General features: G+C 41.3%; 1 long non-coding RNA gene across 1 annotated transcript in view; it reads left to right on the top strand.

Moving 5' to 3' along the window:
- The window catches only part of LOC310681785, a 4,754-nt gene extending 2,931 nt beyond the window's left edge, over positions 1-1,823 (top strand). Inside the window, exon 2 of the long non-coding RNA XR_014513618.1 lies at positions 1,167-1,823. This is a non-coding gene — a long non-coding RNA (uncharacterized lncRNA). The remainder of the gene's footprint in view (positions 1-1,166) is intronic.
- Positions 1,824-72,089: the final 70,266 nt, after the last annotated feature.

The raw sequence follows: 72,089 nt of genomic DNA, 5'->3' as shown, positions 1-72,089 counted from the left end.
CTTTCTGCCATCAAGGTTGTGTCATCTGCATATCTGAGGTTGTTGATATTTCTTCCAGCAATCTTAATTCCGGCTAGGGATTCATCCAGCCCAGCCTTTCGCATGATGAATTCTGCATATAAGTTAAATAAGCAGGGATACAAAATACAGCCTTGTCGTACTCCTTTCCCAATTTTGAACCAATCAGTTGTTCCATAATAAGTTTGCTTTGGATTCAATGAATGCACATTCATTGAATCCAAAGCAAACTTATTATTTCCTAGGAATCTCCTAGGCGGAGCAAGCAAAACCCATTATAGTCCTCATTGGCAAGGTTTCAGAGGGTTGCTGCTAAGGATGGGGGATAAATTCATTTTGGTGTGAATTTTAATGAGACCCTTCCTATTTTAAACTTTTTAGTTTAAAATAGGAAGGGTCTCATTAAAATTCACACCAAAATGAATTTATCCCCCATCCTTAGCAGCAACCCTCTGAAACCTTGCCAATGAGGACTATAATGGGTTTTGCTTGCTCCGCCTAGGAGATTCCTAGGAAATAATAAGTTTGCTTTGGATTCAATGAATGTGCATTTTACTTATTCATTCACTCACTCCCTCCGCAGACATCTTGGGCTACCTTTCAAAGGACTGTAGGCTTGCTTACCTATTATTAGGCCTCACCTTTCATCATCTTGATTTATTATTTTTAAGGAGGGTGGACATATTTTATTTCCAGAAACAAAGCCAGTGAACAGTAATTGGTGTTTGAGATACTCAACCTGGTGCCTTCCAGATGTCTTGGACTACAACTCCCATCAGCCCTAGCTGGCACGGCCAGTGGAAAGGGATGGTGCAAGTTGTAGCCCAAAACATGTGGAAGGTACCAGCTTGGGGACATCAGCTCCAGAATATCCTGGAAGAAAACAAGAGTAGCCCAGTCATAACGAACAAACATAGCAAATCTTTCAAGTTGAAGAATTTTTTTCCATCATATTTTGATGTTTTAGAAATATTCTTTTTCCCCATTTTAATTAGTGCATGGAAGAAATCACATCAAGCCTCAAGCCCACAAAGAAAACATTTTTTTTCTGCTCATGTCAAGGTATTTACATAGATCACAGGATAATACTGTTTCAAAAAGCAACGTAATTTATTCACCTTTTAATCAATGTCTCTTGAATGATACAGAGAGAGACAAGAAGAACTTAATTGCAGCATGGACCATGGGAGAAAAGAGATGAAATGGAAAGGTCACTCAGATGTACAGACTCCACCAAGTGGAAGGTCAAAGTGGTACTAGGGGCATGTCATCACCATTTTCCAGACCTATTTGGAGAACAAAAAGACCTTGAAGAAAATTAGCAGGATGAGACTGATTTTGAGACATAAATGAATGGTGTAAGGACTAGTGAGTCTGCACAAGTTCCATGAACTAATTCATAAACAGTTGGAATGAAGCCATGGAAGCTTAAACAATCCCATCATTATAAATGTTAAAGAGGTTGCGTGGCATTTGTAATACAGCAGGTAAGAACATGGTAAAAAAATACAAGCATATACCTTTACCATATTCTTATGTGCTGTGTTTAGAAGTCCACACTATGACCCGATGGTTTCTAGTAATTTAGTATACCAGAATATGATGCTACTCCAACTGAGTGCTCTCTTATTGTTCAGTCTCTCTGCAGACTGGATTTGGCCTGGCAACCATAAGAAGATTATGGTAAGCTGAACTCTGCACTTCTTCATGTTCCAGGGTTGTTGTTGCTTTTAAGAAGCCAAACTTTGTTTGCCCTGACCACATCTCTGCGTATCCTTGCATATGAATGAAGTATCTTACAGTGACATCTTGTCAACTCAATGCTTATTTATTTATTTACATATTAAGATCCCTAGATCACCACATCCCAGAGGCCTAGCATAAATAACTGAACTGTGCAAATACAGCAAGAGACAGTTCGCTGTCAGAAAGGCTAAGAATCTAACACTCATGTCAGTAGCTTCCAGAATGAGAACCATTTAGGCTGCAATCCTCTGCACACTTACCTGGAAGCAAATCCCACTGAACTTATTGTTCTTACTTCTGAGTAAACATGTATAGGATTCGCTAGGAGATGTAAGGGAATAATGGAGACCTGTTTGAAAGCAGTCACCCTCTCAGTCCTGAAAGCTTGTTAAAATGGAAATGATATTGATTTGCTGATAAAAGTGTTGTGATTATTAAAGAGATAAGGGCCAAACTATGGGAAATTACAGTCAAACAAATGAGGCATAAGTGCCAGTTAGTGCATGAAGGGGTTAAGACCAAAGAGGTCTGCTCCTAGACTCAGCTAGATACATCCACTTACCTCAGTGAGGGAGGAAGTAAAGCTGCTTATCTTCCTTTCCCCTCCCTCCCAGCTATATAACCGACCAGGACGGACATGTCTGAATTTAATCCAAATTCAGACTGCATGTTTGAAACCATATTATGTATTTTGCATCCAATAGTAATCTACAGGTACCTCTGCTCTCCTTGCTGCTGCATGGAACAATACATTAATCAGACATTTGGATTTAGTAAGTAAAGCTTTTAAACTTACTGAAGAATATGTAGTCTGTTCATTGCTAGAGGGATAGAGGGAGGGAGGGAGACCAGAGCTTTAAAGCAGATTAAACAGGATATGTAAAAGGGTTTTACAACCTTTATTCCACACTATACTGTTGCTTAATTCTGAGAAAGTTTTTTAACCTTGCTGGGGGCTCTCTCCCATTGGAGAGTGTGCAAAGCTCCGCGTTTTTGAATCTAGGCACCCAGACAATTATTTTACTAATTACCCACACATGGATCAGATTGATTTTCACCTTCCACATAAACCCCATGTACCTCAGGTGCACATGTGGAAAGTGTTGACTTTTGCTGACTAACTGCAGTCTTTCATATGCATCACTGAATTATGTCTTTGCTCTGTAACTTTCAGGACCAGCTTGTGGAGGTGGATCAGTAGTATACTCTAGTTAGAGTAAGGGAAGGAGGAATCCCAGGGCACATGATGTCCTTTTTATCCCATATGACAGTTATATTTGTGCTGCTGCTAGTTTCCCCCCTGGTTGATACTACTGTTTAATAGTATCATATGATTGGTTTTAATCTTTGTTTTGTAGGTGGTGTGTGTGTGTGTGTAAGAAAGGTGGGATATAAATGTTTAAAACAATGGAAAAAAAGAAATGGCACTATTGGCAACCGAGAGTTTCATCCATTGTGTGTGCGCATGTATCACCTTTCAAGATACAAACCATGGAAGCTATAACAATTAAAAAGAGAAAAGAGAAATATGGAAATGAACTGGGCCACATACAGGGATTTGCTAAAGGAAAAGGATAATAAATTAAAATTAAAGAATTATGGAGAAATAAAGCACCACCTGACAGGGTGGATCCAATACCACCAGTTATACAGTAAATTTAATGAAGATTTAATGAAGATTTAAAAAAAAACCAAAGGATTCGCAACAGAACTCTCACTATTAGACAAAATGTATTACAAAGTAAAGTAAAGGTAATTTCTAAAATGTATAGATTATTATTAGAATGGGAAGCTAAGGATGAACAAGGAAGTAATGATTAAATGGGCTATGGATCTGGGTAAAAACATTCAAATAACACAGTGGGAAAAGCTTTGGAGTGAAAATTGGAAATTCACAGCATGCAAAGCAATAAAAGAAAATATGATAAAGATGTTTTTCAGGTCGTACTTAACACCTACTAAAATTTAAAAAATGTACAATACTAAATCAAATTTATGTTGGAGGTGCAATGAACTGGAGGGCACACTTCTACACATGTGGTGGCAATGTGAAAAAATTAAGGGCTTCTGGGATTTGGTTTTTGAAGAGATGAATATATATATATATATATAATTTGGAAGAAAAAACAGAACCCTTTTTGTTGGGAACAATTGATATAGATATAGCCAGAGAAGATAAGAAATTATTCTTGTATGCTGTGGCGGCAGCTAGAACCCTGATTGCAAAAAAATGGAAAAAAAAGAAATAATTCCAACAAAACAAGAATGGCAAGACAAATTAGTTATGTTGAATTGGCAAGATTGACAGATGTGATCAGAGGTCACAGCAAACAAAAGTTTCAAAAAAAAACTGGAAGAAATACAGTGATTACTAGAAAAAACAATGCCCGCATATTACTACTTGGACTTGTTTTAATTAACTTTTTCAAACTGATTTATGGTTAGAACAAAACAACCAAAAAGAAATATAAAGAGAGTTAAAAAGAAGATAAAGGAAAGCAGATGACTATGGCTGATATTAGACCCATGTAGAGGATGAGGGAAGTCAACAAAGAAAATGGATTTGAAATTCAGTTAAAATACATTGCCCATTAGTGTATTTTTGAGGTATGTTTTTATTTTTTCTGTGGTTCTTTTTGTTAATATTGTTATTCCTTTTTTGTTCCTTTTCTTTTTTTCTTTTTATTTGTCATATAATGTATGTCTCTGTGTTATGGTTGTCTGTCAGCACATAAAATAGAAATAAAAAATAAAAATAAAATAAAAGATACAAGCAATGGAAATCACATTGGAATGTGAGGTCATCACGTATTTGCAGGAGCTAAATGTTTGTGTGAATGTACCATAAGGTGGAAAAGGTACATTGGACAGAACTAGAGAGTGTATGTTAAAAGTAGTCCACAGGTGGCATTTGATCCCAGTTAAGTTGTGTCGTGACTCTAATAATGGCATGCCATCTTTATGTTGGAGAAAGTCTGAAGTTAGAGGCTCCCTGCCTTATGGATATACGGTAGGAATGTGAGCACACACACCCAAAGACAACGGGTTGCAGTCTCCTAAGAAGTAACAGACACAATGAATTTCAGTGGGTCTACTCTGAGTATAACTTCATTGGTGGCAAACCATGATGTTAAGAATGGTAAAATATCCATGAAGAAGAAGAGAAGAGTTTGGATTTGATATCCCGCTTTATCACTACCCTAAGGAGTCTCAAAGCAGCTAACATTCTCCTTTCCCTTCCTCCCCCACAACAAACACTCTGTGAAGTGAGTGGGGCTGAGATAATTCAGAGAAGTGTGACTGGCCCAAGGTCACCCAGCAGCTGCATGTGGAGGAGCGGAGTTACGAACCCGGTTCACCAGATTACAAGACTACCGCTCTTAACCACTACACCACACTGGCTCTCAATGAGATAAATGTAAGAAATTACCCAGTTATTGAATCAGTTGTACAGACTCAGTTGAATTAAATCTCTAGATTGTTCCCTCTACATAAATGTGGATCATAGAATCATAGAGTTGGAAGGGACCCTGAGGATCATCTAGTCCACTCCCCTACAATGCAAGAGTATGCAGCTGTCCCATACAGGGATCAATCCTGCAACCTTGGCATTACTGGCACCACGCGCTGACCAGCTGAGCTATCCAGGATGATCCCGGGTCTATGGCAGAAGACTGAAAGGTTCAATTTCAAGCAACGTTGTAGGGGTGAAGGTTGCGCAACCATGTTCACTGGGTTGTGAGATGGAGAAAAAATATTGCTTCCTTTTCCCTCTGCCCGCTCCTGCCTTGCTCATCAAATAGCTACTGGATTCTCTCAACCAAGCCATTTCTTTCATTATGTCAGTTATGGTTTTTGTTCAAGCATTTCTATTTATTGCCTGATCTTTTCAAATTAAATATCATCTGATCCCCGTAGATAAAAAAAATAAACCTCTGGTTTACATAAAAATAAACATTTCTGAGTGTACTCCCCCACCCACCCACTAGTGATTTTCTTCTTCTTCTTCTTTTTCCTGAGCCCTCTGTCTTTCTGAAACACTCTGGCAACTGAACAAGACTTATATAGGAAATCTCTTATTTGGGAAATTTGTGAATAATCACTTTCTCTGGTTCATAGATCACGGAAACTTAATTTTCAAGAGACCATCCTCAGATCTCAAATTCAACAGGAAAATCCTCCTTATTAGAGTAACAGATCAATTAATAATTCAGCAACATTCTGTCACTTTCACGTGTCACTTTCACTTTTCACAGAGGGGGGAAATGTCTGTCTGTGCCCCCCTGCCATTTTATGCACAGATTAACAGAGAAGGGAAAGGTGTTCCGTCTGTTTATGCTTTATTACTAAAGATTTCCAAGCCTTAAATCTCCTTTGCTTTTCTTGTAGTGTGTTGCATTTAATAGTTGATTCAATTGCATAATCAGTTAACGAAAGCAGATACAATAGCAGGGGGTTGTTGGGTTTTGTTTTTCTTTATTGTCTAGTCCCACCGTCTTGATCTCAGGGTGAGATTGTGATGTGTGACTCCCATTTCCCCTTCAGCTCAGCATTAAGATAATTGCATAATAAACTACAATCAATGAGGACCTTTAAATATTGCCACTTTATTCTCAGATGTTATTGTTTTTAAACACAAATCCTGACATCCAATTTTGGCTAACACATATAAAGTGGCATTCAGTGTCGAAGGCCCATTTGTCTGGAGGGCCGGAAAACCTAAAAGCTGGTTTATCTTAGTTATTAGATGTCTTATATGAGAAATATTTATGCTTTCTATAAACAGGAGGAGGTGAACATTCTGGAGTTTCTGCTTTTAATTCCATAAAATAAGTAAACAATTTCTCACTAGCTCATATTTCAACATTTCAGTTCTTTTTTATTTATTTTTTGTGTGTGACTATTTTCTCATTGGCTTGTTGGGGCTTGCTGGCAGAAAATATGCTGCATGAGTGAGCCAAACCGCAGTAAATGATTCGGTCTAACCCGGAGAGGCTCCGCCATTTCTTTTTATAATTCATAATCAGATGTGACATGTCAATTTAAACAAAATACACAATATTTGCTGACGGCAGTGAAAACTTTATATTAAAATAATGTGTTGCTGTTAAGAACAGATAATTGAGCATACCAAACTGGTAGGTCCTGTCTAGCAAAGGAAAAGCAGGAACACTAATGTCTCCTTAGAAAAGGATAACAATAATGCAAATAGAGCTTTGTATCTGGAATGTGATACACTTTCCAGTTCTGACCACTTGGGAACAATTATCTGGGAAAATATTTGTTCTTTAAATCTGAAGGTGAAAGACAACATATTGCAATTAAAGTGAACATTTCATTTTCGAAGGAATGGGGAAATTATTAGTAGATGGCATTATTATCATTATTATTATTACTGCTACCGGACACCTGTAATGTCTACATTTTCTTTTAATCATTTTGTTTCTCGAGTTAACAATTCTCCTCCCCCAGCAGACAACTATCTTCCATCATCTTTTGTCATACAAATATACCCAAAGGATAAGACGAATCGCAGAGCCTTTTATATTGTCAGTAGTTCTTGACATTTTGTTTTCATGTTGTTGAGATTTACATGCTCATCTTCAAAAACACCTGCACTAGGAAAACCCCCATTGATTTTTGAGGATTAAAGCTTTAAAATGACTCAAACTCTAGAGCAAGGGACCCCAAAGCTCCTATCTCTTTACAAACAGCAACACCTTCATCTGCTTATGATCTATATGAAGACATCAGTTTACATATACAGACTCTGATGATCCACTAGAGTGTTTGCAGAGCAGCTAGAATATAGCTCTAAAAGAAGAAGAAGAAGAAATCCTGCCAATCAGATGTTTGAAAGGGAAGGAGGGGACTGAATTCAGTCCCCATCACCCGCTCTTGAACAGCTAATTGGCAGAATCTTGGCTTTTTTTGAAAAGGGATGTGCTCACAGAGCACAAAAGATTAAGGAACTGTACACACGCTGACCTTTGTGATGCTCTAGCCAGAGATAAGCAAGTGAAAACCTGCCTCCTTGTATCTATAGCTCGTAGCTCAAGGATGGAGAGCCTGTGGCTATCCATATGTGGTTGGACACCAGCATGACCAATGGTCAGATCTGAAAAGAACCCATAAAAATAAGAAGAGCCTACTGGATTCAGGCCAGCCACCCAACTAGTCCAGTATTGTGTTTTCACAGTGGCCAACCAGATGCCTGTGGGAAGCTTATAAGTAGGACAAGAGCCCTCATCCCTCCTGTGGATTCCAGCAGCTGGTCTTCAGATGCATTGATGCCTCTAGTGATGGGCCTTGGAGTCCAGTTATGCGTCACAGGTTCCCCATCCCTGGGATAGCTCAGTCAGTAGAGCATGAGACTCTTAATCTCAGGGTTGTGGGTTTGAGCACCACACTGGGCAGAAGATTCCTCCATGGCAGGGGGTTGGTCTAGATGACTCTCCCTTCCAACTCTACAAATCTGTGATCTCTGTTCTAACTAGGTTGGGATGACACTGACCTGCCTTTTTCAAATAAAAATAACAACCTCAAAGTTGGTGAGTACCCTTTCCAACTGGTCTAATCTTCCATCTTGTCTCTTTCTATTGTCAGGGAAAGAGAGGGGCAAAATACATCTCATCTCCACAGCTATGATCAGCACAAAGTGCTTCTATACTCATAAACTTCACAGAGGCTTATAAAGACAATCTGTACTTGTTGAAGAGCCAGGATGTATGTGTTACACAGCATGGGTAGCTTCCCATCCTGCTACCACCAGCACTCTTATTAATGGAATTGTTGCAACCATATGGCTGAAGCTACGTCACAATAATGTACTTATTAGGCAAGCATGCTTTACAAAGTACACAATTTATGCAGGTATCACCTATTGTTAATTTCCATTCATATCATAAATGTGATGTTACTGTATTCTGACCATATGTTTTCCAGCTCCTCAGAGTTCATAAACTTCCTAAAAACATAAAAGCTGACAAACTGATAAGATTCTTAATGCACCCTGTTTCACAAGGAATTTTGGGAGAAAGGACTAAAATCACAACAAAAAAGTGGATGTTGCCTAGACCGATGGAAGTGATTAATGAAAGTTGAAATTAATATAGGTGATGTAAGTGCAAAGAATAGTACAAAGTCATCTACAGCACTGGGCTGTATGAACAGTGACATTTTTACAATGGGTTTTAAGCAGAGTGAACTGATTCTAAAGTACAGGAGCTTGAACAGAACAGAGAATCATTTTTAAAGGGTACACTATAAGATGATGGGTAAAATGGCTGTCTCAAAAAATTATGTCTTTTCAAAAACTAAAACCTTTGTGAGTTCTAAAGAAACTCTTTTGACAAATGGATTCTTGCTTTTCACTCACTAGTTTCATTTCTGTTCTTCTCATGCCCCAGATAATATATTGGTATTAGATTAAACCATGGTTTATCAGATCTCCTCCCTCCCCTACAGGCCTTCATGCAATACTTCTAGGATTTGTAAAACCATAGTTTCATGGTACATCTAAACTGAGGGACTGTGGCTAAGCTCTGGCAGCAAACCAGGATTGCAACCCATGTTTTATCAGACTGAAATATCTGAACTGGACCAATGAACCCCAGTGCAATCTGAGTAAACATGCCTATTTATTTATGGTGGTATAGACATTTTTACACCGCTTTTAATCAAAACATGATTCCAGGTCTTTTTACAAAACATAAGTAAAACCAAGTAACAGTCATAATTTTAGAAAATCAACAAATCAACAGACATAAAATCAACAGACATAAAATGAATTCACCTCCAGGATTCTTATCCATCTGAATGCCAGTCTGAAACATTTATACCTTGGATTGGAAACTTCAGAGAGATTAGGGATTCTATTGTTGTTTCACACACTCTGGTGTCATTCAAGCTCCCTTCCTGACTTGTTGGAGGTTGACTCACATTTGAAGAACGCTCAGGATGATTTTTCAGGGAGATCTGAACATCCATCTGAGGCAGCTCTGGCCTCCATGGCTCCAATAGGGCTGTCCAGACTTGTCATTGGCACAATATATTTAACAGGGCACACACTTGAGTTGGTTTTTCTGCAACCTGTCAAGAAGATGGGTGGGTGATTTCACATAGACTCCTCAGTCATTTCCTGTTGATTCTTCATATCAAGTATGAATCCCACCCTCATCTTTGAGGTAGTTATAGGCACAGAAAGATTCCTTCTATATATGTTGACTTAAATTTCTGGTTATATTTTGAAGACATGTATTTAACATGCATTTAACAGACATCTGAAGCTGTCTGGAAGACTGATGAGCCTTTGGGATTGGAACTGGGAGTTAGGCAAAGCTCAGAAGAGTTTCTGGTGTTACTGGTGTCTACTCGAAGCAGGCCTCTGAAAATCCTTCCAGCTCCTCATTGCAAATGGCACCCTCCAATACCATTTCAGTTACTATTAGTAACTCAATCGAAACACTGCCAATAGCCTTTGTCAAGTAAATTTTATTATTTATTAGGTAGTTCATTGTCAAAGGAAATATATGCACACGGGACCATGTGTGCAGCTCAATTAACTGATACATATGCATGTGCCAGAGAGAACTGCAATTGCAGATGGTGCTTTCTTGTTTACTCCACAGCCACATCTCTGTTAGAGAGACTTGCTGCCGTTCAGTTTAGAACACAGAGTAGGCTCTGTTGATTTCACTGAAGCTTCCTTTCAAATCCAAGCAAAGGTATTTTAGATTAGAATGAATATGTGTAACCAATAACACGGGCTCAGTGGAGCCAGGCTTGCAAGGGGTTAGGCAAGAGGAGAATAGAAAAGTGAGAGAACTGGCTTCAGGTCCTTCCCAGTGCTGTAATGTGTCTACCACCTGTTTGTTTTGCTCACTAAAATAACACATACCAGATGTTTAATGAGAAATTAACAGGACACTGACTGGAAAGCATTTATCTAGTTCAACAATTTTCCATGCTAGTCATTAGATCCAAAAAGGATATTGTCTGAGAATGTATAGAGCTTCAGTAGAAGCTGTTTTGTTTTTGTTTTTTACCATTTAGACAATAATTTATTTACAGTCCACTGATAACGCTCCTGCATGAGTCACATGACTCATATGATATTGTGGCCCCCAAAGACATGCTTTTTCAGGCTGTGCCCAAAATGGGTGCTGTGCTCTTGAGCAAAAGGGGGGGGGGGAGGGATGTCCCACAAGGACAGTTGAGGAGTATGCAGTTGTTATTCACATGAAGGGGAAAGGACTGTAACTCAATGGCAGAGCATCCTTGGCAGCTCCAGGCAGGGCTGGGAGAAACCTGCCTGAAACCCTGGAGAGCTATTGCCAGTCAGTGTAGTCAATATTGAACTAGACCTGAAACAGATGGACAAATAAAGTTGTATCCAATTAATGGATACCAATGAACGTAATGGGTACAAGTTATTCATGCCCATTAATTACAAGTTATAGTATGGCTTGGTAAAAGCAGTGAATTCATCAAGTCACATTATTCAGAGCAAACTAAGAGTTTCATCAGGAGTCAGGTAGTTACCATGTATATATAAAAAAACAACCTACACATTTTTAAAAGAACCTTCCGTGCCTCCACCTATCTTTGGGTGTCGGGTCTGCTGAAATCTGACCTCGCTTATGCAAAATCTTATTGAGCATTTTGAGCTGGAAAGCAATTTATTGGGGAAACGATACTCAATTTGAAATATAGCCAAACATTACAAGCTAGACAAACATGTATACCAAACCCTGCTAATTATGAATCTCAGCAAAATCAGTAGTAGGCATTTGAAAGGTGCTGAACTTTACCTAGACTGGATCCTAAATAACTCTCTGTACTGCAAACACACAGTGCATGTTTAAGCAAGCTTTAGATTCTTTGTCAATTGGAACAGGTATTATACATTTGTGACCTTATGGAAACAGGAAATATTTCACTTGATCATTCCTGTTCGCAACGGATATGATTTAAACACTTCCACCGATGCTTTTTGAATGATCACTAACAGGTTTGACATTGCTGAAGCCTTGGCAAAGATTAATGAGAGGCACTTGAGTAGCTCTATTTGTTTTTCTCACAAAGGTTCCCCAAAAGTATCATTTTATGAAAATTGTTTTTGTCTCTGTGGTACTTATCTTGGTAAGGTATGTAGAAGCCAGAACATTTCCTCGTCAGTATTTTAAGATATTTGGAAGATGTAACAACAAGAGCTGCTTCATATGTTATCTGAATCATGACAACCACTGTGGCCTTGATTATTCGAGGCTGCTTTTGGCAATGTTTGAAAAAATACTATATGGTTACCAGTACCACAGCTGGTGGCGTGATTTCTTCCTGCTATCATGGAGGCAGATGATTCTGGCATTGGGATAAAAAACACACCAAAAACCTCTGAACATGCCCACAAGATTTAATTCCTTCTAATTCAATTCCTGCATTGCAGGGGGTTGAACTAGATGATTCTTAGGGTCCCTTTCATTTCTACAATCCTATGAAATGTATGGGAAACACACAACTTCTGAGGAACCTTCAGGTTGGGTCCAATATGATGAGGTCACGGAATTCTATTCAAACATTTAGGGCTTTCTCAGTGTAGACCTATTTTAGTTATGTCCGTTTATTTCAGCAGGCTTACCTGAGTAAAAGTAACATTGACTAGAACCCTTAATCAGTAAATCAACTCGTTCAGATTATTCAACCTGTCGAAGATACTAAGAATGGAAGTCTTGACAGTGTTACAGAGAAGAGGATTTTGATCACGGGACATGTAGAGTCAAACTCCTACTGAGCAAGTAAATAGCAACTTCACAGAATTGTTAAGAATTTCAATAAAGATAGATTTGCCTGGCCTGAGACTGTAGGATATAAGTTGGGAGGGCGAAACAATGACAACACTTAAATATGCAAAATGTAATACTTTGTGTAACAACTTGAAGAAATAATAATGCATTGCTTGATAGAAGAATATGGAAGACAGAGATGAACGGATGCTTCCCTTCAACCAAGGAGTTGCCTTAGGTTTTCCAATAAGTGGTACAGTTTTAAGTGTCTTTTTTGAATACTCAGCTAGATGGAGTTGGTGAAATATCAGCAGCTACCCCCCTCTAGATCTAGTAATGAGACTGCAACCTTTCCTTTGGGATATAAACCTCACCACAGTCATCCCTTTGTCACTTCAAGATTGGATTACCGCTGTGTGCACTAATAGAAGCTTCACTTTAACCTTCAACTAGCATGGAGTGCTTTCCAAATGATTTTTGAGAATTAGAAGTTGAAAGTGCCATGTCTGAGATCATTATAGTGAGGGTTGCAGCAAGTTTGGAAATGCCCTCTTTCTCCCTGATAACCTCCGAAAATTGATACAACTCGAGCTGCTGAAGCTAACAGCCCTCACATAGGAACAAGAGGGCTCTCTTGTAAAGAAACATTCTCAATTAGGGCAAGTTGCATCAGCTGATACGTTGGAACACCAAGTGAAGACTTTGCATGGGTGAAACAACCATCACAGATCAAATACCCCATTGATGCTTTTGTATTTATGCTGCTTGACATCACTTTCACTGCAGTGTTTTACAATGGAGGTGATTCACACATTTGCAGGGCAAGCCTATGCATGTTGACTTGGGGAAAAGTGTCACTGAGTTCAACAGCACTTACACTCTAGTACTGGCATCTTCAATGTGGCATCCATGGGTACCATGACACCTTCAAGCACCTCACAGGGCAGTTGAAAATAGGGATGGGGGAGAAATTCATTTCAGTTTGCAAACCTCTCTAACTCAGCTGTTCTGAAACAATACACAAACTAAAGCACAGAAGGCCTTTGAAATTTGCACTCCTCTGAATTTTGCAATGCTCTTCTCCAGCCAAGTTACAAGTACATATTCTGGAGGAAAAATATGTATAAAATGCATTTTTATTTGAAATCGCATACAAAATTGCATGATACTTGGGGAAATTGCTTTGGTAAATTGTGCACATTAGGCAAAATTGCACACAAAGATGCATATAGTAAGAAATGCACTCTAAAATGCAGGTGAATTTGTGAGTGCTGGAAGATTTGACCTACTCCCTGCTTGGAAAGCCTTTTCCATCTGGCCTGGGGGGTCCTGAGTGACTCCAGCTACTAAAAACTGGAACAAACTCTTGGGTTGTCTAGGGGTTTCTGTTGGGAACTCTGTTACTGTTTTTATTGTCCTGTTTAAAAAGTTTTGAATTGTTTTAAATAGCTTCTGACCTCTGGGTTTTTCATAAAACATGGAGGGGGGTTAAATAAAGGGGTGTAGGATGAGTCTGGGAAGAGAAGAGCTGGGGGGAGCAGGTGGGGGCCCCAATCACAGAGGTTTAGGGTAGGGAGAGGTATGGAGAGGCGTAGGGCAGGCTGCCTAAGATTGGGTGGCTCCTGAGACTGGATGGCTGGGAGATGACCTGCTCTTGATGGAACTACACGCCCCCTGAAGGAGTGGGTATGTCCTTGGGGGTACTTCTGAATCCATTCAACCATCAGCTTTCCCATTACTAGCTAGATGGGCTGACCCATTGTGCCACATTTAAGGGGTTGGGGTTTTTTGTTCAACTTTGCTGCATTAAATGAGCATTCTGTAACTGACCTCATTTGTAATGTTTCTTTAAAAAAATCTTTAGTTTCCTGTTAGTTATGTTGCTCGGAATGTATACTTTATTCTTGAATTTCTTCTGTGATGTTTTATTCTGGATTGTATCATTTGATAATTTAATGTAGGCGGTAAACTGCTTTCGAGATTCTTAAAAATATAAAGCAGTATAGAAATGAAATAAATATTAATGATCATAATGTCTTCTGGGACAACCATGTGGCGGCCACACCACACTGCTGTTTATAGGGTCAGCGTTTTAAGTCTTCTAATGCTAAGACACCAATGTCAAAATAGGTGTGCAAGTGTGAATCAATTCTTAGGGGGCCTCAAGTGTAGAACTGTAAACATTTCAGCCACCAAATTTAGGGCTGCAGGGCTTTTGTACCATTTTAGCATCAGCAAAGTGTTTGTGCAAAGTGTAAGTAGCACATCTACATTGCTGCCACCTTTTTATTACAGCCAGCAATTCATTGTTTTTATCAATTCCTCTACATCAGCTTACATAGCACATTAAAGAACAATATAGGGAAAAAGGAATAGGAGCCTGGATATTAGGAAAAAGGTTACCAAAGCAAAGGTTAGAAGATAAAATCTTTCTCTCTTTTAATGACTGGATTGTATTCTACTAAAATTTAGTTAAATCATTATTGCGCAACTCAGACCTTTATACTTAAGGAGGCATAAGTAAGAAGAGGGCCCTGAGAAATCTTCAGTTCCTATTCTGCACAAAGGAGTGTTTCAGACAGCAAACTTTCAGTTTGCCGATTAATGAGAGTTCCAAAATCCCTTTCAAAAGATGTATAAAAATGAGCAGGAGCCACATTTCAATGATAACATTGGTTAATTTCATAGCTGAGCTAAAAGCTAGAGACATGTTTGAGTATTCTGTTCTGCCATCATTACTTGGAAAAATAATCCCTTGCAGCTGTGGCAATTCATGATAACGCACAATATATACCCATCAAGATATCTCATGACAGGAATGAAATTTACTTGTGTCATCCTCATGTCTAACCAACTTATGGTCACAGGGTCCCCCCCCCCTTGCCGCCTCCTCATAGCATGCTGTTTCATATATGAATAAGCTGATACGCTGAGAAAATGCAACCATTAGAAACAACCTCATGTACCATCTACAGATTTCATTTTCACTGTCCGGCTTTGATAATACGGGTAAGCGGTAAATAGGAAACAATCTGATTTGATACCCCTATCCTCTAATTCCTTCCTCTGTTTGAATGTAACAAATATGTACACGCTACACATTGAATGCTGTTGCAAACACAAGGTTATACATAACCTAGGGCATCGTGGCCATTTTAAATTCCCCATGGGGAACTGGAAGCTACTCTATGAGGTATGCCATTTGTGTCCAGTGGCTCATTGTGGTCATCCACCAGTTCTCCCAGTGTCACTGCAAAGCCTTTTTCCCTGGAGTATTTTGTTCCTAAGAAGACTCAGTAGGTAAGACTTGGATACAAATGATCTTATTTCTTTATTCACCTTCCCTGAGTTCTGAAATTCAGTGTGTTTCAGAGACAACACAAGAAAAACGTCGTTGCTGTGATCACTAGACCCTCTGCCCTAATGCCCTCACCTCTGAAACCTTATTGCTCCCTTTATCCTTTGGATTTTGCAGTTTCAGCACTGGACCTAGTGTGCTCCAGTCTAGCCTCACTCTGACCCTGCTGAGTGGGGACAAAAAAATATAATAATATGTGTTATATATAAGATAGAAGATAGATAGAGGTAGCTATCGAGCAGCTAATGTGTGTAACAACTGGACAATGTGCACATCAACCAGACCTGATGGAAAATGTGCACATATTCCTTCCATTAATTGTAGAATTATTATTTCTTTTTAATTCCTCTATGTCATGTTTTTTGAAAACCTGCATCAGGGTGGGGAATAATAATAATAATAATAATAATAATAATAATAATAATAATAATAATTCCTTCAATGAAGAAGGAATTGTGCACATTTCCCAATGATTATACTTAATTTATAATAGGCCTTGAGAATTGTGCATATATTGACTGAATTTTGTACATTCTCCAGACATTATGCACAATTCCCAACAGATCCAGAGGAATGTGCTTATCTCAACTGCGTTTTGTACATTCACCCTATGGTCAGTGTGCATAGGGTGAAATCCCACACTAACATGATCATTCCAGCAGTGCAAGCGCTTTTGCTTGCCCAATGGAACAATTTCTCTTTTCCTCCCCCAACACTGTTCTGGGGTGGGGGTCTCACAATACCCCAGAGCTGATTTGGAGAGTGCTGGGCTGCACAAACAAAGGGAGGGGGAGCTCTGTTGTGCTTGTGGGACTCATTGTGCTTGCTCCCACAAGGTACATGGAGTCTCTATCAAGCGTTCAGCAGAAAATGTTAATTACTAACATATGGACTCACCATGATCCACAGGGTAAAGAGATTACAGTTGATCCCCACATTATGGTGCATGAGGAAAAAAATTAGAAGCATTTCAAGCAGTCTCTGACAGGTGGGCTGCAATACACGAGGAAGTCCTTATGCTACAAACTAGTCTTTGTGCACTCTGGCAATTGACTTCAGGGGCTTTAGGAATATAAAGGAAAGCTAGTATGGTTCTAGAAGAACTCGTTCATATATCAAACTAAGACTGGGAAGACTCAGGTTCAGATCCCCTGCTCTTCCACTCTGAAGGTCACTGGGTGAACTTGGACCAGCCTCTACTGCTCAGGGTTGTTGGGAGGTTGAAATGGAGGAGGGGAAAATCCATGTATGCCATTTTGAGCTTCTTGGAGGAAAGGCGGGACAAATAATAACTATAATAATGGTGAGGGTTTTTTGTTTTGTTTTTTTAGAGAAAGGGATGTTTCAAGCAGTTTTTAAAGGATTTCCCACCCTTTCAAATATGAATACTTCAAAATAGGAGAGGAGGGAATAGGTATATCTTGTGTTTAGAGATGTACCTGTTCACAGACAGCTCACACACCAGCCCATCTCCCATATGCACACATATGCACAGAGGAATGTTTGGCCATCAGTTTTGATAATGAAAGGCTTCTCGCTCACATTGCCAATGTTCTGCCCAACACTTTGTAGTCCCAGCACAGTAGGAGGTTTCGGCTCAGTGCTGATTTCAGAGCATCTTTCCCCATGAATAGACTACTTCTGACTTTCAATCAAAACCGGAGTCATGAAATACTCTCAATTTAGTCCCTTAAAAATGGTAAAGTTAAAAGCGTCTGAATCACAAGGGGGAAGAGGAACTGAAAGCTAAACCTCAGCCATCAGCATTATTGAAATAAAAGCTGCCTTAAAAATAGAGGCTATGGCCTTTGCTACTGCTGCTTTGATGCTTCCCCTGTGGCAGGGCTGCTTTTAACATTAAGTTTTTACTTAAAAAGGCCAAACCAGACATTGGCTTTTGGACACTCACAATTGTCAAAGCCAAACTCAACAGTTATAAAGATGCATTGTTGAATAAACAAAGTTTCCCATCTGTAGAAATTAAGGGTTGCATTGAAACAGCATTTAGTAATGCAATTCCTTTTCAGCCATCTTCAGACTTCAGTTGGGAGGGTGGGGGAGATTACTGACAATTTTCAGACATTATTATTATAATACATATTTTATTTTAAAATATGCCATGCCTGCTTACCAGATATCAAATTCCACACCACCTGGAGGTAGTCAAAAGCATACCCAGTGCTAGAAAACACTGGTGTTATCTCTTTACAGGAGGAAATTTAGGTATCCATTCCCCTAATATCCTGACATGAACCTTGTCTTTAATTGTCTTAAATTACTGTTTGAACCTTCCTTCTTGTACATTTTAATTGTGGGTGTTTATTTTAATGTTTCAATGAAATGTTTTTAGTGTGCATTTTAATTATGCGTGCTTGCATCATTTTGTAATTGATTTTATATTTGAAAGCCACTTAGAAGCCACCCTGATAAAGAAAGGAAGAAGAAACTGGGTGAGAGATAACAAATGGAAGCAGCCAGTGACAGTTGCAGTGTGACCACCTATCATAGCTGATTGTTTCTGAGCCTACTTCTTTCAAGTGTTCTCAGCTGAACAATTGTAGCCTGATTGGCAGCTGGCCTGGGACTATTTAGGAAGCTTCTGGAAAATTCAGGCAAGGTGGTTCAGATAGTGAGAGGTGAAGGCTGTGCAGACAAGAGAAATCAGCTGAGGAAAGCAAGCGAACTATTTCCGTGACTATATAGCAACACCCTTTGAGTCTTCCTACACATCTCTCAGCAAGCAGCGTTTTGTCATAACATAAGGTGAGATAAAGTAGATAAATAGGTACCACTTCAGCAGGAAGGTAAACGGCGTTTCTGTGCACTGCTCTGGTTTGCCAGAAGCAGCTTAGTCATGCTGGCCACATGACCCAGAAGCTGTACGCCGGCTCCCTCGGCCAATAAAGCGAGATGAGCACCGCAACCCCAGAGTCAGCCACGACTGGACCTAATGGTCAGGGGTCCCTTTCCCTTTTTTAAGGTGAGACCAGCCTATCTAGTCCATCTTTCTGCTCCCACTATGGCCTATGAGAAGCCCACAACACAGCACAACAGCACTTGTAATTCCTGAGAGCTATTAATCATAGGTTTATCACATCTGAGAATGGGTTTAGTGCATGGTCTTCATGGCTAGCAGCCATTTTTAGCTTTATCCTCCATTAATTTATCTAAATTCCCTTTAAATCCATCCGTGTTGATAGGCATCACTACATCTTGTGGTAGGAAATTGTAGAAACTGTTAACTTGGTCCCCCATCCCCCAAATTCTATGATTATATTGTGGTATCCTGCCCTAGGACATTATGATAAAGAAATTTTATAAATAAGTAAATAAATCATGAATTCCATGGTTTAACTATCTGCTGACTGAATAATTACTTCCCCTTTTCTGCACATTGAGTTTCATGGGATGATCCCGGGTCTAGTAGCATGTTCAAGCATATGCGAGGGCGAGTTAAATCCAGAAACCAGATTTAAAAATAGAACTTGATTTGCATACCTGTTCAGTGCAAGATTTTTCCTCTGCCAAACAGGTAAACATTGCTATGAAAACCATAACAGAAAACTGGTTCAGTTTTGAAAATCATTGGACAGTTGGCAGATAAGCCATTTATGAAATGTTGTTCCGGATTGCATAGTAGCAGTTTATACCTTGGGCAACATGTAGGACATTTAAATGAAGGAGGCAATGGTCATGAAAATGTCCCTGTGAGTTGTGTTTTTAAAACATGCGTAGGTTCATGGCAACGGTAGTCCGCTAAAATGAAAGTGTGGTTCTTATGATAGGAATCCAGCATCCTAAGTCTTCAAAGTGGTGTGTGTGGTTTTCAGCTGCATGTCTCCTGAGTGGCAAAAATCTGTTACAACACTTTGAAAGTGTAGGAATAAATGTTTAACAGCCTCAGGTCACTGAGGTAAAGGTATGTCAGCCTGAGTGCTTGGTGCAGTAAGAGTTTTCATTACACAGCCTTGGGATTACTTTCTGGATCTTGCCTTCAGAACCTCCAGGCACCTCTACACTCGTAGTCACTAAACATCTTAACCAACACAATGATTTAACATTGCTCAAAGACCTCAGCCTGGATGTCTGGACCTCTCTACAAAAGCCAAGTTAAGAAAGTGAACTTGCTGCATGAAAGCAGCTCCCTCCTGTTCCTCCCCCTCTCGCCCTGTCCAAGCCTAGGTACGCCTGTCAGCCGATTGCCTTGCCTGACTCCCTCTCCAGTACTACTGCACCTGAAGGAAAGATATTGATATCTGTGCTGGGTAAATGCATTCTTTTTGTAGCTAAAATGTCATGGACGCCTCAGAACCAAACCAGCCCATTTATCTTCTGCAGCCTCTTCTGCTTTGGTGTGCTATTTGTTCACTTCCTTCCACAGCTTCTCCTGTGGCTTTTCTGGACATGATTTTGGGGGCTTTTTCTGTTGGGCTTTTTTGTAGGGGAAGGGGTGTATTGGTTTACTTGATTTTTGAGAAAAAAGAAAACAAGAATGTAAGATATGGGCATGTTGCACTAAAACAACATAAAAACCAAGAAGCAACTGCCTTATTCTGGCGTGCCACTGAGGACAATCTGTTAGCCCAGAATACATCAGGCTCCGTAACCATGAAATTAAACTGCTGTTCTTTGTTGCAGGTTTTATTGACCCACCCAACTCTACCTGTGCCAGTTTTTTAAAATAAAAAAGAAAAAGTTAACAGCTATCCTTCATCATCTGTATGTGGCAAGGTTATTTATTTATTTATGGCAAGGTTAACTGTACATTTAGACTGGTGTCTGGGAGTGGCCGCCGGGACCATATAACACCGGGCCGAAGAGATCTGCATTGGCAGTGGCGTAGCGTGGGGGGTGCAGGGGGGTCTGGCTGCACTGGGCACAACATCTGGGGGGCGCGTGCTCGCACTCACAGCTCTCTGCCCCTACCTGGCTCACTCACTCTCTCTCAGCGCTGTCACAGATTTCGCAAAAAATTCGCTATTGTCACACGGATCCTCCTCCTAGCCAATCAGGAAGTGGGATCCACTTCCTCATTGGGCGAAAGGCAAATGCATGCAATTGGCTGAGCTGCCGAGCAGGAGGCGGGAGGACTCGAGGAGACGCGGGGAACTGAGTAGAAACCGCTGCTGCAGGTACCATATTTTTCACCCCATAGGACGCACCGCCCCATAGGACGCACCTAGTTTTTTTTGGGGGGGGGGGAATAAAGGGAAAAAAAATATTTCCCCACCAGGCGCGGGGGCTGGCGCGGGGGAAGCCTGAGCTTCCCCGGACCCCAGCCCCCAGAACAGGCTGCCGCCCCAAGCCTCCCGCCAGGCGCGCGAGGCTTGCGGACATCTGCCCGAAGCAGGGGGCGGGCTCCGCAGCTGGCCCCCTGCTTCAGGCTTCATTTTTGGAGGGGGAAAAGTGCGTCCTATAGGGCGAAAAATACGGTAAGTCTCTCTTCATTGAAAGGGGGCACGTTGGTCTCTCTGCATTGAAAGGGGGCACACTGGTCATTCTGCAATGAAAGGGGGCACGTTGGTCTCTCTGCATTGAAAGGGGGCACACTGGTCATTTTGCAATGAAAGGGGGCACGTTGGTCTCTCTGCATTGAAAGGGGGCACACTGGTCATTCTGCAATGAAAGGGGGCACGTAGGTCTCTCTGCATTGAAAGGGGGCACGTTGGTCTCTCTGCATTGAAAGGGGGCACACTGGTCATTCTGCATTGAAAGGGGGCACGCTGGTCATTCTGCATGTTGAGCTGACCAGATGGATTGAAGTTTGGTTGGTTCAACAGTGACGAGACAGATTTTGATCCATATGTAGCTGCTCCAGCTCAACATAAGTTGATGTAAGCCAGTGGGTCTAGCAACCTTTAATTTTTTTATTTTTATTTTTTTTGCTGAAAGAGTAAGGCAATAGGCATGAAGGTGAATAAACATCATGTTAAGAGTAAAGAAATGGTTATACAATGAAGGGGTGCTAAAAGTGCAGCAAGGCAAGAAAGTGATTTTCTTTTTTTAGAATTTTAGCAGAATACTACACCTATATCATGCCATACAAAAAAGAATCTGGTGCACAAGGCAGGAAGAGGAGAAAGATAGAGACAGAGCAACAAGCTAAGTTAGCTGGAAGCTAACTTTTGTGAGTACTGCTGAAATTACAGCAGGACCATCAGCAGCACCACGGGTTAGGGGGCGCAAATTACTTGCCTTGCCCTGGGTGCTGACAACCCACGCTACGCCACTGTGCATTGGCTCCCAGTATGTTTCCGAGCACAATTCAAAGTGTTGGTGCTGTCCTTTAAAGCCCTAAACGGCCTCGGTCCTGTATACCTGAAGGAGCGTCTCTACCCCCATCATTCAGTCCAGACACTGAGGTCCAGCTCCGAGGGCCTTCTGGCGGTTCCCTCATTGTGAGAAGTGAGGTTGCAGGGAACCAGACAGAGGGCCTTCTCAGTAGTGGCACCCACCCTGTAGAATGCCCTCCTTCAGATGTGAAGGAAATAAGCAGCTATCTTATCTTTAAAAGACATCTGAAGGCAGCCCTGCTTAGGGAAGTTTTTAATGTTTAGTGCTGTATTGTTTTTAACACTCGATTGGGAGCCACCCAGAGTGGCTGGGGAAACTCAGCTAGATGGGCAGGGTATTATTTATTATTATTATTATTAATAATAATAATAATAATAATAATAATAATAATAGCGTTCTTGAAGCTACGAACATGAGTTTGACCAAGCTGCGGGAGGCAGTGGAAGACAGGAGTGCCTGGCGTGCTCTGGTCCATGGGGTCACGAAGAGTTGGACATGACTAAATGACTAAACAACAAAGCTGTCCCAGATAAGAGAACTAAGGATGCAGTTGAGAAAGATAACAGGTAGCATATTACTGTGGCTATCTAGCAGGGATATTGAACCTACAGATATTCTTGGGCTACCATGCCCCTCAGCCCTGACCATTGGCCATGCTGGCTGGGTCTGATGGCAGCCAGAGTCTGTGAACACTTGGAGAGATGCAGGCAGTATACGATCTTCCCTCCAACCTAATGTTTGCAAATGTCTTATGTTAATGAAACATATCCAGCTTCCAAAAGAAAAGAGAAAAACCCTGTGTGATAACAGCCTGTAGCCCTTGTTTGCATTGCAAACTATTCAACCAGAGCAGTAGCAGAGCTTGCTGTTTTTCACTTCCCTTCTGGCATGTTCTTTAGTATATGGAAATCAGTTCATGGTGTCCCCTCAAGCAATTGTGCCTCCCACTTTTTTTTATGAATGTGCACAGACTACAGAACTATCTCAGCAGAATGACATGCTGATTCCTCCCTTTCTCTCTTAACACAGCCTTAAACCACATGTTGTTTCCCCCCCCCAGCCCCCTTTCATTGTGCAGTTTTATTCCCACAGTGACCTTTGAATGACCCTGCCAGCTCATTCAGGACTTGTGCTGATCTGGTTAACACCATACAATTAATTACATTTGAAGCCATTTTCCCTGGGATCTAGCCTAATGCATTATTTTAAACGTCTTCTTTCCCTCCGCATACACTAATCTACATGCCAGCATTTATTATCATTTCTTAAAGCAAGCACAGAATCCACACATTTCCTTTCACTTTGTGCCTTCCTCCCTCCCTCCCTTCCTTTGTGATTGGTCGCTTCCAGTGTTCCTTTGACAAAAACATTACTGCGTTCTCATTTTTATTGGATTGTGCATTGCGCAGCGCCAACAAGCCCACAAAGTTGGAGGTGCAGTTCTAGAAACAGGTTTTAGAGACAGAACCACATGCTTTCCAACATTGCACATATAGGAATAGTCTCCTGCATAATCTGATATCAGCAACCCCTGCCCGAGATCCCACCCCCACCCTGTGAACCTATGCCAGGCCTGAAGACACTGGAAGAACACCATGACAAGGAGAAGACCAACCGACAGCCTTCCATCAGCCCAGAGGAAAGGAAGCTCAGGCCTGGGGATGCCAAATGCAGTCTTACCCGGCCCTCACAACCTAAGCCACACCCACTCTTCACAGGCCACACCTCTCAGTTGTCCTGCTTCACAACTCAAATGTGTTTGTGTGGCTGGAGCATGTCCTTGCACTCTTATAATGCCTCTGGCTTGGTGGGGGGAGGATACAGAGGAATGTGTGTGTGTGTGTGTGTGTGTGTGTGTGTGTGTGTGTGTATAAAGTAGCTCATTTTACAAAGGCAAAAATTGCATTTATTGCTTGTGCCCGCTTTTGCCTCTGGCGCTGACCACCACTGGCATGAGAACCCCAGAAGGTTGCCCAGAATGTAATCCTTGTGCTGATCCTAACCCCTTCATCAACAGGTGGTGTGATCCCCTCCTTTCTCTGCCAGAAAAGAACAGCCATTATTGGCTCCACCTTTCAATTGCCCTAGGACTGAAGAAGGGAAGCATACTCTGGCCCCATGCATGGCCAGGAGACTAAGGTGTCAATTTTAAGAATGCATAAATGAAAAGTGCTGCCACTGTTGTGGTGGTGGCGGCAGTATTTATAGGATGCTTTTTTAGTCTATAACCTACATAAGGTGGCTTATTGCAAATATATATATATATATATATATATATATATATGCATGAAAACACACAAAATATGTCCGAGGGCAGATCCACACCACACATTTAACCTACATGCCATGCACCTTTTTAAAACACAATTTCCCCCAAAGAATCTTGGGAACTGTAGTCCCCCCCCCCATAGAGCTGCACTTAACAAATTACCATTCCCAGGAGTTGCAGGGTGGGAGGAGAATCACCCAATTTTAAATGTGTGGTGTGGGTGTGCCCTCATTTGTCAACTGGGCTGGATAAACTACAACATTATTTTTTTAAAATCAAAACAAAACTTGAGGTTACAAAACCAAGACAGCACTGCTACTGCTGTATGCTGCGTCAGTCTCTGAGTGGTATGAAATTCCAGGGGTTCCAGGCGCTCACCCAGGGTCTGGGTTTCCTTTTGCAAAATGAAGCACAGCAGAGACTGTGGTGTCTTTATGATGTATGGTTTATTTACGCACATATATAACCTTAGCCCACAATGGAGGAGTTCACAGCATCCTTCTTCCCCCTTAATGGCTCATCGCCCAGGCTAACGCCTCACCAGGAGGCTAGCCTGGCTATTTCATGAATTATAAACCTTGATTAAATTCTAACAATTGCAGGGATTAGAGGTGTCTGGCGTCCAGTTTAACACCCCAAACTCATACCAGTATTAAGGCATTTTATAAAACAGCTTGGTCATCTAAAGCAGCTGCAACAAGCCATAAAAAGGCCACACCAAACCAGTATGTTTTTAATGCCCATATAAAGGCGCCAATAACATTGGGGGCAGACTAAATACCTACTGTTAAAGCTTCTTTCCTACCTCCTGAATACAGTATTCATTTACTCTTCAATGGCCTGATTCCTAGCTACTAGTCATGACTGCTATGAACACATGCTTCTCCCTCTTTCCCATTTTATCTTGTGATGTAGGTGAAGTTTAGAGATAGTGACTTGGCCCAAGGTCACCCATTGAATTCCATAACAGTGTGGGGATTTGACCTCCATCCCAGCCCAGTCCTAGTCAAACACTCTAACCACTGCACAACGCTGTCTCACGGATTATTCATGCAAGTTGATTCTTTCTGCTACATCAATTCCTTCTCTGGTCTGTTTACATCCATGGAAAGCAAAAGAAAGGACAACCTATCAAAGAGCACTCGTCTGAAGAGGGGCCTTTGTTGTTCCTTTGTATTCCACAAGACTTTCCAGGGCTTTTTGGAATTTGATCTCTTCATGTTCACTGATTTTTTTATTTTATTTTTAAATCCAACTACTGCTCCTTTACCTTGAGGGTTTCAGTAGGGGAAATGGGAAAGCTTTTTAACCTAATTCTTCAGGCTGCCCTTGGACAAGCCCTTTCCCTTTGGATATCTTCTGTGGCTACCTAACACTTCAGGGACACCTTGAGCATGACCCAAGCTGCCTTCCTCTAGCAGGCGTATTATTTGGCAGCCTCACTCCATTTTGTGCAGGGAAAATAAAGTCTTTGAAACTGCGGCAGCTGTGCTAGGCAGGCAAAGGGAAAGAGACTTGCTGATTTATCTAAACTTTGCTGGGTTTTTCACTGTTTGGTTAGGTAGGAAGGTGTGGGCATGCGTTTAAGCATCACTGTATTCTGAGAGACTGCAGCCAGAGATAGATCAGTTTCAAGGGCTTGCTCTCTCCCCGCTAAGCTGCTACAACAACAGGCTTTTGAGTGGACCAAAAAAAGAACTGGTAAAAGAAACCAGCAGGATGGAGAGGCAGCTGAAGACAAGTTCACGAAGCCACAAAATGCTGGCAAGGAGCATCTGAAGACGGACTGAAGATGAAGGGAAGAATATCAAGAGTCGTTGAAAATATTGCTTTAAATAATTAGTTTATAAAAAGAAAAATCAACCCATTCTGCTATGCACACAAGTCTCATGCATCTCAATGAACTGCCTGAGCACACCTTGACTTTTGATGGGGATATTTTTCGGCTTTCATGCTTTAAACTACCTTAAAACAACTCTCACACTGCAATTCCATAAATGTCTGCTCAGCTGTAAGACCCTTTAAGTTCAATGGGGCATACCCCAGGAGAGCAGGTACAGAAATGCAAACATAATGGTGTTTGGGGGGGGGGGGGGATTGACACTGTATCTTTTATTACAATTGTAGTCCATGAAACAACCTGGGAGAAACAGCTTGAGTCTGTGATGGTCTTTTGGGTATATTGCATCTCTGAAATCCACATACATATATGGCCATCATGCTTAGGTAACCCAACAGCGCAACAATCTATGACGGCAAGCAAGTTGCTTGTGTTCCAGAAACTGTGCTAGAAAGACAAACCCGCCCCCCTAAAAAAATCAATTTCAAATGGTGGTTCTGGTTACATTGTAAAAGGGGGAATCTAACAGCTGTTTCACTGTTCTTGCTCTTTTAAGTGCAATTAAGGCAGATTAGAAACTAATTAGAAACAGCTCAGCATACTGAAGCAGAAAGCTGCTCCCAATTTAGGATCAGCTGGATGGGAAAAGTGCATCAAGGCATAACTAGATATCCTTTTAGACATCTGAAGACTGATTGGTAGTTTTTCAACTTTGCAGCCGACTCCAACTGCAATTCAAAAATATTTAGTACTAATGAAGAGTATCAGATGCATTCCAGTTAATTTGTATTCATCCTTCTTCCTTCAGCAATTTCCACTATCCTGTTTCATTCAGCATTAAACCTGAAAGCCTATTATTAGGAATTAAATTGGGACTCAGCTGAGCTATATTCTCAAGGAGTGCCGGTAGCTGAACAGCATCTCCCCGCTTTTACTTGTTGACAGGAGCAAAGTATCCACTTTACAGGGTCATGTACAATATATAGACTGCTTCCTGGTTGGAATAATGATTCCTTAAATTCAGAGTGAAGTTTCTAGTGGCTACAGCCAACGCAGGAGGCTAAAGCTGCCTACAAATGAGGTGGTTGGTACCCTTTATAACAAACTGAACTAACAATAGGGGTAATTTGGCATTCCTTCCAAACAAACTCCATTTACAGTCCCTGCCTATTTGTAGTATGTTGATTAACATATGTAGAATACCTAAGACAATTCATTTTAAACATGTCTATGAGTAATTGGATGGTGTGTAGGTAGACACTTGGCATCAATCAAAACAGAAATAAGTTCCACATGAATGACAAAAAGCACACACACAGAAGGCTTATGATCGTCAAAAGCTTTCCCACAGAAAAAACATGGAACTGCCTCTGAGTCGTGAATGTAAATTCCGCTGGGAATAGCTCCATCACAAGGGATAGGTAGGGCGGTTTTGGCCAACTGCCATTCATTACAATGCAGTTCACACACCAAGAGGGTTTTAGTAAATTCTACAGTTATTAGTGTTCATTATCACAACTATTGATATTTTATTTTTACAGCCCAATCATATGCACCTTGACTCAGAAGTAAGCTCCAGCGACTTCAAGCAGCATGAAGAAGAGTTTTGCCCCCAAACGTACTGTTTGTATTTTCCCTTCAAAATGAAATCTGCAGTATTGAGCTCTCTTCTCTCTTTAAAAAGTGTAATTAATATAACTTGTAGTGTGATCATAGGATCTTCAGCCATGGCAGCAACAATTTCTTTGGGTGGTATTCAATGGTTACATTGGAGGCGCCAACTTCTCAAAAACATCCTAAAGTCAAGCGCACAGCATCGCACAGAGCCGGGGGTGGAGCTGAAGGTGCCACATCCCTCTGAACAATGTGGGAGCCTGCCCCCCTAAAAAAATGGGGGGGGGGGCAAACTGCCTTGGCCCCCTGTAAGTCAGTGCCTATGGCTCCCATTCTGCCAGCACAAGTGATTTGCACTAGCGGAATGGAACTCTCCTCTCCCCTCCCCTGAGGCCCCTCTGCACACCCTCAGAATCAGATGTGAAGGATCGAGAGATTCTTCACAGATGATTCTGGGGGAGAAAAGGAATGATAAGTTTCACTGGGACTCTGCTGGTGCTGTTTTGGGTCCATCCCTTTGTTCTGAACATCCTAATTGCAAACCAGTGCCATTTCAACAGAGAGTGTTAATTGTGAGTCCCTTTTTTTAAAGGGAAATTCCTTTATTCCAAATAGGATTCCTCACAAGAAAAGGGAAAAGTTGACAGCTATGATAGGAATAGGACAGGAAGCTGGAGAAAGAATGAATTGTGTAAATAGGATACGCAATCCTGCCCAAGACTCACTCTACTGTTCAAGACTTTAGCAAATACTGTACAAACACACACACACACACACATACAAATTTAAAAAGAAGACTATAAACTTAAATATTTAAAATTTCAAGAGATATATTGAACATAATTTGTACTCTGTTTTTTTGAAGTATGAACCCTATAAATCCCCTATAACACTTCTGTTTCTATACATTTGGGGGCACACAGCTCTAAAATATTTATACTCAGACATTAGCTAAAGCAGTGATATCTGTTTATGGTATATGTGGCATTGATTTGCTAATATATTTCACCATTCAGTAAAATACCTTCTGTTTACATGCATATGCTATTTATAAGCAACAGAAGTCATTCTTAGAAAACCACATAACCACATACTAATATAGCATATAAAACTTTGCTTTTTTAAAAAATATATAATTTATAAATAAATAAAAATAGTGATTTCACAAAACACATGTAATAGTCAAGGCACATCCTTTTCTAATTTACCAATTAGTTATGTTATTGTTTACATGCTGTAAAAATGCATTTGATCAAGAGATGGAGTGGCAATGATCAAGTAAAACTAATCATACAGGTTTGATCTTTTCTTTTCTTTTTAAATATATTGATATTATTGTCGAGAACTTAAAAGGTTCCTTTAGATGCTTCTCCATTAAAAAAAAAAAATCTTATTTGTTGAATCAGGTGGCCACTTGTTTTAATGATAAGCAGATATTAATTTCTCTAAGATTTTACTGGTTTTGCCCAATATGCTGAAAGGGACGTGCTCTGTTATTTTTCAGTGGGAGCCAGTGAGGTGATTTACCAAGTAACACTCTCTGCAGTTAGGTCAGTCAGGAGATAAGGATGAAGAAAGGTTCCTCCATTAAACAACAGTGACTGGTTCACGAGGACAGTGAAGCAACACCCAACCAACCTCGGTCTGCCCTCAACCAGCCCTCACTTGCCCTGTCTTCTTACTGACGACCAGAATAGGCCGGTTGCACCTCCTATTAGTTTCCTCCTCTTTGGTCTCAGTGTAGTCCTTGTGTAACTGCAGGGAGGTGGATAGGGATAAAATGAGACAGTGCTTTTTTCTGGGGGGATGCAGGGGTACACATACCCCTAAATATTTTGTAAATCTAAGTTTGGCTTCATTGAGAGGCAGTCTTTCAATATGAGTAGGAAAATGAGAGTACCCCTAAACATTTTTTTAAAGAAAAAAAGCACTGAAACTAGAATTAGCTGGTTATTCCAATGATTAGCTCTGGCTTCTCCTACTTTTGGTCTCCCTTCCTTCTGTGTCAGCTACCACTGCCAAGAAAATGTTGGTGGGGTTGATGAGCAGAATAAAGGAAGTGCTTTGAAGCAAGAAGGTTGCTTTCAGAAAATGGAAGTCTTCCCAAGTAAGAACAATTGGGGTCTATAGTTGTTGTTGTTGTTTTAACATTGCTCTTCATGTTGACCTGTGGCCATACTGACTGGTGGAAGCTGGAGGGCACCAGAATTGGGAAGACTGGGATAAAGCTATGCCTCCCAAAGGGGCTGATTCGACTTGGCTGGCCTTACTGCTTGCTACACTAGATGCAGGCTTGACAATAAAAGGAAAATGAAAATGAGCACTTCTGGGTAAATATAGGTGGTATAAGGCTGCAAATGTACACGGCAATTTTCAAGAGTAAAACAATGAAGGGAAGTCGTAAGTTGGAAATATCAGAACAATATGATCTTGCTGTGTGGACATTTTTCTTTCGGCCTGCAAAAAGCTTATTACTATTACCTTTAAGCTGTGCGTACCATTTGCAGTAGCTGTTTGAGCTGACCCTCACTTGCCAGTGGTGACCAATAGCAGGACTGAAATCAATCTTTGTCAAGCTCGTAATTGAGCACTTCCCTAATTTATGGGACAGTTTTTCTATTAACAACAAAATCTCGAGAATTAAATAAAAACAGACCTTCACAAGTCCCGCTGCATAGGTGACTAAGGTAAAAACATTGATAAATGTACACCCCTTCTCCCAGGCTGACTTTGAAAAATTCCATGTCACAGTTTCAGGTCACTTTCTGACAAGAATTAGGAACACTGAAATAAATAGTTGCAATTCTTCTTTGTTATGACGTGGCCTACAAAGGGTTTTTGTTTTGTTTTCTGCAACATACAGAAGATTTTTAGGAATATGGATTATAATGTACATTCTCACAAGAGCTCAGAATCTTATGCACCTCCACTTAACCTTTCCTATAAAGGGAAGTTTTTATACCAAGGCCTGTGTGTGAATTCACAAGTGGGCTTTTTGAGCTTCTAATAATGTTTAGATGTATTTTGTTTTTGAATAATAATAATAAGTGAGAGCCCAGGGGTCTGAACACTCATCCCCCACCACCACTTTCTGAACACGGCCCAGGAGGAAGGAGCGGAACCACTGTATAACAGTGCCCCCAGCTCCCAGCCCCTCAAGATGGTCCAGAAGGATGTTATGGTCGATGGTATCAAACGCCGCTGAGAGATCCAGCAGGATGAGTCTGTTATAAGAAGATTTTGCTTATGCAAATCAAATCCTCCTTATGTATTCTGCATTCCTGACAGCCACCATAAAGTCTGGGTGCTCAATTCAGTCATTTCAACCAAAAAATGGATTCCAACATCTCTCATCAAACTGATAGGTCAGATCACTTCTATTGAGAGGTTCTTAAATGGTTTAGAATAAGTGGAACTATCTCCTACCCCTAGTGAAATATCTTGGTTTATTAGGAGTTAGTTCAACTAAAATTCATTTCTATCATAACAGATTCTGACCTTTTGACCAGTCTCATCCCACAAGCATCCAAACCCTCCTTCCACTAACACACTTCCTTTCCATCTCCCTCATAGACAATGATCCTCTAATCACCATCTCTCCAAAGGTATTCTGCCCCAGCATACATTTGCCCATCCAATTACATTGATGCTGCTGTAATTATGGTGGTGGCAAGGAGGTCTCTTCCTCCAGACTTAACTCTTTGCTTGATGTTAAGACTTCCAAGTTTCCCAGTAGCTGTAGTAGCACTCTAGGTGTGAGAGTTATCCTTCCTATCATTCACCAGTGAAGCAGCAACAAAGAAAGCAGGCTGGTAGATAAGAATAAATTGCTAGATGCTCAAAAGGTGAGGGTTGGAGATTTGCTTTTGTGAGAACCCGAGTTCTTCCCTTGCTTGGATTAAAATTGAGGCCAGAGAAGAACACAGGGTCTTAAAGAGCATTACAAGTCACAAAAGGCTATGTTTTAAGCCAAGACCTTTAGGTGACATGTCCAGTTTCCACCCTTGATGCTTTATCAAATAGGGTACATTTCAGTTGTTGTACCTTATTTTCCAGCATTCTGAAGAACAAAGGGGGGGAATCGCCTAGTGGTGATTCTTCCAGTTAAGATATATATATATATTAACTCTCTTTGATCCTGAGACTTAAGAGGCACATATATATAGGTAAAAGGTAAAGGGACCCCTGACCATTAGGTCCAGTCGTGGCCGACTCTGGGGTTGTGGCGCTCATTTCGCTTTATTGGCCGAGGGAGCCAGCGTACAGCTTCCAGGTCATGTGGCCTGCATGACTAAGCCACTTCTGGTGAACCAGAGCAGTGAACGGAAACGCCATTTACCTTCCCGCTGGAGCGGTACCTATTTATCTACTTGCACTTTGACGTGCTTTCGAACTGCTAGGTTGGCAGGAGCAGGGACTGAGCAATGGGAGCTCACCCCGTAGCGGGGATTTGAACCGCTGACCTTCTGATTGGTAAGTCCTAGGCTCTGTGGTTTAACTCACAGCACCACCCAAGTCCCATATATATATATATATATATATATGTGTGTGTGTGTGTGTGTGCGTGTGTGTGTGTGTGTGTATATATATATATATATATATATCCCTGTTCTTAAACTCCTCCTTATGATACTGTGACAACATGATTGCTATTTCTACAATGCTTCTAAAACATGTAAACTGGTTCAGATCTTTTTTGTCCTATCCCTTTGCTGGAATTCTGTGTGGTACATCACCTGCATTCTCATGGGGGAGAGTAACTTACTCAAGGCCATCTAGCAACTCAGTGACTGAGCAAGATCTGGAAGCCAGATATTTGGTAATTTGTCTCTATAATTTTGTGGAATTTGCTCCTACTGTCTTTCTTACATGTTGCTATTGAACATCTACTGTTTTTTCTTCCCTAAACAGGACAACCCTGTTTAGGTATTTTTAATCTTTTGTTGGAAGTCGCCCAGGGTGGCTGGGGAGACCCAGCCAGATGAATGGGGTATAAATAAAAAAAATATTATTATTATTATTATTTCTTCTGGGGAACCAAGAGTCCACACCACAAGCACTGCTGTTGGCAGCTATTTCCTAATGTCTAGCCACAACTGCCTGTTATACTAGATAGAAATAGGCCATAGTGTTCTACGTCTTTCACTGTAGGAAGCAGTATAGTTCTGGGGTTTATATTAAAGAGAAGGATCAGATGTACTTCCTTAGACCATGTTTGGGGGGGAAAGGGGGGGACCTCATATCCCCCTAAATATGTAAGCAATTAATTTATTACTTAAATAATCAAAAGCATGACTAAATGGGCATTCACAAGGTGTGCCTCGTAATGAGCCAGATCATTGAGTCAATTGGCCCAATACTGTCTCCTCTGGCAACTAATGGTTCTCTAGGGCTCCATGCCAATTTTGCTTCCTCATACTGTATTTTTTGATAGAAATGTTAGGGTTAAAACTGGAATCTTTTATACTCAAGGCATGCATTGTGTCACTGCTTTGTTATTTAACAATGCAGTAATTTATTTAAAACCAGGGGAGTTATATTATTTTGTCCCTCAATTCCCCTTTCAAATCAGCTTAAGGTGATCATACTTCCCACAAATATGTGGAGGGTAGATTTCAACATTTTCTCTCATTACTAGAAGAACTACTCTCATGGCTGCAAATGTACTTCCTCATGCTTTTTAACATCTGCATTAGACTTCTAGGATACATTGTCTGGAGTTTGGATGTAGAACAGCACTAGCATTCTGATGGCACTCAGCTCTCTTTTTCCCTCTCTAATGTCACCAAGGCAGCTGTAGATGTACTACATCAATGATGCCATGAATGAGGCCTAACAAACCAAAACTAAATCCAAGCAAGACAGAAGTGAATAGGAAAGATTTCGTTTTGATGTTCAACCAGTGTTGGAAGAGGTTGCTGAAAGCTCTGAAAGCTCAGGGTTTGGAGTTGCTTCGGCCCCTTAATGGCCAGGAACACCTTGGCACCATTAGAATCAGTGTGTCCATTTCATCCTTTTCTGGAACCTCCTGAACTGGTTGCAGTGGTCCATTCCTTAGTCACCCTTCTTCTTGCTTTCTGTGACACAATCTACATAGGGCTGATTTTAAAGACTTTTTGCAAATTTCATTTGTTTAGTAGAATGCTGCAGCCAAATTTCTTAGAGGGCTTGCGTTATTTTGTACCAAATTCATTGGTTGGTTTCCAACTTGGTTCCCAACCCAATTCAAAGTATTGGCCTATAATAGGGATAGACTTTGGTACTATGGCGCCCTGGGGTAGGCCAAAATTTGGTGCCGCACTCCAGCCCTTGTGCCATGCAGGGCTTTGGGAAGGAGGTGCAAGGGCTCTAGCAGCTTCCTAGAGCCCTCCCAACTCCTTCCTAAAGCTGGGCAAGTGCTAACTAGGCGAAGCAGGAGGACTCTAGGACCCTGTCATTGCCCTCATGTCTCCTTCCCATAGACAGGCAAGTGCTTTCCAGGTGCCCACTCCACTTGGCAACCGGTGCAGGGGAACCACTCACACTGCCCTCAAACCTCATCTGTCTATAAAGCCTTAAACAGTCTGGGGCCAGATTATATGCTTCCATATAATCCCTCCTGATAACCAGAACCTTCCATAATTAAAGGCCCTTTTCATTGTCCCATCAGGAATTCCTAACTTGGCAACATATAACAGGAGCTCTCTGTAGCAGCAGCCTCTCTCTGCCTCAGGAGATTTGTTTGGATCCTTCACTACTTATGCAGTAAAGGTAAAGGTCCATTAGGTCCAGTTGTGACCGACTCTGGGGTTGCGGTGCTCATCTCGCTTTATTGGCTGAGGAAGTCGGTGTACAGCTTCCGGGTCATGTGGCCAGCATGACTAAGCCGCTTCTAGCGAACCAGAGCAGTGCATGGAAACGCCGTTTACCTTCCCTCCGGAGCAGTACCTATTTATCTACTTGCACTTTGATGTGCTTTTGAACTGCTAGGTTGGCAGAAGGGACCGAGCAACAGGAGCTCACCCCGTCATGGGGATTCAAACCACCAACCTTCCTAGGCTCTGTGGTTTAACCCACAGCACCATCTGTGTCCCTTACTTATGCAGTACCTACTGTCTATTACAGCCATCCTATTTCTTCAGGAGAAAGCAACTAGATACTTTTTTCTTCATTGGGGTGGGGCAAATCCACACACAGCTAAAAGCTAGGAGTGATATCATCTGAAAGATATCATGTGTGTATGCCTTTCCTCTGTTGGTTTGAGTATTTCCCAGGATAAATCAGAGTAAATTATTTGGGGGTTACATCTTAGTGGTTGCAACTTTGGAATTGAATATTTCAATCTGCATATCATGAAATGAAATACTGTAATGCCATACAGTGGTACCTCGAGTTACAGATGCTTCAGGTTACAGACGCTTCAGGTTACAGACTCCGCTAACCCAGAAATAGTACCAGGTTAAGAACTTTGCTTCAGGATGAGAACCGAAATCATGCTCTGGCGGCACAGCGGCAGCGGGACACCCCATTAGCTAAAGTGGTACCTCAGGTTAAGAACAGTTTCAGGTTAAGAATGGACCTCCAGAATGAATTAAGTTCTTAACCCGAGGTACCACTGTAGTTATATTTAGGCTGTACTAATGCACAAAGGCTTTCTGATTTTCCCAGTGCATTTTCTGTGCAACAGGCAACTTTGATTGCTTTAAGCAGAGCTGTCGCAATGCTTGGATCTTGACAAAGAATCTACTATATTTCTTCCCCTAATATTTCATTAATTTTGAATGCATGGTGATTTTAACTAGGCTTTTTGCACTGCAGATTAATGACAGTTCCTGGTTAATCTGAAGCATTTCCTTTTCTAACAGCAAAACGGGATGAATGTGTTTAGAGCTTCAGCCTTCTCTTGAAGTGCTCAATTAAAAAGAAAAGAAAAAAGAAATATGGTTATAAAAACTACCTTTAAAGAAAAGGAATTTCACAAAGGCTCAGAAAAGGGATTAAATAAATGTGCAGTTTTGCAGTCTTACAAAGGTCTTCTAAGTGATTTAAATATGTGCTAATAATAAAGCCGTTACATTAAATCCAGGCAGACAATGACTCTGCCAAGTTTTAGTTTGATAGAAATTAAAATAGCTAAGGTACAAACCTCTGAAAAATGGAGTTTCTAATGGAAATGGCAACTGACCCTTAACTATAGCACTGCTACCGGATGCTGTTATAATAAGCTTCCCTAGATGCCATGGTGTAAATGTATTAGCTGTACTAAGAGACCCACTCCTGGTATAATTATGTTAGGAACCAATAAGACAGCTCAGAAATCAATATGCTAAGACAGATAGAGTAAAGGACCATGGCCAGCAAACTGGGAATAGATTAGTCTGGCAGGTCCCTAGCTGAGCCATGAAGAAGGGGGATATCTCTGCTGTTGTAAGAAAGCTATTAATTGTAAATTTCCTCGAACAAGGAACTTGAAGGGAGAGCTTATGCGGTTGTTCATAGCACTCAGTACAGGCAGCACCTAATATTGATCAACAGTTAAGCATTATATTCTTATTTCAAAATCCAGCAGCGATAGGGAAAAAATCCAAATGTTTAGTTTTTCAAAAAAAAAAAACCAAAAAAAAAATCACTCCTTGTAGCAAAGTGCCAACTTCCCCTTTTAATTAGATTTAATACTTCTGAAGTTAATGGGCAATTGTAAAAGCTCACTAGGCCACCTTCCCCCAAACCAGCTCATACTGTAGTGACATGCCAATTATCTAGTCAATAAAATTCTACAAGTGTGATATGATGTGATGAAACAGGGAACAGTTCTTAACTGCAAATATATATATATATATATATATATATATATATATATATAACACCATGAAGTGTCCCAGCAAATTAACCTGTACTATTAAATATTATCAGCTTCTCTGTTAATTAAATTGACGACAAGGAGAAATTTGCAGTTGCTAATTTTAACTGGGTTGGGCTAAGACCTCTCTGTCTGTCTGTCTGTCTGTCTGTCTGTCTTTTCTTCCTTCCTTCCTTCCCCTCCCCACTTCCCCTCTTTTTAGCTTTAGAAGAATAATTTGCTTAATAAACAGAAACACAGTGTAATTTAGCGCCAACCCTAGAAAAGAGAATAAAAGAAATAGATGGAAAACAAAGGCCAACCTTTTGTGGTTACTGTGTGGCACATCTGCTCATGTCCAATCAAGCTTTCAAAAGCATAGGAGTAAACAAAAGCAGCCATCAAGCAGCGACAAAGTCAGAGACATAAGTGGTTTGAATGAGTGTGCAATTTCTGCGCATATGACCATCCTGACACAATTGCTCTAATTTTCTTTCCAGAAATGACTGATAAAAGATTTAGGTAATTGCTATGGAGACAGACTTCCTTCCATCATGGGGTATCTTGAATAATACAGCCTCAGGGTCATAAGATGGAGTGTCAGTTTCTTCAGAGTCCTAAATTAATACTTGTCCCAGTTTCAGCTATACTTCCTCCACCATCTAATGAAGTGAATGTCATTTATTTTGATAATGTATCGAAAAATCACTTGATCAAATGGCTATTCCATAATGAACACAGAAAATGCCACAGAGCCTTGAAAACGATGCCTAAAAATAGAAAGAGACAAATGCAACTCTGCTCCTTAAGGCACACACTCCTTTCTTCCTGTTAAGTGTTCAGGAGGGGATGGGGGGGGGACTAGTCCCTAAAACCACAATAAGTTGGGGGTGGGCACTTGCAGTGATGTCTCTAGTTCGACCTGTGACCATTCAGCTCATGACCTTGTTCCCTATAATCAAACTTAATTTATTGAGGTGATCTCTGTATTCCCAAGTATTGAGCAGCACTCAGGATAAAATTCAGAGAGCCACCAACAAGCTAATGATCAGTAGAGAGCTCTACAGTCACACTAGATTGGCAGTGACACACGTTGGAGACTTTGCATGTGAACAGTCCATCTGTTTACAGAAAATCTTAAACTCTCACCACTAAAAAAAAAAGAAAAGAAAAGAAAGAAAAGAAAAAACCCTCCTGGTTTCAGACAGACTGCAGTCCTAACTGCCTCTTGAATGCTACATGAATGCTGTGACATGTTCTGACAGTGGCTGAACAATGAAATCAGCATGGCAGTACAGTCAAAAGATGTGCCACAGTCAAAAGATCTTTTAAAATTATTATTCAAGGCACTCACTAGAATCGGCTCAGTTCTAACTAAGCAATATTCTTTTTTTTAAAAAAAGCATCAGTGTGAATATGTTTGGACACCAATAAATGGAAGAATGAATTTTCCCAGTTGTATTCCTTGTGCTTTTAAAAGAAAAGCATCTGTGCTGTAGTCCAGAGTCAAGGTTTTATCTGAAATCTACCATGAGCGGCTCATGACATTCTGATGCCAAAACCTGTCGCGAACTTGGCAAGTCTGCCAAAGTCAAAGGGAACAGCTGTGCAAATGGCAGCATGAAAGGCAGTGTGTTGTGTTTAAATACAGTCAGGGAAAAGCCAGTGGATAATGCTCAGTAATGGGTTAATCAATACTTATTATGGTTTTATTGGTTCACTAAAGAGAGAACAGAACCTAGTGAGCACAGAGTCGGGGGGAAAAATCACTGCATCTGATCTAGATAACATCTACTCTCCCTTAGGGATTTCCCTATTCAAGAATCCAATTTACCATGCCTGATTGACAAGGATTGGATCCTAGGGAATCACATAACTCTTTTTAGGACCCAATAAAATCCTAATGGATTTGTCTGACTGGTCAGGAGCTTCAAGTTTTACTAAACTGAGGTGGTGGTTTGTTGTAATTAGCCTGTATTCCACTCTCAGCTGAAAACAGAAGCTATTAGGAGTCATTCCTCTCAATAAATGTTGGAGACACGCTGAGATGGACTGCTAGAGAGAGTTAGCCATACTTTACAAAATCAACCTTGTGTGTGTGTGTGTGTGTGTGTGTGTAATGCACAAATATAATTCATGAGAAACATTTTAGGAAGCCAAGAACCATCAAGTTCATCTCAAATTTGCCCCCTTAGATTTGTCATTCAATATAACCTTTTGAGATACAGCATTTATGATTCAGTAACTTACAATTAGGAATGGGGAAATTCATTTCAGTTTGCATTTAAAGATGCACCTACTTAATTCGCACTGACCAAAACAATGCGCAAACCAAAAACACAGCCATCCACACTTTTCTCCATTTTGCAATGCAGTTTTCCAACACACATAAACACCATGGTCTGCAAAAAGATGAAAGTAAAAGCTACAGTCAATGGACTGAAGCACTTTATAGGCTCCCCCCCCACACACACACACTGCCCAGAATGTGGTTCACACAAAGCAGAGAATGCTAACAGAAACTGGATAAATGCACCTGATATTATACATCATGAGCTCATTTGCTGTTTTACCGCATGGACAATTCATTTATTTCTCTTTGACTTCTTCACTGGCAGTATTGTATGAAGAGCCAAACCATTTCAAAACTATTTTTCAGCAGTTTATGACTTGTGAGGTTTATGATGGTTTTGCTAGAGAAACATTTAAGAGGACAATGCCTGATCACAACCTAAGGGTCAAACTGGATATAATGTTAAACATATTACTTTCTGCCCTTTTATTGATTTTTAAATAGCACCAGCAGTGGCTTGTGCCCATTGGTACTGGCGGGGTGGAAGGCAGGAAACCAGACAGTAGGCTAAGACAGGCAGAGCCAACTAATTCTACGTACTTTGTCCCCATCTGAGTTCTACAAGGTGCAATATTGACACTAAGGAGGTGGAAGATGGCAGCCAGTATCACTTCCTAGACTGTCTGTAAGTAGGAAGCAAGTAGGCATAGGTTGGCTGAGAGCAAACTGAGGTTGGAGGAGCTGAGCCCCATTTGCCATAATGGAGCAGCTTCCATGGAACAGCACTTATCAGTGATATATAAGCCTGATCAAGGAGCACCACACCTTCAGACCCTCCCCCCAAGTGTCCCTATTTTCCAGGGACATCCCTGATTTAGAGAAGCCATCCTGGTTTCTGATTTGAACCTGGAATGTCCCACTTTTCCTTAGGATATCCTTATTTTCATTGGAGAAACATTGGAGGGGATGGAGTTATCTGATCCCTGAGCCACCTGAAGGCAATCCTTTATAGGGATGTTGTTGTGTTGTTGTTGTTTTTTAAAAACATTTAATGCTTTATTATGTTTTTATATATGTTGGAAGTTGCCCAGAGTGGCTGGGGCAACCCTGTTAAGATGTGTGGGGTATAAAGAGTAAAATTATCATTATGGAATAGGATAGCCCTGTTTTCACCAGAAAAATGTTGGAAGCTATGCACCTTTACCCAACAAAATGCCCCTCTAAGGTGTTATATACTTTCCATAGTACTCTTCAGGGACAAAGAACAGCTTTGAGGGCCATTTTTGGTTAGGGAACTGGCTACTAACCGTGGTCCTGATCTGAATTTACGGTACATGGGCACAGAGCTGCTACCTCTAAAGAAAAAATCACAAGAAAGATTAGGGGAAGAGGTGTAAGGTCAGTTGCAGAGCAATTGCTCTGCTTGCAAAAGGTCCCTGATTCAATTCCTGGCATATCTAGGGATTTCCCTGTCTGAAATCCTGGAAAGCTCATGCCAGTCAGTGTAGACAATATTATAAGTTAGATGGACCAACGGTCTGCCTCAGTAGCAGCTTCCTATGGGTGGTATTCAGCTAGGCATATCAGAGGAGATGCATTGAAATTAATGAACATGACTAAGTTAGATTCATTAATATCAGTGGATCGACTCGGAGTAAAGCGTAGCTGAAAACAATGTTCCGGTGATAATGTTTAAAAAGCACACCTGCTTTGCCCTTTAGCCGTTTTAAATCAGTATGGCCTCAATTAGGTGTAACATAGAAGTGTGAGCTTATGCATTGCTGAGAATCAAGTTCCACGAAATTCAGCTGTATTGATAAATCACAAGTTAGTGGGCACAGGATTGCCCTCCTTACGTAGATTTGTCACTTTTTAATAGGATTCAGTTGTTTTTCCATCTTCTATTCTTCTCTATTTACAGTTTTCAATGGGAAATTGCCATGACTAATTCCCCTGGTGTGGAGGATATTGGGTGGGGAAAAACCACATACCAGCAGAAAGAGAGAGAGAGAGAGAAAGAGAGAGAGAAGTTCAAATTTAGATTTTTTCCCCCTCTGCAAAAGAACAGGTGCTTTAGATACATCTAATTACAGAAAGTAATTAAAGTGATTACCTTACCTGTTTATTCAAGGGCACAAGGACTTCTAATGGGAACAAATCAAGATATAAAGACTTGCTGTCAATTAGCCCTGAAGGCTTGAGGAGATAATGAAGTAAGGCAGGAGTTGAGTTACAGTTCTGTACAATAACACACCAAAAAAAAAAGTAATTCAGCACCTCTTACTTTTCCTGGAACAAACCCAGCCAGCTCAAGAGAAGAAAGACAAGAAGATTACCTGAGTAATATGATCTGAAGAGTACCAGAGAATAATGGCATCCTCCGCCAACCTCATCTATGGTAGAGCCAACAAAAGATGGGGCTGCTACAAATATAAGCCTATCAACCTGAGGACAACAAAACTGTTCAGCTTCCTGTCACAGATCCTGTCAGTGTGGTGGGGGCCGGAGAAGGACATTTGAAATGTGACTCTACCATGGGCTTCTCTCACTGGCTCTTGTCTTAGTAAAGTGGCATGACATGACTTACACTGGTCTCACAGGAATGTAATTTAGGTCCGACAGTACAGTGAAAATATTGGAGGGTGGGGGGTTGTCAGAGGCTTTCTTAGACGGTGTGCTTCTATTAAAGTAAGAAAGAAGAACTATGGCAACTGCTGGGCAATATAAGTGCTTTACATCTGAGCTTCTTTGATCATTAATGCATTCCTAATGGATTCAAATAGGCTGTGGCCTATACACTTAAAACATTCCCTTTGGATTTACTTTTGATCATAAAACTATTATAGCATCCATACTTATGTTTGGGGATAAAATAATGTCTAGACCATTTGTATGTTTCCGCCCAACTGGCAATTCAAAATGCATACCATTGAGTAAGAGTAATAATTTGCACATTTTTAATCTCAGATGCTGGGTTTTCCCCTGCTCTCTGTTTTTATTCACTTAAAATACATTCAAAAATATATTAAAGTGCCAGATAGGCTTTTTTTTAATATAGCCGAAAGGCCATTGATTTTGTTTATGATCACCATATGTTTTATTATTTGCTTTTTAACAGTTCCACCTCCACACAAAGGGGAAAAAAACACCCAAAAAACAAAACAACCCTTTCTATTAAAAAATGAAAAGAAAACAACTATTAAACAAAGTGTGTCAAAGCTCAAAATATTTTCCCCTTCATTTCTTTCTAGTGGTGAGAAAATACGAGGTAGGCATGCCTTGCATTTTATTTTAATTACGCATTAAGGGCACTACCCAGAAGAGTTTGAAATCAATGGAATTTAAGTGCACTTAACTTTCTCTAGATTCAGCTCTAATTGTAAATAATAATGTCTCAAGGGTGTTCGGTATAGGGGATTTTAGAGCACAGCAGAAGGAGTGAAATAAGATAACTTTCATTTTCCTGCTATTTCTGCAGCTTCATGATTTTCTTCCTCTAAAGGCAGGCTCGCCAATTGGCAGCCTGTAAGCCAAGCCCAACTTCTGAGGGCTCTACCCAGTTTTCTAGTTTCCAACCAAAGTCCTTCCTTTTCCCTCCTGCAGCAACAAACAGAGATTTGAAGGACGCAGCGTAAGTCTGTGTCCAGGTGGGGGCATTGCCTTGAAAAAGGGTGATTTGAATCTCATGTTTCTGAGTGTGTCATTCACGCATATGTTCCACACACTCCTGTCTATCTGTTCACCGTATTCATTGCTGTTTCTCTGCTTGCCACCCACACCAACACATTTCTACAGTTTTGATTAAGGTATATATTTTTGCAAGCAATTATGCCTTGTATACCTGGGACGCGGGTGGCGCTGTGGGTAAAAGCCTCAGCGCCTAGGGCTTGCCGATTGAAAGGTTGGTGTTTCGAATCCCCGTGGCGGGGTGCACTCCCGTTGTTTGGTCCCAGCGCCTGCCAACCTAGCAGTTCGAAAGCACTCCCGGGTGCAAGTAGATAAATAGGGACCGCTTACTAGCGGGAAGGTAAACGGCGTTTCCGTGTGCGGCTCTGGCTCGCCAGAGCAGCGATGTCACACTGGCCACGTGACCTGGAAGTGTCTTCGGACAGCGCTGGCCCCCGGCCTCTTGAGTGAGATGGGCGCACAACCCTAGAGTCTGTCAAGACTGGCCCGTACGGGCAGGGGTACCTTTACCTTTACCTTTATGCCTCGTATGCTGTAATTTTTGTTTTAATTTCCACAGATATATACATTTTTATGCACATTTCCCCTCTAATATGTGCAAATTTGGAAACATCAGTGGGTTGGGGAACTGAATCACAGAATCCAGAGAAATGTAACGTTTGAAGGATGGCTGTGTTTTGGTTCTCATGCTGTTTTGGAAAATGTAAATCAAGTAGTTTCACCTTTAAATGTGAACTGAATCAACACCCCCCCAACACACACAGACACACACTCCTATTCATGAAATAACTCTCATGATATATCACCAAATGGCATATACATGATGGGTTCCATCAGGATTTTTCTTACAAATTGCATTCCATGCCCCAAAACAGCCCAATGAGGGCTGAGTAAGCTCAGTGGAGATGAAATGCTGACTTCTAAGAGAGGGAGAACAGAGTATTCAATGTAGCACCAAGTAAATCCTTCCACTTCCAACTTAAGTTTGCACAACCAGACTTCTACCCCTCTCCTTCCCCAGCTTGAGCACCCCCTAAATTTGTTCTGTGGGTTGCCCCAACCCTCCAGAGTAGAGAAGGAGAAGTCATTCTGCAAGGATTTAGCTGATTACTACCCACAGAAAATAAGAGTGAAAGGGGAAATGGAATGGAATGTTCTTGAAAATAGTCTATCTGGCTAGAAGAGCTCCATACGGCAACATTTTGTTGCAGCTTCTATGACTTATCTTTTTGACAATGTTCTCTGGTATCAATGAATTGCAGGTCTCAAGCAGGCACGCTGCACTTTATCTAAGCACCAGCCATAATTCTGTCAGGGTTCATTAAGATCTTACAAACTCTCACATGGCAGCCATGGAAACACCACAGTTAATATTCACTACATGGCACTCCAGGCTTAGATTCTAATTTGCTACTAATGCAATATTAAAGCAATATATGTGTAAAATATTGATGCAATATTTGTTCTGAATTTATTTTATTTTATTTTATTTAACACACGGATATGGCCTTAAACAACATGTCTCATTTTGAAGGGTGCCCTCAGGGGGGCATACAGAGGTGCAATATACACACATCATGGAAACCTGAACAATAGTGTGGTTTTGGCACTCCATTGAAAGATATAACCTTTCATGAGCAGTGAGGGTTTGCTGATAAAAATAAAAAATGTCACCTTATCTGCTGACCAGATGATATACTACAGTTTCTTATATTACCCTTTGAACTCCTCCATTGGGGGAAAAAGGCTTCAGGAAAAGTTGAAGATAAGGCTCCCCTTGTCTATTCTTTCTGCATCCTGCATCATGTATAAATCTCAAAAAGAAAATCACTTTCAGCCTGCCCAGCTTAAGATGTCTGTTTATATTCTCCTTGCATGCAGATTCTCCTGGTCAGGGAATAAGGAAGATAGTGCTTTCGAGAGGTTAGAATTAAGGATAATTTGGGCAGAAACTTGATTAGTCAACTACTAATCCATGTGGGTTTTCTTAGTGCATCTAACGTATTTTTAGTGTGTTTTATGACACTGTGATTTTAAACTGTTTCAGCCACCATAGACACTAGAAAGATAGGTCAGAAATTGCCATCTAAATAAATAAATTTTAAAAATGAAACCTATCACTCATATGAAGCACGGGAAATCTGCATCTGCATCGGATGGGAATTCAGGTTGGAATGCTCCTATGGTGCTCAGAAAAGCTGAGGGATGCTTGCGAATGTTGTATGATATATCTGTAAGCTGGAAAGTGCAAATGGAACTGGACTGGGCATCTGTCTTTGGGGCAACTTGGAAAGCCACAATCTATAAGGACAGGGTAGAGCAAAGGAACAAAATGCTGCTTTGGTGCTTCTTGACAGGATGCTTTTTGACTGAGACCTTAGTATTGTCAGCACTGACAGGCAATAGTTCTTCAGGACTTCAGGCAGGAGTCATTCCCAGCCTTGCTTGGAGACATCAGGGATTCAACCTGGAAGCTTCTCCATACAAATGACGAGCTATTATTGAACAACAGCCCCTCCCCGATTCAGCAACAACAACGTTTATTATCCACCCTTTACCCCAAATATCCCAGGGCAGGTTGAAGCAATTAAAGCACAACACTAAACTCAGAAATAAGGTGAGCCCTAAAAAATACACCTATCAAATGCCAAAAGCCAAGGTAAAGAGGTACGTTTTCAGCATTCACCAAAATGAAGCTGCCAGACACATCTCTATAGGAATGGATTTCCACAAGGCTGTCACAGAGAATGCCCTCTCTCAGGCCACAATCCCCTGAGTTACTGAGGTTGTGGAACAACCAAGAGGGCCCCTCTGTTGATTTTAGTACCCAAGGGTGTCTCTTGGGAACGAGGCAGTCTTTGGGGTCTTTGGGATGTTTAGGGAAGTTTTTAATGTTTGATGTTTTAGTGTATTTTTACTATTCTGCTGAGAGCCACCCAGCATGGCTGGGGAAACCCAGCCAGATGGATGGGGTATAAATAAAGCAAAATTGTTGTTGTTGTTTTGGAGCAGTCAGCACCACCCAAGCCTCCTTTGACAGTGTTGGATCCAAGAGAATCTCCAGAGTGTGGACCTATTTCTTCCAGGGGAATGCAGTCCTGTCCAGGATAGGCCATCTCCCCACCTCCCGGGCGTAATATTCTGCCAGCTGCGTGCCTATAATATGCTAGTCCAAAAGATTTAGGATTGAGGCATACTCTGGAATACATAAGGCATTCTGAATGTTCTAAGCTAAATGCAACATTCTAAGCTAAATGCAAGATTTAGGATTGAGGCATACTCTGGAATACATAAGGCATTCCGAATGTTCTAAGCTAAATGCAATGTTGTAATCCACAAAAATCGTAATTGCCATTTGCTCCAATTCAGCAGTAATACACTGGTTGTCCCAAGGAAAGTGCTGGGATACCCCCCCCCCCCAAATAAATAAATATCAAAACTGCTCAGACACGGACTTGGAAAGCTCAGACCTGTTCTTAGAAACATGGTACAAAAGCAATTGTGGATGAACCCAGAGATGAGGTATTCAGGCTCCTAAGACTTAGTTTGTGTTGTTGTCTGGTACCTAATGTAATTTAGCATTTCAAAAGGCCTTCCACTTTTGATCACAGCGACTGTTATTCTTTAATGACACTCTGTAATTAGTTGTTTGTGCCTTGTCATGAATATACATAACACATTACATAACGTAAGAAAAAGAAGAGCCTTTTCCGACACTAATGAACATGACATATCAGAACAGACCATCAGTCAGATTCGTTTTGATCACAAATGTTCTGCTTTAACAATGCTTTTATGCTTTGCAATCAGGGCACTCATTTTAGAGCATTTCATCTTTTTGTATAGATTTATTGTACCCCATTTTAACTTGCATTTTAGAGATCTGGCTTGTCTGCGAAAAACTATGTTTTTCCTCTCCAAATGTATTCTCAAAAAATGTTTCCTTTCTTTTTAAAATACAGCATTGGCCTTATTAGTCATTTAGGGAGAGCTTGCATCACCACACTTTCATGCATACAAATCAAGATAAATTGTCATTTTAGGTCACTATCCTATATTGCCCAGGAAGGTTTCCAAGAGGCCATAGGAGTTTTTAGCTCTCCCTCTGTGCTGCTGCCCCCCAATACTTTGTAAGGCCAGTAGTACAAGATTGGCAGGGTCTTGGAATTTGACCCTCATTGGATTGTTCTGCTCATTTTGAAGCTCCATTTATGTTTCGTTAATATTCTGAGATATTCCGAGGTCACAGCTTAACATGCCCTAGTGCAACTCATCTATAGCAATCAAAGATCTTGTGTTAGGCCCTGGCCCATCCCAGAGAGATGAATTGGGTAAGGACCCTGGACCCAGTGCTTTTGTGGGGAGTATGCCTGGTGTCAGTAGCCACAATTGCCAGCCTTTCTGTCTGTCCCGCCTTGTCACCTCCTGCTCACCCAACAAGACTCTCCACCTCCTCCCTTCCTAAAGCAAGACAGAAAGAGAATAGATGGGGGAAGGTCTCTCTGGCCCTGCTACAGCTGAAGCAGCAAAGTAAAGAGGGGGAATACATTCCCACCACCAAAGTGGTGAGAAAAACAACAGCAACATGTAAACTGGGGTGGGAGGAGGGGCCGCCATTACTACCACCATTGCCAAGAAGAGGAAGAGGGGCAGGAGAAGCAGGGCCGAGATCAAGGCAACAGGGAACCCACTCAATGTGATCTGCCCTAGCGCCTACATGCCCCACTCCACCAAGATAGCATGGTTAGACCACTTGTAGTGTCAGTCTAACCCATATGAACCCACTGTCAGGAGTTCAGCCTACACTCAAGTAGGACCCTGGCAGAGACACATGCCTGACTGGCATGTTCTCTCCCTCCTGGTTGATCGTTCGGGAGCTTCAAAAGCTTTCTTCTGCCTGAACATCACAGCGAACAATGCCAACAGACACCGGCACACTTAGGGATCCGCAGAGTTTGAGCAGTTGCGTATCAGACCTCAGCAACTCAGGATTTTGGTCATCTACTTTATTTACATATACACACACACGGAACACTGCAACATGGCTCCCTCTCTCTCTAGCATCAGAAGCAAAGAGAAAAAGGACAAAGGACAATAGTCCTACTTCACGGAACACAGTAACACAAACATCCTGTCTCCGTCACTTCCCACTCTGTGGAGTCAAAACATATACGGTCATGTGATAGACAACAATCCCATGACTACAATCATGGAGCAGGAAATCTAACACCCACAGCAAAACAAAGCAAAGCAAGTGTTTAAACACGCGCACACCCACCCCTGCTTTTATATAGAGACATGCTATTTGATATTTGAATCTCCCTGTGCTAAAATCTGACATCTGAAGGCAACCCTGTTTAGGGAAGTTTTAAATGTTTGATGTTTTATTGTGTTTTTAATATTCTGTTGGGAGCCGCCCAGAGTGGCTGGGGAAACCCAGGCAGATAAATTAAATAAATTATTATTAAATAAATATATTATTATTATTATTATTATTATTATTATTATTACTACTGTGGTACCTTGGTTTATGAACTTTACGAAGTCTCTACTTAAACTGAAACCGTTCTTAAACCAAGACACACTTTCCCTAATGAAGCCTCCTCCCGCCAGTACCCTTCCACCATTCGGATCCTGTTCTTAGACCGAGGTAAAGTTCTCAAACCGGGACACTATTTCCAGTTTTGTGGAGTTTGTAAACCGAATTGTTCTTAAACCGGACTGCTCTTAAACCGACGTACCACTGTACTATGAGTGCTGACCTCTTCACCCTGGCATTTGACACCTGAGATGTGTGTTTTCAGGGGCCACCTTATTCATGTGACTGTAAACTGCTTTGACCGAAATTTAAATGGTTGTGATTTGCCCTGGGACCTGCTGGTGAAGGCCGTGTAATAAATTTAATAATAATAGTAACAGCAATATTGTCTCTGATTCAGAGGAAACTGAGCTTAATGCCTCACTAAAGTCAATGAGGCCAGCTGCAACGCACTGTAAAGCACATGTGCATGTGCAAGTTCCCAGGCTGAATCCTTAGCATCTCCCATGAAAAGGATATCAGGAGGAAGGCTGGGGTCAAACGTCAGTGTGAGGTCACAGAGAGCAGCAGCTAGTCAGAATATCTATTACTGTAATAGATGGGGCAACCATCTGATTCAGTCCAACGTCATTGTTTGGAGGTCTGTACAGGGCCACTATATTAAGCACTGTAACTGCTTCAATACAGTAATGTCATTTTAATATAAAGAAACTGGGAATGTAGAAACACGTATATTGAAATAAGCTGGTGTTTAAAATGGGACAGCAGGCCCTGGGAACCCAAGATGATAGAAAGAGAAGAGAGGTCGATCATATCAGTGCATCTTTCTCCTATATTTTTTGCCTGTATTAGCGTGACTGTGGGTATTCAATCTGCATTTGAATGCTCTAGAAGCCTGTCCATTGGCTATGAAAAAGGTCAATAAATCAATAACAATTTTTATGATAACAAGATGTGGGACACAGTGGTGACGGTAGTTGCTGCTGCATTCTGCCGGAGAATTGGCATGACTCGTTTGGGTCTATTAAGCCAGTATTTATCTATGATTACATAGGGAATTTAGTAATACAGATAGAAGCTAGCAGTGATGATCCAATAATCAACTTACCTGACTAATAATGACATTATAAAGTTAAGAAAGAATCAATCTGCATCTTTGCACAAGGCCAGATACCTCAACTGTAAGAAGTGCTTCTATTCCCTCCCCACGACACACACGCAGATGGATTGGAACAGTGGAATACAGTGGCTGTATACATCCATTGTCTCTAAAGACAACCTAGTTGTGAGCTGAACACCAGCATATGTTGTTCTGTGGCATTGCCCAAGGATACTATATCAGCCCAGGACATTTTCATGAATAGTGTGGTGTACTGGTTAGAATAGTGTAGTCAGCCCTGGGAGCCCAGGATTCAAATCCACACTCAGCAATGGAGCTCACTGGATGACCTTGGGCCAGGCACCGCCTCTCAGCCTAAACTACCTCACAGGGTTCTGATGGAGATTAAATGTGGAAGGGGAGAACTATGTGCACAACCTTGATTTTTTTCGGAGAAAAAGGTGGGGTGTAAACGCAACAGACAAATAAAATAAAATGAAGCTCCCTTATATGGAGTCAGACCATAACCTGAGTGCAACCCATTTTTTAAATTTCTAATTCTTTATTTCTAATTATAACCTTCTTTTCATTTGGGTATTTGAATCCCACAGCAGAGAAAGATTCGATAAAATAGTAACAATAAAAAGATACCGAAAAAGGATAATGTACAACAAGTGCAGAATCCATCAAAGCAAGTTCAAAAAATAGCATGCTCCATCATAAACCAGCAAAAACCAGCATGCTCCATCATAAACCAATCAAAGCTAAACTGCAAGGAGGACAACAATTTGCCAGTGGTGGAATTAGCATTGGCCAAGGGTAATGGATGCTGGGAGTTGTAGTTCAGCAATGTCTGGAGGGCCACAAGTTCCCCACCACAGTTCTAGAATAATCAGCCCTCTTTGCAGGGGGGGGGGGGCTTTTGAACTCATTCTCTCTTGCTACTGCTTCAAGCCTTCATGTGGAGCTTCCATAGAAGATAAGGCCATCAATAGATGATAAGAGTATAAGCAGCTACTAGTGATGATTCCTTTTGAATTATGGTGCTGGAGGAGACTCTTGAGAGTCCCATGGACTGCAAGAAGATCAAACCTATCCATTCTGAAGAAAATCAGCCCTGAGTGCTCAGTGGAAGGACAGATCCTGAAGCTGAGGCTCCAATACTTTGGCCACCTCATGAGAAGAGAAGACTCCCTGGAAAAGACCCTGATGTTGGGAAAGATGGAGGGCACAAGGAGAAGGGGACGAGAGACGAGAGAGGATGAGATGGTTGGACAGTGTTCTCGAAGCTACCAGCATGAGTTTGACCAAGCTGCGGGAGGCAGCGGAAGACAGGAGTGCCTGGCGTGCTCTGGTCCATGGGGTCACAAAGAGTCAGACACGACTAAATGACTAAACAACAACAACAACAAGTGATGATTCCTATGTATCACCTGCAGTATCAAACTCTGAATACCAGATGTGGGAGAACACAAGCAGGAGAGTGTCATGTGCTCACATCCTGTTTGTGGACATCCAATAGGCATCTCATTGGCCACTGTGGAAACAAAATTCTAGGCTACATACCCCTTTGGTACCAACCTTTGTAGGTCCTTAAGTTCATGTCAAAACCTTCATAAACAGTGTATTTGGATGTATTTGGAGTAGCTTCTCAAGTGCATTATCAACCAAATCACACCTTGGCAACATCTTACTAATGGGATCCTGGGCAGTGTTGGAAAAGTTACTCCTTAGTCTCTTAGATGAGATTCCTGTGGTCAAAATGACAAGGCTTGATGAGAGCATCTCTTTCTGATGAAGAGGGTTGTGACTCTCAAGTCCTTTCACATAGGCTGCTGAATATTTGACTGACATATGGAAATACCTCTGCTCCTTTTGGCAGGTTGAGCACAGCCATGTGTCTGATATGCATGGGGAACACAGCAAAAGAGGTGCACGGCAAAGAGGTGATTTTTTTTTAACTGGCTTGCTAGCAGCATAAAATTCAGAGACGAAAGATTGGTGGACATAAACACTAAAATGTATGGGTTCAATGATCTCTAGTCTCTAGTGTGACCAACAGTTGCCTAACCATATTTGGAACTAGCCGCAGAAAAGGACAGTGAACAGAAGTGCAGAAATTGTTGCCAACTGACCAGCTAGCAAGTGTCTGAAGCCATTTGGCTCTCCTGTGAGACACGCTTAATGTCATGAAGACAGTTGATGAGACAAAGATACAAAAAGCAGCAAACTTCATTGATACTTTACAGGAATGGCTGCTAGCAAATCTGTTTTTTCTGGTCTGCATCAGTTTCACGTGTGTTTTGGTTCATTTCCAGATTAATCTGCAAAACTGTGTGTGTGTGTGTGTGTTCAATCTGCCTGAAAATTCACATTTCAGAAGTATTCAAATAGTTTATAAAAATTATATCTCAAATGATACAATTCTAAACGTATTTTCTCAGAAAATGCAAATTTCTTTTGAATGGAATAAAGTGGGAATGCTGGTAAATGCCTAAAGTGTGAACCATTCCTTCGTCCAAGAGATGTGGATCAAATCAGTTCATATTGGAATACAGAGAGACTTAATTCTTTGAGCATCCCTAATCTTCGGGTTCTGGGAAATGATCTTAAGGTGGGAGAAGTTGACAGCAATCTGAAAGAAACTAACTGTCTCTTTAACAGGTATCTGTTCCTAGGCAGAGATGCTTCTCTAAACTCTCATGTAACTGTCAGGGTATCTAGGTTACTCATGTATTTCTTCAGTGTTTAGTTTTGTTGAACAGTTAGAAATCTAGACTCCTTTAAACATTAAATATTGAAAGAATGTTGCTCAGGGGGGTATTTGTTGGTTTCTGTACACAGAAGATGCACGATAAATTTGCTGCATGACACAATTTACCCCTGCTGGCTACACATGGAAATTGCCAGCTCCTAACCTGGAGAGGTGTGGACGTGGGTGGCGCTGTGGTCTAAACCACAGAGCCTAGGCCTTGCCGATTAGAAGGTCAGCGGTTCGAATCCACGACGGGGTGAGCTCCCGTTGTTCGGTCCCAGCTCCTGCCCAAATAGCAGTTCGAAAACACGTCAAACTGCAAGTAGGTAAATAGGTACCGCTCTGGTGGGAAGGTAAACAGTGTTTCTGTGCGCTGCTCTGGTTTGCCAGAAGCACATGATCCGGAAGCTGTCTGCGGACAAACACCGGCTCCCTCGGCCCATAGAGCGAGATGAGCACGCAGCCCCAGAGTCGTCTGCGACTGGACCCAACGGTCAGGGGTACCTTTACCTTTAACCTAGAGAGAATACCTGTGACCTCAGATATCTCCATATAGCAGGGATAGGGAACCTGTGGCCCTCCAAACGTTCTTAGATTCCAACTCCCATCATTCCCAAGCAGCACAGCCCAATGGTCAGGGAAGTTTAACAATGTCTGGAGGGTCACAATTACTCTCCTTCTGGCATATAGGACACAATTCACAAATTGGCATTAATATAGTCTCAATCTGGATTTCTCTTTTCTGTCTGCCCTGTCATAGCCACCAATTTGCAAAACACAGCATACTTTAAAATTGGGATGCTGCTTTGTAAGCAATGCTAATAAAAGAATGATTATTTCACATTAAAAGGACATGTAATACAACTGGTAGTACTTGCAAGCGGAAGTCATTAAAACAACAGCACCTCAACATAAACATGAAATTGGACAAGTTCAGCAACGATTTTAATGATAAATACATTGGCTTACTTGTTTTCTCTTGTTCCCCCACCCCTCTCCATTTTTCAGTTATTTTCTTCTAGCTCAAGATCAGCAGGCTGGTTAGATTTCAGTATGTCGGTGCATGACACAATTTAACCTCCTAGGTAGTGTTCTTTATTCCTCAAAGGTTTCCTTAATGAGTTCCACATTTTATGGGTCCTCAAGTTATGGAAGAGTGAGTCCATCTATCCACAAGTGCACTACATAACGAATAAGGGGTGCTTTAAATGGTAATATATGCAATGTATACTTTAGAAATGCATCCTCTGATAAAAGAGAGATTTTCTGAGTGGATGGTGATTAGACTTGGTAGCCCAGTTTATTTATATTTTAGAGGAAATCATTAAAATATCAGCATGTATTGCGTGCTGTATACAGATCTAAGTTAAATTCATTCTAGTGGGTTCTTCAGTCTTTTTCATTATTTTTGTGGCATTGGGGTTTATCTAATCTTCAAATGAAGGCGATCTATGCTCAGCATATCTCTTCTCAGTTTTCATTTCTAAAACGAAGCTTGAAAGGTGGTGGTGCATTAATAAGAAAGTATTTTTTCCTAGGGGGGAAAAACACCTTTGTTATTTTTTGTGTGCTTTTTTAAAAAAAGGATTTCCAAAAAGAAAAAGAAAGCAGTTTTGCCATTTGAAAATGATGTGTGAAATTTAACCAGTTTCAAGTTAAGTAAGGACATCGTCATCGCCCTTTGACCTTGGCAGCTTGTATCTAAGGGAACACTATTGAACAAAAAGGGGAAATTATGGATATTCAAACGAGTGTGTGTGTTTGCATATCTTACTCTCTGCCTAAGTCTCTTTTCTCTAAAAGAAAATCAGACTATTAATGTTGCCTCTGCCATACAATGGCTCCTTGCAAATGCCCATTGATGTCTCTGAAATACCAGCTTATACCAGGCTAAAAGTGTGCAGAAGCATGTTTCTGAGTGCATACCCCTATAATACAAATGGGAGTTGCTTGTGCTATTCATTAGCTAGATCCAAGATCAGGGCTTCACACGTGTAATGTACGTGTGTGTGTTATGAGAGATATTTGTTTGCTGGATAGACCACCACTTCACCTTGCTCACTAAACAACTGTTGGGTAGGATTTCAACTATTAAATGGGCTATGTGCTCACAATCCAAGCTTCTCCATCATCACCATCATCATCAATCACCATATTTTAGTCCTTAATGCAATATAGGCTTCTAAGTGGTTTACAAAGTATGGAAACCAGTTACAGAAACAGTAAAATATAATCATTCATAGTTAAAACACAAAATACAGTGATCCCATTAAAATAACACAGCAACTATCTTCCCTATTAGATTAGAGCCTTTTCCAGTTGCCCCATTTCCATTATGCTGTTCTATGGTCCAGTGGTGGCAGCGAACTTTGATTACTCTGGGAACAAACTTTGAGCACTCCAAATCCCCTACATTTGGAGGGAAATGAACGTAATTTAAACAGGAGTAAGCAAAACTACTTCTTGACAAAGATTAGCTGGTATAGACCCATTGTAGATCTGAAGAATATGAAACTTATAGAGTGCTGCTAATTCTGGCTTGCTATATGCCAGCTTAGAATTTAAAAGGCATTTTCTGTCAGACACCTTTTCAGATCATTTATTGTCAAGTCCCTTTCCCCCCCTCGCCTTACCATTTGGACAGTCTCTAATGGAATGCTTCCTGTGAACGTTGGCCACTATGGTCCAGTGCATATAAAAGCATGACATTATTCCCAAGACATGGCTTCTGATGCTTGTTTATTTGGCATTGTGTTATTGAAGATAACCTTGGCATTCTACCATGGCTAAAATATTTGGAAACGGTGAAATATTGTTTCTGTTAAAAGAACCATTGATTAATATGTGGGAAATTTGAAATGTATGTTGGGATTTTGAGAGGGACTTGCTACTTAGCATATTTCCCAAAGTACTCATTCTCTCCATGTACTAGTAGGGATATAAGTAGATTTTAAATATGCATCAGAATTTTAAGTGGCATGGAAATTCAGACAGGGCTGTGCCTCTTTTAATTTGTTTTCATCTTTTCATGTGTATGTGTGTGTTTTAATTTTTAAAACTGTTTAGAGAAGATTTCTGGTTACATTCCCAGTAAAGACACTGTCATGAGAATTCCTGCAAGTGAGAAAGATGAATAAAAGAAATGACATTCATTCATTTGTGGAGATGCTATATAAAATATATCTGCAGACATCTGGGGAATTCTCTGTCTAGATATAGAGAGTGCCTGTGAAGAAAGTTATGGAGTTGAAGTTATAATGGAGATAAAGAAATGAATCACTCTAGTGTGAGGACTCCGATTATATTATGTACCAGGAGGTAGTTGGTGTGTGGAGATGTATGATGAGCGGCTATAGCTTGAATAGTTATGGAAAAGAGAGGATTTTTGGCAGGTTTAGGCCGTCATGAAGGTGTGCAAAATGCCATCCCTGCTGAAATTTTCTGCTCTGCACAACTGTTAAAGGTGAAGAAACCTTGTGCTCATTTGCGTCTGTTCACCCTAATTATACACTTTAATCAACATAGGTGATATAATCACATTTCAAATCCCAGAGGTGCAAATAGCTCTACTGTCATATGACAAAATCCTGGACATGCCTTTTGCAATCAATTGACCCTTGTTTCCTGTACACCCCAATTTGAAGAAGATCCTTCTGGATGTCATGGGAATAGACCATTAGACAGGTGGAGGTAATGATTCCCATTTTTTTGGGGGGGGGGGATTCTTAATCATGTGAAGACATCCCAGGTTCCCTAAAACCTGTGCATGAACTGATTACAATTTATCTCAGCTGAAGAATTTCTTCCATGTTAGCTGTTATAAACTTGGCAGAGAAGCCGTTGCTGTGCTGCCTGCTCTAGAGAGTAATTCTGCAGTGAACTGACAATCAAGGGAGAGATGTTCCAGGCATCTAGACTGTCAGCTCATTGGGAAAGCAATTCAGCTGAACTGCATAACCATTAGTGCCCCCATGAGCACTGACGATGGCTGGTGGTGATGGGCCATTGGTATTCCTGATTTGGAATACCTTATAATTACCATGTCGAGACAAAGCAAGGCTAGCATAATTATTAGATACTCTGTGCTTCATGGTCTTAAATATATGTGTGCCACAAATTCACACATAAGCCTTCGTGAGAAAGTTTCTTTCCTGATTTTTGCAGAATATTAAATATTATTAAAAATATTTTAGAGCTCTACTGTTAGCTTATAACAAATATTTCAGCTGATCTGATTATCTTTTTCTGGGTTCACTATCAGTTTATCATATTTTAATTCATATTTTTAATCAGCAATACTGTAGGTTCTATCATTTATTCCTTACTGGCTTTCTACAAGGGCATACAAACTATTAGTATGCTGGAAACAAATAAATAGTTCTCTGCATCACTAAGAATCAGGTAATGTGTGGTGTACATACCACATCTGGGCAATTTTAGGCTCACTGCTCAAAATTATAAAACCATAACTTTGAGGTTACTGTTGGGTCTATAATGGCTGTGAAGATAAAAATAGAACCTAGATGTATTTCTGCCACAAGTGTGCCCAGATGATAAGGACCCAAGCACACTATATAGAAAGAATAGGGAATCAGCATGTGGTTTAAAAAGTAATTTCCCACCCAACCCATGTATATCCAAAAGAAAATAAGATGGGAAATCAGATTACAAACCATCAGCTACCCTTTGTTGCTAAAGCATCTCAGATGTTGTTTGTGGACTAAAGAACAGAAAGAACCCGGCACCAAGGATGAAGAAACTCACCCCCCCCCCCACTTCCTTTTCTCCTACTTCATTATGGGTATACAGACAAACCTTGGTTGTTGAACGTCATCTGTTCCGGAAGCCTATTTGGCTTCTGAAATGTTTGACAACCAAGGCACGGCTTCCAACTGGTTGCAAGAGCTTCCTGCACTCAAGCGGAAGCTGCGTCGGACATTCGGCTTCCCCAAAACATTCAAAAACTGGAGCATTTATTTCCGAGTTTTTGGCTTTCGGGAGCCAAAACGCTCCAAAACAGAGCCATTCAGGAACCGAGGTTTGACCGTACTGTAATAAAAGCTGCCACAATGCAGCAGAGAGTTAGGATCAGAGATTTATTTAGCCTAGATGGGCTACCTTCCCATATTGATGAACCCCATCAAAACTACAAGACTGAAAACTATGTAATCACCCCCATCCTGCCGTTGCCTCTTCCTTCAATTCCTCCATGCTCTTTTCTGCCACACCACTCCTTCAGAGTATCTTATTTAGGTGGTTGGTTGCATTAGCTGGGATCTAAAGTGCTTTGGGCATGGTCAAAAGCAGGTGGCTAACCCATGTCTCTTCCAGTTGACAGTCTTAGGTAGAAGGAAAAGACTTCTGATGAAAATGGAAACAGGAGCAGAAATCACCAAAACAGCTTCATCTGTAAGTATACAAATAGTAGAATATCTATATACATCTGCCTGCACATACAACAATCCACTGGGCACTCCTAGTCAAAATTCATAAACTGACAGGGCATCCGAGCTCTTGCATAGCTCCTATTTATTTCAGTTGGGCTGGCACTGGAGGCACCTGTGCTCTTCGGAGTATTTAAGGAAGCAAGTTTTTTTAAAAAACAACAACAACAACAACCCTGCTCCTTTGATGCTGCATTAAACATGCCAAGCTCAGGGCACATTGCCAAAATAGAACTGATTTTTTTAAGCCAAAAAATAAATAAAAAATCTTGTCATTACTACTTTTTTTCTGGCATCTCATAACCTTTTGATTTCTTGCTACTGACATAGGAGTGATATAACTCAATTTCACATTGATCAGCCTTGCTAAGTATAAGTAATGTGTACTAAATAAGCACAGAAAAGCTGTTTGGAGTTTCTGCCGGTGAAAATGCATTTTTAAAAATTGGATTGGAGATTGCTTGCCTTTTTGTTATCTGCTGCTTAAAACCCCCTCATACTTTTTTTTTTGAAGGGGGGGGCGAAACTGACCTGTTCTGTTTCATATATAAAAGCTTCACATTAAAAGAATATGAAGTAGCAAATATCTTTACTGAAGCACTGTTGGCAGCTGAGATCACTGACAACTTCCTGGCTGTGATTCATAATCTATATTGGTGCCTTTGAGACAGCGGGCTATTGATTTTTCCCAGTCTATAATCCAAGACCATATACGCAGCTTGTTAGACATCTGTGGGAATATAAACTGAGTTTTGATACAATTTAGGGAGCTTCTGGTAGTGGGGCACTTAGTTTTTGTCTTTGAGAAAATCTTTACACATCTGTGTAATCTTGCAGAGATTTTTAACAGATAATTCAATACAACTTGTTTTTCTGGTGAACGTGCTTTCCTGGGTAGAAGTAACACAATGTAAATTTGAGCTTGCCAATAACAAAAAGAAAAACCCAGTTAGATGGGAACTGGCTTAAATGGACTTTGGTTGGGTTTGTCATGTAACTTAACCCCCACCCCCAAAAAACCATTTGTTGTCTTCTCTAGTCTTTGGCAATAATAATAATAATAATAATAATAATAATAATAATAATAATAAATTTTATTTATATCCCGCCCTCCCCAGCTGAAGCCGGGCTCAGGGCGGCTAACAACAATAAAACAGTACAAAAACAACAACAGCACAAACAACACTCTAAAATCATTCATTATAAAATTAATTAATTCAAGCCACTGGCAACCATTGGGCCAGAGCTCCACGAAGATTGCCGAGGGAGGGAGTCAGGCTGTGCCCTGGCCAAAGGCCTGGTGGAACACCTCTGTCTTGCAGGCCCTGCGGAAAGATGTCAAGTCCCGCAGGGCCCTGGTCTCTTGTGACAAAGTGTTCCACCAGATCGGAGCCACGGCTGAAAAAGCCCTGGATCTAGTTGAGGCCAGCCTAACTTCTCTGTGGCCTGGGACCTTCAAGATGTTTTTATTTGAAGACCGTAAGTTTCCCTGTGGGGCATACCAGGAGAGGCGGTCCCGTAGGTAATAACACTTCAATGTATTGTTGGGGAACCAAACTATTTACTTTCTGTGGATCTGTGGATGCAGGGTGGTACAGAAATTTAATAAAAATAAAAACATAAATAAAAGTTAATCAATAAAATACTAAACCGAGAGCAAGCATCGTTTTTGTCCCTGAGGACCGCATGCTGGTTCAGAGGCCTTATGCCAGACCAGAGATGGACAGAGCCTGGGCTACCACGCCCTCCCTCCCCAGCTGTCTCTGGAGCCATTCAACAGAGCAGTGGGGAAGTATGCAATGAGATCTCGGTGATCCCACCATGTGCCTCCCTCCGCTGCCCAGGTGGTTGGCACTGGGAGTCACTCAGTGCACTCTTTGGCTGTTTCCAGTGTCAGTCAGCTGGGCAGAGAGGAAGGAGGAGATGAAACAGTTGGGAAGCAGGGAAGCAACCTTTGGGCTGCATGGAAGTCAGCCAAGGGCTGCATGTGACCTGTAGGCCATGTCTTGCCCTTATATGCACCAAGCTGTACTGATAAGAGCAGCAAAGGGGTCAAGAAAGCGTATGAAGCAGAACTGCGCCATGGACTGGTTCTTTGGCTTCAGCTTGGTTTTCTGTGCAGAAGGTGATGAATGGAAGCACGAACTTCAGGAGCAGTACACCCCAAATTTCCAAATGCTCGGACAAACAGAAAGGGATGGTCATCATTCAGCCTCCTTGAGAGGTTCTCCAAGGCACTGTCAGGGGCAAAGGACTGACATAAAATTCTTATGTGCTAAGTATTTAGGGTTACCATATTTCAAAAAGTGAAAATTCAGACACAAAAGTTGTTGAGATTTTAGGGCAAAAATGGCAACAAAAATTACATTTTTGAGCTATTTTTTAAGGAAAATCGGCAAAAACGACATGTCCAGATTTTCCGAGAGAATTTGCCAATTTTTGCCTGGACCCTGCTTCCAACTGTGGTATTCCAGTATGTCTGGGAAATTCCAGACATATGGCAACTAAAAAGTATACCTTTTTCATATACAGTGATACCTTGGTTTAACAACAGCTTAGTTTATAAACAACTTGGATTAAGAACGCTGCAAACCTGGAAGTAGGTGTTTTGGTTTGTGAACTTTGCCTTGGAAGCAGAACATGTTTTGCTTCCTGTTGAGGGTGTTCCATTTGTAAACTGAGTCCCCCACTGCTATGGGAAAGCACGCCCTGGTTTAAGAACGCTTTGGTTTAAGAACGGACTTCCAGAATGGATTAAGTTCGTAAACCAAGGTACCACTGTAGTTCATAGCAGTGCTTTGTTTTCTGGGGGTACTCAGGGGTATGCAGTACCAGCACCTTTATTTCCCAAATGTTAGAAGTGTGACACTTACTATAACAACTTCATTGTGAGTACTGGCACCTTTTCCTCTATCTCTAAAAAAAGAGCACTGGTTCACAGCCCCGACCCCACTTCCACCAGCTTCAGTATTTCAGTCACGGGTGTATACATTAATGAAAAACAGGACATTCTGATATATGAAGGATAGGACATTAGATTGATGAAAATCTAGATTAAAAACTGTTAAGAGTCACCATGATTTACCAAGAAACAGAATAGGATTCTTTTTCATACTGTACCTGAGGATATTTTAATGGATTGTGCAGTAATGGTAATATTGCATGGAATCTGCTTTTTCATGATTGCTCTTGGTACACATCTTGGCTACATCAAAGTCAGAGTGTTTCACACAAAGGAACACGGAAGTAAAATCTTCTTAATACTATAACGGAAAGCAGAGACGCACATGATGAAATGTTGACAATGACCTTTTTAAATATTTTAAAAGAGGCACAGGTTTTTGATTGTAGCAGGAAGATTTTTTTTTTGACCTTTTTATTTATTTATTATTTAATCAGAACCTGTGAAAAATCCTGTTACAGCTTCTAGGTGACCATCCTTTGTTAAGCTGATTGCTTGCTAATAGCCTAAAGGATGATCATGAGATGTTTTCCCCGAATGGGCAATTTATGTGCAAAGGTGCGGTCTGAGAGCAATGCTCTGTAGGAGAGCATTTTAGAAAAGAAAGCCATTTAAATTTGGGATCAAAACTGGAGACAGAAACAGCTGAGAATATTGAGCTGCATTATCTGGACTGAAAGGCTGTGTAAATATTCCCATTTACTTTGCATCCAGTGTGCTCCCACCAGTGTTTTGGGAAGTGATGTGCGCAGGACATTAGCCACAAACCATGTCCATCCTGGATCTATCCTGTTCTTTCTCATGAAACACCAGCTTCGATCTGAACTGGGAAGTACAACCTAGCTGTTTTTAAGCTGATAATGTCTACACCCAGAGATGCTGCAGTCCATTCTTACCCTTTGAGGAATCCAATGTTGGATCAGTAGTTTTGTTGCTTGTTTAAAGAGTATATTTGCAGTCTGCTGTTCAGTGAAGGCTGGTCCATTATGGCAAGTGGGCAGTAGAGGTTGGTGGAGGGAGTGGGGCATAAAATGATGCTTTCCTTCCTCCTTCCCTTTGGAAGGAAGCGTGAGAGCTCTGACAGGGTCCTAGAGCCCTCCTTTCTCCTTCCAAAAGCCTAGTTAGCACTTGCACAGCTTGGGAAAGTAGACAGGAGAGCTCTAGGACCCTGCTAGAACCCTCAACCATCCTTCCTAAAGCTTGGTGCCAGTGGCTTTGGGAATGCAAGGGGTTGGGGGTGAGCGTCAAAGTTTGGCCTTGCACAGGGCACCATATTACCAAGTTCTGCCCCTGTTTGTCCTCCAAAACATCAAGAAGGACACCTGCTTGGGGAAGGCAGCCCTTAAAAAAATCCCTTTCAAGAGTACAACTACCCCCTGTTTCTTCCCATGTCACCATTGTGCTGCCCCATCCCCTTCGGTTATATTTTCTTGCAAGCCAACTGCTACACAAAATGGTAGAACGATGCATGGCCCAGTCTCTCGCATTCAGCACAGGCCTACAGGCAATTTGGCAATGTGAAAGTAGCTGTGGCCTTGCGCAGCTGACAAGCTTCATTCCAAGCCTCCCACTCTGCTGCGCTTCTTCAACCTCTGAGCTAGACAAACCCTCCTTTGTCTCTCGTCCCCTATCTTCTCCTTAGCTATGTCTTTATTGCAACAGCCAAGGACAACTTTGATTTCACAAGGCACAATGAAAAATTAAACAAAGTCCTTTAAAATATATCTCTGTATTGCTGTTTCGTGGAAGGGCTTTCTCTAATCCCTGCTGTTATATTGCCCATCACTCAGCCGTAGACAAACTAAGCTGGGTTCCACGACAGATATAGAAGCAAACTGAGTAGGTTCCAGACAAAGAGAGCAATGGGATACAAGACAACTAAAACCTCGCCAAGATTCTATTTTCCAAACTTATGTGAAGCAAAGATCATTTCTGTTTCTCCTAACTATCCAATACAGACCTCAAACTCTCAGAAAGAATCAAAAGGTCTCCTGTCTAATGCAGTTAGCCCACAAGGGCCTTTCCAGGTGATAGGTTTATAGTGTGACAAATGCAGTTATTCATTTGTTCTTAGGATCCAGCAAATGGGCCATTTATTGCAGAAAGAGCATCTTTGCCCAGCAGTCAAACCACACTGTTTTGCATCTGGGGAAATGCAATTTCTCCCTTCCCCTTAGTGTCTGAGTGTCAGCAGTGAATGCTGTGTGGAATGTGGTTGAGTGACTTTTATTTGGATACTGCCTGAAACATCACTAGTGACCACCAGCAGCACAACACCACTATGAACTATGAATGTATTGCTTTTAAAAAATAGGTTTTTAGTTCCGTAAAGGGTGCAAGATCCCCTTCTGCAGAGCTGAGGTTCACAATCATCCTGCAGCATCATCTTTCCCCCATCCCATTTGGACTTCCTGTATTCAGGCATCAAATGTTTTTGTTTGAGAAAGAAAAATAGGTATAGAAAGGAGAATTCCTGGATGCCAAGATCCAAGTTTAGGGCAAGTACTCTTTGGTGAGAGAACCCGAGCAGAGATTTAAGATCGCAAAATCTGCAGCAAACTAAAGAGTGAAAATATAGGCTGTTAGACCTTTAAAATATGTCTATCCAAGTAAATTTCAAAATAGTCCCATCTTCTACCAGCATAGGAAAAGACCACACACTTAGTAAGCTAAAAATGGTTTACTTACAAACTCTCCAAAGGCCAGGTTCATGTGCTTTTCCATACATCAGTAAAAAAGAGTTGTATATGCAGTAAAACAATTTAATTTCAAAGTGGTGGAAGTTTTTAGATTATTGGTATAGGAACTCAAGAGTGGCTTGTGAGAGCCATGCAGTTTGAGCTTGAGCAACCAGATCAAACCTCTTCATATGCTGAGACTCAAAGGTAGACTGAAGGGGAACAAAGGCTTAATTGCCTAGCCCCTCCCAAGTAAGCTAAGCCTGGCAAAACTGTGAACAGGAATGTGTGAATCTGAATTTACGATGTGGTTTATCTCTGTAGATAATGGTATAAGTATAAGATTGACATAACTTAAATATGGCATGAGATTCTCCGTCTTGAACCTTGTGTGACAAGCCTGATATAAGCCACATCTCAGGAAATACTTCACACCTTGTAAAGGTTAACACTTGCAAATTTAGTTGCCAAGTACAGGATACTCAACTATCCCCACAATGGTAAAAGTAATTTGCAGGCTGATAGCAAACAAAGATATGACTCACTATCATAACTTTTCACTCTTTTTGTTAAACAAAACATGCAGAGTGAGAAGCCAACAGGAAGGCCAGTTTTCAGTCATTTTTCTCTAGGATGGGCAATGGTGAGAAAGGGGTAGGGCCTGTTCATTTCAAAGCCCCTCCCTTCTCTGCTAGGAAGAATATTATTACAGAACCCCAAATTCCCAGTAGTCAATTGGCTTTACTAGTAGGCAATTAGCTCTTTCAGCTCCAACAGGACAGAACTTCTCTAGTGCTCCCCAGCTTATATGGGGCTTGTTATTCCACAAAAGGAACACGGAGGAGCAAGCATTTAGGAACATGGAGTGCATATTCTAGTCTGAGCTTCAATGAACTCCTGCTCTCCACAAACATGTTTATACCCTTGTGGCTATTGTGGCTGACCTGGAATAGCTAACGTAGGCAGTGTGGTGGATACAAGCTATGTGTGGGCAGGATTTAAGATTTTTCTCACTGGATGAAAAAGGTGGGGTTTCCCTCTTGCCCCTGCAGGACACACACCTAGACCCAGACCCCAAAATCTATTCCAGGAGACCATCCAGAAAAGCATCAGACATGCTGCTGAGAGCTGGATAGAGAAGGAGAAGTCAGCACAAATTGTCTTCTCTTCTTCCTCCAGTTTGAGCATCCTCTTTCTATTTAGACAAGGGCAAGTTTGGATCCATCTTAATAGGTGTTGAACAAAAATATTTTTAAGTAGGGGAAAACAAAGAATAGGAAGAAGCACACACATCTCTTGAAGGCCTAGAATTAATAAGTGTTGTATTTTGGGGATATATATTTATAGCTAATTAATCAAGGTCTGTCAAGAGGGCACCTCTGATGTGTGCATGTGGGTTTTTTTAACAAGGGTCACTGTGTTTAACTTTTACAATGTGACAAAAAAAGAACCCTAAATCACTGTTTTACTGGCTCTGAGGTAAAAAAAAAACAGGCAACTGGAAATGCATTGTAAATAGGTTTATTCAAACACAACATGCCTTAAGACAAAAGCTGCAAGGATACATTTTAAGAAGGCTGTTCCACAAAGGTCTGAGATTTTCAACATTTTATGAGGCTAATCTAACGTACTGGTCAGACAAGGTTAAGAATAATGCCCTTGCTCTCTCCCCCGATACAAAGATGGTATTTGATAAGAAAGAACAGACTTGCATTTCGAAGTGCAGGCTACAGTAGGCAGCCCTTTGGAGAAATGGGTGTGAACTATTTATTGTTCCCTGAAGACAATCTCTCTCTTCTCTCTCTCTGTGTAGTCAAAATCTTTTTTTTCTTTCTCACTTAACAGAGCACTCCGTCCAGGGTTGTCTACATCTGTTCTTGACTTTACCATTAGATTGCAAAATGCTTTATTAAGAGTTTACAGAATGTCTAAACTCTTGCATTAGAGTTCATGTTCATAATCAAGGGCATAAATTAGTACTGTAGAGGATATTTTTCTTTTTACTGCCCATCCTGATATTTCAATCCTAGCTATTACTCTACCCATAAATCAGTTTTGGATCCTCTCTAGCTTTAAAAGTAATTATAATAAATCCAAAGATATGTTTATGTATAGGAAGCCAATGGAATCCTCTGCTATTCAAGTTCCTTTTAAATTGGTCTCCAGGGGTCTTGCCCCAGGTTATTTATTCTTTCGTCTTTAGATCTGCAGTACAGATTTAATCTTTTGCCTCTTCCCTGTAAAATTCAGTAGGAACATAACAGGTGATTTTGCTTTTACTTCGCCCTTTTAAAAAGTAGAACGAAACTTTATTAGCAATGGATTCAGTAAATTATTGCATTCATATTCATTTGTCCTTTTCTGAAAAATTGCATAGTTCGGCATATGCAGACATCAGTTTATGAAGGCCTGGTACAGACATAAGACTCCCAATTTCCTAACTATAGTATGATATATTTGTTTCATGGAAGAAATGTATGGCGCAGGCAGCGAGGAGGAAATACTTGCTGTCCCCCTTTTCCGTCCATTTATTCTCCATTTATTCTCTCCAGAAATGTTGAGGAACAGGGTTAGGGTATTTCAGTAAGACCTACCATGCCACAATACTTAGGAATTTGCTTCTGTTCTGTGTGTATGCTTCTAACCAATATCTGTCTTGCTTTCTTTCCCACAAAGGGACTCAAGTCTTGCATGGAAATGTGGCAGATTTATGAAAGGTTATTTTAAGACTTGCAAGGAGTTTCACTTTGATCTAGCAGCTCAGGCTTTGCCATGCTTGTTTTAATTAGCTGGCAGAGAAGCCTAGTCTTAATATGCACTTCGTTGTTGAATCACTGACCTTAATTGCTAATGGCATTGTCAAAGAAACTTCAGAGGAGAAAGGCTGTTTTGTAGTATTTTAGATGAAACTGGTCAGAAGAAAAGCCAAGACAGGAGTTCCAATGCCAAATTCATTAAGGTAACAAATCAACCTTAAAATTGTCAGCCTACCACTCAAAGTGTGAGAGTTGGTAGGCGTGCAGATTTCTGTCTACTGACATATACACACTTACTCTAAAATATTAATCTCAACCATATTGTGCATTAATTCCCCCACCCCCAGAAATAATGAAAATCCACCTTCAGTGGAATGTATGGGCAATAGGTTGTATGTTTAGTGATGGATATTTTTTCCTGGCTGAAGGCTTGTGTTATCCCAAAATAAGAATTCCTCCCACCCTAAAGTTAGTGATTCCTTCTGCAAAGCTTAGCAGATGCAAAATAGTACACATGTTTCAGTTTGGATGCTTTGATCCAGGCCCCCTCAACCTGGAAGAGAAATTGAAAAATTGGGGAGAAGAAAAGAAACTAAGTTTGGGAAGAATATTGACCCAAACACTAACCATGGGAAATGATCCATATGATAAGCAGATCCATTTTCTGATATTTCCTCCAAAACATTTTCATAGGTTCTCATTCTAATGATCGTAAGGCCAATGCATACGGGCTGTGCAAAATACATCTGAGAAACTGGATTTCTGTCGGTAGGGTGGTGACGGAAATAAACGACACCATATATGTGTGGCCTATACACAGATAAATGTATTCAGGTCATACCCTGCAAGCCAGAAAATTCCTGCAGCTGCCTTTTCAATACTAGAGGGGGGTTTGTCGTGCCACAAAGCTGACTTATGTCCTTTTTCATCTCTACTTTCCATATGTAGGATGCTGTTATGTTTGCAGTGTAACAGATATGCAGATTCATAGCATCAGGGTACCTGAGAGATGGACTCAAGTTATACCCTGGCAGACTCAATAACAGAAGTCATTCAGCTTTTACCTCTTTGGCTTAAGAGTGAAGGCTGCTGACAAGGCATTATATTGGGAGATCCTTTCTTTCCCTTAGTCTGAGAGGATTCAGATTTACTAACCTCCAGGGCTCTTTAATTTAGGGAACTGTTCTCTGTGAAGTGGAAACATTATGATGGATTACTGGATGAATTTGTCTACTCTTTGTGTTCAAGATTAAAAATCTTTGTGGGGTTTTAACATAATTGTTCTCCAGTTTGGGGGGTAAGAGGGATTAATTATGAAGGATACTAATCCTGCAGTACAATTTCAAAACCACAAAACTGTAGAAATAATTTGTAACATCTTTTAGAAGTTGTGAACATTTTGATGTTTCGGGATGCTATTCCCCTTCTTTCTTAATTTTGGCCTTTGGATTCTGTGCGTATGGGTTCACTTAGATTATTTTTTTGCTTTGGCTCTATATGGGGCTGCTGGAGTTTCCATGTTTCAAGCAAAGTTTCCCTTATTCTCTTTTGCCTTCATTGCAATGTGATATGCTAATATCAAAATACATATGAGGAAGCTGCCAGTCTGGCTGCTCAAAGAGGTTGGACAGGATTGTTCAATTCCTGCCTAAGGCAAAAAGCATAAAAATACACACACGTTCCATAACTAAGGCACACTGCTTAGATCCCTTCATAATGCCACATCCAGCAAAATGGAGTTTCCTTCGTGTGGATGAATATAAAGTACAGCATTTAGGTGGACAAAAATTACAGACTCAGCGGCACCTACACATGTGAAAGAGATTTGGTTTTTTTTAATAGACCACAACAGTGTGATTTTTTTGTTTTTGTTTTTCTTTAACAAAATTTATACACCACTTAATTTTAAATAGAACCTGTAAGTGCCTTACAAAATATTAAGAAAAACATTAAAACTGTATTCGAAAAGTTAAAAACAAGTATTTCAAAATGTAGCATTGCAGCTAAAAAAGGCTAATCCAGTTCTAGCCTGCATCAACAGTAGTATAGGGTCCAGATCAAAAGAAGTAATGGTACCACTCTATTATGTTTGAAGAACATCTTATATCAGCAAAGAAGAACTTTGCCCAGTTCTGGGCACTGTGGTTTAAGAAGGATATTGACAAATGTGTCCAGAGGAGGTTGACAAGGTGAGTGGCCAGAAGACCAAGCCTTAGGAGGAAAGGTTGAATGAGTTGTGTATATTTCGCCTGGAGAGAAGAGATGGTTGAAAGGTATAATAAGAGCTTCTTCAAAGGTTTGCAGGGCTGCCACATAGAAGACAGAACAAATTTGTCTTCTGTTGTGCCAGATGGTACCAACCTGGACCAAAGGGTTAAAATTATAAGAAAAAGGATATCAGCTATAAACATTCAGAAAAACTTCATGATGGTATGAGCTCTTCAGCAATGGAACAGCGGCTCGGAAAGAGGCAGGTTATTCTTTGCTAAAGTTTTCTAAGCCAAGCCTGGCTAATCACCTACCAGGGATGTTGCAATAGTGATTTTCCTGTATTGGCAGGAGCTTAGACTAGAGTACCTTTGAGGAACTCCTCCAGTTCTATGATTCCACGCCCCCCGTCTTGCCCAATATCATTGCCCCCTTCTACTCTACGCAGATGACGCAGTGATCCTATCCTTCTCGAGAGTCGGCCTTAGGAGGGCATTAAATTTTTTTGATGTTTACTACAAATCAAATTTTCTTACAATTAACCATATTAAGTCCAAAGTCCTAATTTTCACCAAGAGTCGAAAAACCTATAATTGGAGAATAGACGGAAAAGCTATTGACCAAGTCTTTAAATTTCAGTACTTGGGAGTCCTTCTCCAACACAACATGGGCTGGAAGGTTCATCTTGCATATGTATTAAATAGAGCTAAAGCCCTTTCCTTTGCACTACTGCGTTTTTTCTTTTCAGATGGGGCTTTCCATATTCCATCAGTATTAAAAGTTTTCAAGGCAAAGGTGATTGCAACAATAGCATATGCAATCCCATTATGGGGGTCTTTTGTTAATCTAACCCATTTGGAGGTAATCCAAAACCAGCTTCTAAGAAGGTTGCTAAAATTACCCAGGTGTGTAAGTAATACTGCTATACGACTGGAACTAAATGTTACATCTCTAGAAACTACATTATGGAAATGCATCCTCTGTTACTGGTTGGCATTATGGCATAAACTTCCAAATCTCCACTTGATACAGTGTCTCTGGAGAGAGATGACTTCCCCAGCCCCTGGGCAAAAATAATACATGGGAAACTTGTGTCCCTAGGACTATCTCCATCTGAACTATTAAAATTGGATTTAATTTCTGCCAAGAGAACTATAACTCACAAATTAGAGGAGATGGATTTACAATTTAATATTGCGACAGGTGGTGGCACCTGTTCGCCGATAAACCTTGGCTTAACACCACCAACGAAACTCCCATCTTATTTAACTACCTTATCCGTGGTGACGCACAGGTACGCCTTTATAAAGGTTAGATTCAATGCTTTCCCATCAAATGTGTTGGGTAACAGACTCTCCAACGGACAGATCTCACTCCTCTGTGACTGTAAAAGTGGATCTATAGAATTGTTATATCATATAAAGACTCTCCTCCCTGAAAGAGAGGGGAGTGGTTGTGGACGGGAGCCTGAGCACCTCCCACAGCAGGGGGCTCAGCCCCCTGCCTTTCTGTTCCCTGGCTGGCGCTCCTCCCACCAACCGGCACCCAATCGGGTGCCGCTGGGGGGTGTGGTCAGCCAAGTTCAAATTGCAGCGCCAGCCCTCTCCTCAGCCTCTTTCCACTCCATCTCGCCAAGAGTCATCAGCTAGGAGTCATCACAGTCATCACAGGGAAGAGCCACGAGGTTTGGAGTTGGGGGGTCTGTGTGTGTGGAGGCTTGCCTTTTAACTTTAGGAGGCTTGCGTGCGTTCATTGCTTTACTGCTTTTAAAAATCCAGGTTTGCCTTGCTGTGTCCTCTTTTTCCCATGTAAAAACCTACATTTAACCTTCCATTCCCCCCCCCCCCCCGCTGCTTGATTTGTTTGTGCGGTCTAAGTGTGAATTACCTTTCTTAAGCTGCAGCTTCTTCCCTTGCCCAGCACATGCCCCCGGTGAGGTCTGAGTGTGAGTGTGGCTCCATCTTTCTTTCTCCCTTGTCTCCTTGCTTGTCTTCCCTGCCTCTGCTAGGTAGCTGTGCGTTTTATTTTAATTTTTGGCCATGGTGCTTGTACATTTCCCCTCTATTGCCCTTGCCTGTCCAATTGCGTGTTGGCTCGGGTGGCGGTTAGGCATTGGATTATTGCGTTATGGTGTGTGGGAAGGCTAGGTGTGGCCATCGGCCTAAGCCTTCAATTTTGGGTATTCCGTTAAAGGAATCTGGGGGTCGTGTATTCCGTCCGATGCCTGCTTGGCGGGAGGCCATGGCACGACCCCTGGTGACGTCAGGGGAGAGCCTATAGTTGTATTATCATCAACAGGCTCCGCCCCCTGGTGATTCAACCCCTGTGGTGGACATCCAATGCCTAAGCCAATACCTTTTTCACTGCTGTAACCAATAAAGTTGTGGCCTTTTCATGCCCATAAACCATATATCACGTGTCCTTGTGTGTTCATTTCCACGGGGCGGGGGTCGGGTCCTCGAACCACAAAGACTCTCCTCCCTGAAAGAGAGGGGAGTGGTTGTGGACGGGAGCCTGAGCACCGCCCACAGCAGGGGGCTCAGCCCCCTGCCTTTCTGTTCCCTGGCTGGCGCTCCTCCCACCAACCGGCACCCAATCGGGTGCCGCTGGGGGGTGTGGTCAGCCAAGTTCAAATTGCAGCGCCAGCCCTCTCCTCAGCCTCTTTCCACTCCATCTCGCCGAGAGTCACCCACCCTCCACTCCCTTTAGCTTAGGGTATTGGCCTTGCTATGGACCTTAGGTTGGTCGCCCTGGTTAGTCGGGGGGCCTGGTAGGAGTTTTTCCGCATGGCAGTAGGCCATGAGGTTTTTTCGCCTACCTCGTAGCAATCGTCACAACTTTTGTGGTATTGGTGGGTAGGTTAGGCATTGGATTATTGCGTTATGGTGTGTGGGAAGGCTAGGTGTGGCCATCGGCCTAAGCCTTCAATTTTGGGTATTCCGTTAAAGGAATCTGGGGGTCGTGTATTCCGTCCGATGCCTGCTTGGCGGGAGGCCATGGCACGACCCCTGGTGACGTCAGGGGAGAGCCTATAGTTGTATTATCATCAACAGGCTCCGCCCCCCTGGTGATTCAACCCCTGTGGTGGACATCCAGTGCCTAAGCCAATACCTTTTTCACTGCTGTAACCAATAAAGTTGTGGCCTTTTCATGCCCATAAACCATATATCACGTGTCCTTGTGTGTTCATTTCCACGGGGCGGGGGTCGGGTCCTCGAACCACAATCTTCTGTTGTCCATTACATTCGGCCTCACGGTCCAAGTTTCTGGCCCCATATTTATCGAGAATTGCTGACGGACCTCAGGAAGCCCAAATAATATACTTATTAAACGACGAAGATACAAGTAGATCCCTTGCTGTCGCTAGATACCTGATTAATGTTTTATTTCAAAAGAGGAGAAATGGATCACTGTATGACTCTGACAGCTTAGCTAAACTTAAGAACCATCAATAAGTGCCAGAACTAAGACGCATACCCCCAAAATCTAATTGATTTGAATTGTGGTTTACATAGAGGGAGCTTATTGTGTACAGTGTTTACTTAACTGAAGTAAAATTGGTTTTATATGGGTGTTTTAACTTGGAACTGTTTAAATTGTATTGTTTATGGATAAATTTTGATGTATTGTTTTCGATATGGGCCAATGGCCGCAAATTAAAGAATTTCATTTCTATGATTCTGTGATTTGACTCCACGCTATTGGGCAATGTATTTGATTCTCACGAGCACTGGGTTCAGGGAATTCTTTTTCATTGAATAGGTGCTGTTTCCCAGCTGGATGATTACTTGGGGAGCGCATCCATGTTATGGCCCCTGCCCACCTTGCTACAACACACACACACACACACACACACACACACGTTCCACATCAACTTGGAATCACATCATGGGAATCTGACTGCCACCCCACTGACCATGTGTGGAA

This window comes from Podarcis tiliguerta, assembly GCF_965153285.1.
Source record: "Podarcis tiliguerta genome assembly, chromosome: 7".
Classification (NCBI taxonomy): domain Eukaryota; kingdom Metazoa; phylum Chordata; class Lepidosauria; order Squamata; family Lacertidae; genus Podarcis; species Podarcis tiliguerta.
Note: the sequence above shows the minus strand (reverse complement) of the source record. Positions and strands in the feature narration are given on the sequence as shown.